At 50.5% G+C, this 59,375-nt stretch overlaps 2 protein-coding genes across 2 annotated transcripts; both read left to right on the top strand.

Annotated features, from left to right (window-relative positions):
• The first annotated feature begins 4,672 nt into the window (after positions 1–4,672).
• On the top strand, positions 4,673–19,400 carry LOC128725300 (uncharacterized). The gene is made up of 8 exons (XM_053819034.1): positions 4,673–5,970; positions 6,063–6,169; positions 12,977–13,225; positions 15,046–15,157; positions 17,711–17,979; positions 18,481–18,619; positions 19,049–19,203; positions 19,291–19,400. The coding sequence occupies exons 1-8, from the start codon at positions 4,673–4,675 to the stop codon at positions 19,398–19,400; spliced, it is 2,439 nt and encodes an 812-aa protein (XP_053675009.1).
• Positions 19,401–35,477: 16,077 nt separating this feature from the next.
• Positions 35,478–50,980, top strand: LOC128722792 (transmembrane protease serine 9-like). The gene is made up of 13 exons (XM_053816474.1): positions 35,478–35,493; positions 35,606–35,934; positions 36,012–36,531; positions 36,613–36,720; positions 36,872–37,025; positions 39,837–40,144; positions 43,468–43,601; positions 44,250–44,350; positions 44,850–44,971; positions 45,387–45,566; positions 50,071–50,248; positions 50,317–50,614; positions 50,687–50,980. Exons 1-13 carry the CDS (start codon positions 35,478–35,480, stop codon positions 50,978–50,980), a joined length of 2,742 nt encoding a protein of 913 aa, XP_053672449.1.
• Positions 50,981–59,375: the final 8,395 nt, after the last annotated feature.

Raw genomic sequence — 59,375 nt, forward strand, 5'->3', positions numbered from 1 at the left:
TTGATAACCGACGCAGCCAGCTGGTACATGTCGGGCAGCATTTCGGCTACATAACCTTCGGGTGAAGCAGAAGACGAATTAAAAGCAATGAATCTCCACCGGCCACCGGCTTCACTTGTTCGGGGGTTGACCTAGAGTTTCGAAATTCATTTTCACTGCCAGAGCCACCCGTGGCGGAGGCAAAAGAATAAGGTGCAATATGGTAATTGAGAGCGCGTGCGTGAGAATGGGAGTAGCGAGTTGAGCTTCTTCGAGCGTAAAACTCGGAGTAACACCGACCGATCCCAACCGATTGTGGTATCTGAGGCGTTGCAGTGCAATTAAACGGAGGGCGTCCGGTCGCGAGGTCACGCGTGAAGATGGCCCACCCGACAATGGTGCGCCGAGATGCGGCGATCTTGACCGCACCATTAGCGCTTTGTTGCACCGCGTACTGCTGCATGGGAGCCACAACAGCCCCAGCTGGTGATGGCCATGGCGTTTTGCTAGGTGAGGCTCGTTTACGCCCGCTAGGTGCGTGAGAAAGGACCGCTCAAGAGGAGAAGCAACACAAATGAGAAAATGAAAAAGGGAAAAAAAAAACAAACGAAGCTAAGATGCCCCCAAAACACCGCACTGTCAACGAGGCAGTTGCCCAACGGTCACCCTTCGAAAAAGATTACACGAAAACGCGGCCATCTTCGGGGCCGGTTGGTGCGCCGGCGGTTGGGCAATGTTTAAATGGCCGCGCCAATGAACGACATAATTGCTCCCCACGGCTAGGGAGGGGGGTTTTGCGACCGAACCGCCGACAAGGGTGACAACCAACCGAATTACCACCCTTGTGCGAAGGCTGGCAAGCCCCGTTATGGCCCGGGCCGGAACAAAATCACCATAAATGCAGCGCGTAATTTAGCTGCGCTTTCGCGGTCTGGGTTGGATCCGATCCGCGCTCCTAAACGGATGTTTGCGTACGCGGCGGGAGAAAACCTCACAACCGCAAAAAAAACAAAAAAAACAAACGAACGTGGGCGAAGGCACGGCGTGGTACGAAGTGAAATGGGCTCGTTGCTCGGAAGGTCTTTCACTTCGCGATGCCGTTGCCGATACCGGAACCGGAAACCTTCGTGGGAGCGAAACGGGTTTCGATTCCGATGGCCAATTTTTCGACCAACCCGTGTGTCCCGATGGAAGTGCAGGGACACATGAAAGGATCCGTGTTGGGGAGCAAACGCAATTAATTACCACCCCCGTTCCTGATCGTCGCTGGGGGGTTGATTGTGTTGCTAACGAGGCGATCAGCGCGGTGGATGGCAGCTGGCAAATACTCCACCCTGTGTGGTTATTGGTGGAAAGTGGATGTTTGCATGCCTCCAACCATGTGCCACACCGGAAGCGCGTTTGATGAAGCGTGTCCCGGTATTTATTTTTTGCTTAAGCCAACATCAACCCCTCATGAAGGGGTGAAGGTTCGTAGGCGGTGCGTGTCCTTGTAGCAAGCTCGAGCTGTCAGTACATAACGCTACCGGGCAGTAATTTGCTGATGACATCCCACCGCCAAAGAGAGGGAGTGAAGTATGACATTAACGTAATGATGGGCGTACGACTGGATCGACAACCTTGGGTGGGTTGGATAGTAACGGCATTTTATTGCACAAAAAGCAGCTTAATCCACCAAAGCTTAAGCCACCAAAATCCGCTCTGCCGTAGGGAAAAGAAAAACCATTTCAAAACCAAACGTATGCGTCGTACTGTCGAGTCTGCTCCAGATACAGCGGGTGCGTTTCGTTTCTGCCATTTGGTGCAGAGAGCAAGCCGTCGAGGTTCGCTCAATCAACGCCCAGGACGATGGCGACAACGCGTGGTGAAAGATTGTAATTTATGCTCGCAACAGGTGCAGGTACGTCAAAATCAGACTTTGGGGCCAAAGTTAATAACACGCCCGCGATAATGGTGCGTTTACGCGACGCAATAGGAGCATGACGGGATGAAAAGCTGGGAAGGCATTCTGAACGCTACCGGCGAGTGGAGGATCCCCGAAAGAAAAACAAGAAAAAAACAGCCTCAAATTGCTCACAAAAAAGTGGGGAAAAATCACATGCAGCAAGCCACGCCGCAGTTACATCCGAGCTGGTTTGAGTTCGAACCCTAGCGAATGCCACCACGTGAAAGAAAGCTCACTCAACGCTCCTTCATCGATGGCTTCGATCTTCAACCGGTGCAACCCCCTTCGAAAGGGGAAGCTCAGGAAGGGTGGTTTGGTTTCGTAATGCCACCACCACTCCACCGGTGGAGCATCATCTCGATCCGCTCATCTGTTATGTGATCCGCAGCCAGGGCCGAGAGGCAATAGTAGTGCGCCGTCTCGAACACGATACGGTTACGGGAGCCGGCGAGGTTAACGTTTTAATATTGTACTTTTTTTCTCTCTCTCTCTCTTTTTACCACCACCGCAACCGTCGATCAATATCAAGGCACCGCAGGGCAGGGCAAGGCAGACGAGACGCACGAAAATTAAAAGTGAAATTAATTTCCCTCGCCGGCGTCGGCCGAAACGGCTTGTGGTGAAGCTTTTTCATTCAGTTGCATCCGGCGCCGCCACCGACGCTGCCTTGGGGGGCCTTTTAATTCGTGCGTCCATTGCGCCTTTCAATGGCATTAAGTGCGAGTTTTCTCAGCCACACGCACACACATTACGACGCTGGGGGGGTGGGGGTTGGTGATTAAAAAGGCACCCAGCGAAAACAAAAACAAAAAGAAGAAGAAAAAAACACCGAAGCCCCGGCGGCATCGGCGGGAGAAATGAAGATGAATGATCGTAAAATTATTAATTTAGACGTTTTCGGTGTTGAATAATTTCCATCTCGACCCGCAAGTGAGTGTGTCGTTTGCATTTGCATTTCTCCGTTTTGCGACGCTCGAACGCAAAGGAAATGAATATAAAATTGCGTGTTTAAGCGCGCTTTGTTTGGAAAAACTCTTCGAAGGAAAGAAATCGCCGCAAACGGCACGGACCGCTGCTGATTACGAATGATTCGTTGATTTCAATTTAGCCTTCGAGAGGGTACACTTCGCGGTGAGTTCAACGATCGAGGGGGTTTGAAAATATTTACGCAATGCTCAGTGGCATTTTGCACACCTTGGCGGGTTGTTTTGGGTGCGCAAATGTTTGAGTGTAAATTGCAACAACAACAAAATATGCTACTTCACGACACCAGCCCGCAACTCTAATATGCAAATGAGGCAAAAGCAATGTCCAGTAAGGCACGCGCGTGAACGAACGATCATGTCATGGGGTTGCGCTAAAACCTTCCCGAGAAATGAAAGTCCCTCTAACAAGAACTCGAATTTTGTGAACAGCACACTGAAATGAGAAAGGTTTAAAAATAAAGCAAAAGCCTCATGCGCGAATCTTTGTCCGCTGGCTGTGCATGCAATCCGGACAAACTGCACCACCCTCCTTAGACAGGATGGAAGAAAGAGAGAGAGAGAGAGCGATAAAAAGAGAAGCACAAACCAGCAGAAGTATATCGACCGATCGACAAAGCGACCGGTGGCTGCGGCAATCAAACCGCGGCATGGAAAAGAAAGTGGTTTGAATTTAAACTTCCAGGTGCGCAGGTGTGCTGCACTGCGCCTAGAGTGTCCCTTTCCTCCCTCTTTCGTTCGCCATTGAGTGTGTGTGTGTGTGTGCTTGTATGTGCAAATCAAAGTGAGTCCGATCGGTTTTTAGGTACGCGACCGGCCCGGATCGCGGACCCGAGAAGCGAACGACCGGGAGGATCGAAAGCCATGCGCCCGCAGTTGAAAAGGGTGTATCAGGGGGTGCGGAGGGTGGAAGGTGGAGGTGGGTGGGGGTGCGAGCAAAATTAAGGGACGCAAAAATCGGAATAATTTCATAAAGTGTAGCAGCGCACACGGTACGGCAAGTGCAACGCACCGGGAAGGGAAACAAACGCCCGTGTGCGCGATGGAGAGAAAAAAAATGAAAGTGAAAACGTGCCGAGCGGAAAAACTTGCCCGTGTGCCACCCCCATGCTCCTCCCTTAAAGGGTGGCTGCGTGTGGAAGGGCGAAAGGAGCAATAGACGGTGTGGGCGTTAGTTGTTTTTTGTTTCGTGCGCGCCCCGCTGTGCCGTGGAAATGCAAGGACCAACGACCGCCATTTTGTATGTGCGTATGTGTGAATATGTGTGTGTGTGTAGGAGGAACACTTCTAATCGTGGAAAGGGGTTTTTTTTTAAGAAAGCACCCTGAAGCCGCTGTCATAGAAACTACCAGTCAGGATGAGCGAGAACAAGGATAAATGTTATCCTAATCCACTATTTTCACGATTTCAAGCGGCCAATTTTGTTCCAAATTCTCCCGGTAGCTTCACGGGCAGACTCTTAAACGAATTTTCCCCAAATGCACTTCCTAAAGTTCTCTCTTTCTGTCTCCTTCTCGCTCTCTGTCTCTGTGTCTGAAGACGCAAGTAAATGGAGATCGCAGAATAGTGCAGCGCGCAAGGACAGACTGCTGCTTCCGTATCCCAGGACACGATCCCAGGGCTCCCGAGCGCTTTCGCCCTTTAGCGCAAGCCTTTGTAACGTGCGTGCGTGCGTGCGTGTGTGAGTGTGAGTGTACGTGTGCGCCCGCGTGTCAGGCCAGCGTGCAGTCCCGGTGTGGTTGCGTGCGCCCACGAATGAGGTAAAATGTTAGGACCCACCAAATGGAGACTCCTAACGATCGTAGCCGGTATACTGCTGGCACACGCGATCGAGTCACCGACGAGCAAGAGCAACAAGCTGAACGCACAGGTGCGCTCCTTCACCAACCCTGAGCTGGGGCTACGCATCGAGCAGCTTAGTCCGTGGAGTACAGCGGGCCGGAATCTACCACCGGCTCGAAACCTGCTCGTGCCACATCAGCTGTTCTCGCGAGTCGACACCATCCGGTACATTGACAGCCGGACGCCGAATAGTCGCCATCTGCAGAGCACGTTCGGGGCGTTCCGTGTTGCGGATGATTTGCAGCCCCTGGCTGGATCCTCGGATCCGGGTGTGCAACGGCGTCGCTCGAAAGCGTTCCAGATGCGCCGCTCGGATGAAGGTGTTCCAGTGGAGCAATCTCCAGCGGCTACATCCGTGCTGCCATCACCGGAGCAAGATCAGCAGGTGTATCAGAACGTGAGCACGCGTGAACAGCGTCAGCACCGGTATAAGCTCATCCCGATCAGCTACTTCTATCGGGAGCAGGAATCACCGGCCATCCCAGCGATGCTGAAGCCTGTCGGTCCGAGTCGTCCACCCAAGGAACCGGACACTGACGAACCGGAACTGGAATCATCTGCCGTGGATGCGCCAGAGTACGCACGATCAGACACGCCCGTCATTGGAGCACGTCGATCGGGCATTCAGTTCCCAGGACCTCTGAAAGCGGCCACAGGATTCACGCCGCAAGGCTACAGCGAGGAGAGTCTCTCGCTCGGTGACAATCTCGGTTTGTTCCAGCAGCCCGTCAGCACGGCCGATGAGTATGGGTCTGTGGATGGCTCGGAACAAGCCGCTGGCCACGACGAGCAAGGATTTTCCCGTAGCCTGTACGCTAACCGATACTTCCGGGACTTTGGAAGGCCACCTGTGGAACCAGCGCTACCCCGACCCGGTCGATTGATCGAATTTCCGGGTGGCGTAAATGTAAAGCAACCCTTCCGCGATGACGTGACGAAGTTTGGGGACGTTTCTGGACCAGTGACGGCCATTCAGCGGCCCTTTGGCGAGTATGCGGATGCGGCGACGAAGAATTTCCGCACGTTCGACCCAACGTACTACACCGACAGCCCGTACCAGCAGGCTGCCAATCGGCCACCCTATTTTCCGGCCAAACTGTACACCGAACCAAACCAGAAGGTCTACCAACCGCTGTGGAAAACTCGATCGCCACGTGTCGTTTTCCCGCAGGGTGATCTATCCGGCCCGTCTGGATTTGGTGTGGACAACGTCGTCTTCCGGTGAGTATCCTCCAGTGGGCCTGCTTTTGTGAGTCCTGCTTCGAGTCCTGGAACCGAATTTGGAACGTCTTTTCTCGAACGTCCTTTAATAGGGATCAGAACTTTGGCTTGAACGAGCTGGCCGCCATTCAGGACGTGCGGAACGAGTTTAACCAGGACGATATCAACGATGAGCCGGCAACGACCAGCAAAGATCGTGGTAAGTGGTCCTTTGCCCCATCCTGGCATTCCTCCCCCCCCCTCCCCCCACTGTTCTACTACTCCCGCTCCGGTCCTTCCGCTCCGCTGATGAGCCCCTTTCTGGCTCGGGATACGCTCTCGACTTTCATTTTGCGTGTGCTCTTTTCCCGCTTCCTGTTTGCGGGGCTTTCATCGTGTGCGTTTGTGTCTCCTACTCCTGTTCCTCTTCCAGTTCCTCCCCCTCCAGCTCCTCCTCCTCCTCCTCCTCCTGCTGTTTCTCTACCACCTAGTTCTTCCTAATGTGTGTGTGTGTGTGTTTTACTCGTTTTGCTCTCTCTCACTCTCTCTCTTTTGTTACATAAATCATTCGTGCTCAAAAACTCATCGGGATGGTGGGATGTTGTTTGTTAAAAAGCGCGGAAAGGGTGTTGTTTCCTTCCGCTAACACCAGCTTGAACATTTCGAGGCGTTTCCATTTCACGGTGCCAAAGAGCGTCTGTTCGTTCGTTCTTTTCCCTGCACCGATGTACAGATCGAGGATCGCGATCGCGATCATACCGTTCTTTGTCTGTCTTTGCCTTTTCTTCTTCACACCGGGATGTGGTTGTGTGGGCGTTTTCATGTGTCGTGGTTATTCTTCATTCTCATGTTCAAAAAAAAAAAAAAACATCCCCTTTCACGGGTTACGGGCAGTACGGCGGGAAGAGAAAACATTCATCACCATCCGTTCCATCAGTCATCAGTAAATAGCTTCACCTCTTTCATCAACCCATCACAAGCCGCCATTCATCGCCAGTAGTTTTGTTACGCGCGTGAGACACAAAAGAAGGCTCCATTGCCATTTGACCGATTTTCACGCGCGTGTCACCGGCAACTACCAGTAGGGGTGTAGAAAAACCAAAAAAAAAAAAAGGTGATGTTGTACAAAGAAGATCATCTCTCCGGCAGCGTAAACCCGGTAGTAACGGCACCGGCCAGCCAAGCCGCCACTAGAACCAGAGCGAAACGAAACGAGCTGCAGGCAAAAAGGGATTATGGGTTTTTGGGGCTTTGTAAATAGAGTGACGGATGGCGATGTTAAGCGGTCCGGGAAAATCGAACCCCTGCACCGAACACGATCGCACACGCCGCGAGGAAATTAATCTTTGTAGCTTAATCTTTCCACCTCGTAAAAGACGGTGCCACCATCGGGAGCCGGTTTTTTTTTCCGCTTCCAGGTGAATCGGCAAACGGCGTGAACTTCGCGCAGGGCACGCGCGCTCTCGTTCAGGGTCCGGGATTGGCGCGTCGTGGCGAGGACGAGACGAACGGTTTCAAGCTTTTCCACTAACGGTGCCGCTTACACAACGCTCCGACCACGACGCGGCTTAAAACCGTCCGCTCTCCTCGTCCCTCGCCACATCGGACGGTGGAAATAGATTGCTTTAACACGGCGCGAAAGGCGTTATATTGCTACACTTAAAATACTTTCTCCCGCGCCGGGCGTTCCGAGCGGATGGGCGTAAGGATGGGGGGAAGCAAAACAAAACACGGCAAAACAAAAGAAAACCCAAAACAACGGCGGTAAGCGAGGCAACGATCAAAAGAAGAAGAAGAAGCAAAAAAAAAACAGACGGGAAAACGCCACAGCGAAAAACAAAGCGAAACAACCCCAAAAACCAAAGTGCCGGGCCGACAGAAAAAAAAACAAAGCACCGATTCGATTGTTTAGTGGCGTGCATTTATATTTTTACCTCCTGTGTTCTTTTTTTTCCTTTCTTTCACCACCACTAAATGGCAAAACAACGCAACGGGGGCCCGTATCGACGGGAAAGCCCTTGAGAAAGGAAAAGCTCCATCCGGGGGGACAAACAGACCTTCCTCTGCGATGGCAATTTGTACCGCCAATAGCTCGGGCATGTAGGGACAATCCTGCTCTGTCTGCTACCGTGCAGCTGGCTGGGTGTTTGGGCCCTTTTTTTTGTCATTCCTCCCCGATTATCGTAACGAAATCTGCGCTGGGTGTGTTAATCCGTTCGTAATATAACATACTGTACAAAGAAGGGGTGTGATTTATAGCGCTTCCTGTACTCGCGACTTTACGCTACTAAACCAGCCAGTTCGTTCCGCTCGTTCGAACCAGCAAAGAATGTACAGCTCACTGTTACTGTTGTTTAAATGGTAGATTCCTCTTTTTTACTCAAAACTCTAACGTCTTATCAATGCGTGCAAATAAAACCAACGCCGTACATTCGTTTGTAGCCTCGTAAACGCAGCCGCACACAGAAGGTAAGCTTTCACAGGGACGAACGATCTGTGGGACACGATCGGTGTATATATGAGCGTTTGTTTTACATGCGTACATGTGTTGAATATCGTTTAGGAGTTTTAGGGCTTTCGGCTTGCAGATTACATTGAGAGGAGGCTTAGCTTTTCTTTCAGCGTGCTGGTTGCGTTTGAGTTGTTGTTCCATCCGCTTTAACAGAAACTCACTGTTCAAAGGTCACTAAACAGGAGGTCCTTGTGATTTATGACATCCATAAATATTTGTGAAATAGGTACTCAAAACTACTCCAACAGATGGCTTCAAGATTCAATAGCTTTTTTTGCAAAAGAAATGAAAAACCTACCTTTGAGCGAGCTAGCTCAATATTGCCCTTTTATTCTTCCGCCGACCAAGGACAAACCCGCTCGGAAGCGTGGCAATTTTGCGACTAAATCCTTCCATCGTCAAAAGCCACCACGACCACCGGCGATCCCTTTCGCCGTCCGTATGGAAATTGCTTTCCCGGCCTGCTTCCATGCGCGTGACATTCAGCCTGCCCTCAGCCTTTCACGCTTCACTTCACCCACGAGCCGTGTAACGTGCCGCCGATGCACCCTACCTTAAACCGAGTCCTCAACCCCCTGTGCGCCATTTCGCTCGTTTTGGCGGATAAAATATGGAGTGAAAGTTGCTATTTTGTCGTCGATGACGCGACCCACCGTCACGTAGTCGAGTGTGGACCCCCAAAGGGGGATGCAAGAGACGCGCTCTCGTTCCCCCCTCTCTCTCTCTCTCTCGCTCTCTCTAGGAAGCTGCCGAGGGAACTGGTTCCGGACGGGGCTCCATTGCACAGCGCTTTTTCCTTCGAAATCGTGACTGATTATGTCATCGATGGAGGCCCGTTATCAGCGGGGGTCGGGACGTGGGTCGAATGAGAGGGGGGGGGGGGAGGGGGCCCACTTACCACCCCCTTCTTCGCTTTTCCTCCTTTGCGCTTTTCCCCTTGCGAGACATGTGTTCACGGCGGATGTGTATTATCGCACCATCGCAGCGATGGTTCGATTCCTTTACGTCCCGTAAATTGGCTGCTTCCGATGTTGGCGAGCCGGTTTTTGCTTGATTCGCTTTCCTTCTTATCTTGTTTCCCCGCGTGGCAGGGTAGCCCCACCAAAGGGGTGGTGAGGTGGTCCTCCATCCAATCTGCTCTTTCCACCACTCCTAGCATCATCTGCGTCGGCTACCGTTTTGTGCTTATTGATTTTTCCGGTGAAATTTTCTCTCCACCGAACCACCGGGCGTCATGTAATCGTCGCTCGGTCGGGCTGAGCTGGTGCCTTCGAGCGATACGTTTTTGAATCGCGATGACGGTTGCTTATTAAATTACCGAAACACACACACTCGCACGCACACGCACACAAAATGGTTCGCTTCTGAGGTTGGAAATTGGCAAGCTGGGAGAAAAATTCGCACACGAATTCGCCGGCCAGCGAACGCTAACTGAAACAAAGTGCTACATAAAAAAAAACCTAATGAGCGCGCAACAATCGTAAATCGTAAAGCTTTTATCGCGGGTGCGTTGTTTTCGCGGTGTTGCGTAACGCCATCAGCGTCCATCTTCGGTTGGGCCAGGAATCCCAGACATGCCGGGAAGGCAACGTAATTGACGGGCGGGCTGATTTGGAAGGTTGGCGTCGAAAATGAGGGCGAAACAAAAAACCACCAAGAGAAACAAAAATCGCTGCTTTTGGTGGAGTCGCCCGCCGGGTGGAATCGAGCTCGAATCACCCTCACCCTTCGAGAGTGTGGAAAATGAAGCTAACTTAATTAACTCACAGTGCAAAGATTTGAGCGATTCCCTGGGTTGCAGCTCGCAGGGCTACAACCGCCGAAGCCTGGTGGATTGAATTTGGATCCCTTTCGAGTCGGTGCGCCCTGCGGATTTGGAAATCGTAAAAATATGCCCACCCCTGGCTTGGTGCGCGGGCATTCGAACGCGATTATGTGCGCGAGCTCATTCGCGATGGTGGGAAATTTTTATGAACGCTCAAAAACCCTAACTTGCGCCTTTTGTGCTAGATCGAAGCAGGCGGAATGAAACCGATCCGATCAATCGTTGGCACATTTTGCAGGCGTTCCAGCAGTAGGCTGGTTTATGAAATCTTTCAAATTCGGTACATTTTCCACGCCACTTGCGGTGAGCTGTGAGTCAATGCGAACTTTTGCTTTCGTTCTACGACAGCGTAAGTAGATCTCATCGATGGGTGGTTGAGCTCGATAAAATTACTAAAGCACCAACTGCGCTTTCATGCGTGTTTTTTTTTTGATAATCAGCTAAAAATCAAAACCCACTAAAAAATGACCCGGAAGATCCCAATTTTAGCCTTCACGAACCATACCAAACCATTCGACCACCAACAAAGAGCCCACGAGTTTTGTTTATCCAAAGTGAAACGACCGTTTGCCACCTTCACCGGACGATCGGGTTTGTTTGGTTAGGGTGGTTCAGTTGAGTAACGTCGTCGACAACACTCCACCTTCTCTCGATGAAAGCCAACGGCACACCAAAAAAAAAAATCCCCAACATGTCGCCATTTCGCAAGCTCCGGGAGTGGCTCCAGCAGCTTCACCTTACGTCGTGAGGGAAAAACCCCCAACCATTTACAGTGCCACTGCGACCCAGGACCCAGGCGCCCCACAGAAAGGAGAGGGTTTCCAACAACTCACGCGCGTGGTACAAATTAGCGGTTTGGTTCCGGAACTGGGCGCCATCCGTCTTGCTGCGTCCGGCCCCGTACGGTTTGACGCATCGCGCCTCGAACGTTTCATGGCGTTTCTTGTGCGCCTTCGCTCGCGGTTTGTTGCCTTTCCACCTTCAAGAGCGGTTGCGCAATGTTTGCGCACCGCCGGGCATTTGTCACGAGTCCACGAAGATAGAGCCTCCATGGGGCGAAACGCCGTTCGAGGAAGCATAACTAAAAAAAAAACAAAAACGCCAACCCTCGGCGCCTCGATGGTAAATAAACAGCGTACGTTCTCCGGCACAGTTTCCGCACAGGGAAAAGGGTCGTTATCGGCGATGGAGCATCGGTGCCGGTGGTTGGCCCTTCGTCCAGTACCCAGCTGGAATGGCGGAAGAGAAATGATGCATTTCTGGCGTGCCCGCTAGATTGGAGGGTTGCCAGTCGCATGTTTTTTTTTCTTGCCTTCCTTTCTTTCTTATTGCTTCACTCCCTAGCCGGCCGTCGTTGCAAAAGTTAATTAAACTTTCGCTCTTTAAGCGAACGGCCGCGAGTAGCGTAAAGAGGGGTGGGTGAAAATGCGATAAAAATCCATATACTTTGGAAAATTGCATCTCCACTGGCATGCGCTACCAGTTTGCGGCAAGGTCGTGAATTTAACTGCTCAAGTATTCGAGTGGGGGAATCGGGACGGATGAAATCATCATGCGGTGGTGATGAGGTTTTTTGCAACGACAAAAGAATGTTCATCCCGATCATGTTAAATTATGTCCTTTTTTGGAATTATTAGGATGCGTTTCGTAGGAGAGTCCATCTTTACCAAATGCTCAAACAGATTTCCTTAGAGCACAAACAGATAGGAAGAGATTCATTTCAGAGCTCTTAAACAAGCTCCCTGTGGAAATGATCCCCACCACCCACACTGCAACCCAATTTATGCCCCAAATTCACCCCATCGTTGTCTTCCCCGGTCTCGTACAAAACCGCGCTTCGCGATCCACTCGTAGACCCCATTGTCAACTCTCCTCAGCCGATCCTTCCAGTCGCGCTGTGGCCACGAAAAATAAGAAGTTTAAAAAAAACAAACGCACGCACGCATGGAACCGGTCCCCAGTTGGGTGGGGGTGGAATCGCACAATGGAACTCACCCCCCTCTAGCCCAGAGGAATTGCAACGGAAGAAACCAGGGTACCGAATCAGCCGAATGAAAGTGAGAGTGGCTCGTGAAAGGAATCGAGCGCGCAAAAGTGAGCGGCCCTGCCAGGAAGGATGTACCAGGAAAGGGGTTGTGGAGAGGTTTGGAGCACAAGAAGGAGGGTGGGAGGATCGCGAAGTGACGGAGAAAATAAGAGAAGTTCAGACGGCGAGTGGTTTATGTAATACGAAAGGCCGACATCATCCGATCATCCTCCCAACTAAAGATCGCGTGGATTGGCAGCGTGTGTATGTGTGTGTGTTTGTGAGTGTATAATTCGAGACGAAAACTCCCCCTTTAAAACCCCGTTATTGACATTTGCCACGGCTTCGATGCCTTTCCCGAAAGGATGATCGTTTTCCGTGGTTAGGTTTCGTTTTGGGAAGATTATCCTCACGCCTCAGATCGGAGTTCCTAGCAAACAGACAAAAAAGACACATACACACACACACACACGTGCATACGTGCATACAAACCCACCCACACCAAGGGGGTGGGGAAAATCGAAATCCCCTTCCACCACCCCTCCCCCCATCCCCCCCATCCCTCCCATCCCCATCGGTACGAAACCGCCACAGAACCGCGGATCGCAGCGCAGCGCCGATCGTACAATCGTAGCCGAAACTAACTCCCTCGCTCCAATCGTAGTCGGTGGTGACGGTGGTGGCAAGCGTGGTGTGCGGAGCGAACTCCAGTGCCAGCACGAGGGCGGCACGTGCGAGTTTTTCCTGCTCTGCTGGATGTCGGGCGGGCTGCTGCAGGGCACGTGCGGTGGAATGCTGAAGGGCTGCTGCCATCGGACGGCTAAATCGGCCAACATCGGCATCGACGCGAGCACGGCCGTTGACCTGACGAATGTGCCCGCCCTCGAGTACGGTCCCGTTCAGAATGACCCCAGTGAGTGTGATTCCCTTCCGTAGCTCCGTATCCTCACAATTTTCCAAACCATTCCCTCCTTCCAACATCCCAACAATTCCTGCGGCACGCGAACGTAGACGGAATTTGGTGCGATCGGTAACGACACGATCGGGTGTGCGAGTGTGCGTGTGTGTGTGTGTGTTTTGTTTGCTCGGTACTCCCCATTTGCATCCCTGTCCCCAACGGTTCCGGATCCCATGTGTACTCGGTTTTGGGTTAGCGGTAGTGGACCCTTCCTGTTTTTCTCCCAAAAGTTTTTTTTTTGGGTTTTGATGCACCAGTTGATTAGCCCACCAGTTTAAGGTGTTCACGAAGGACCTCTTCCCAGGACACTGGGCAGGGAGGTCTGCGCACGCATTCTACTCACGTAGCAACGACACGGTGGGAAGTTTGGGAATTGCATGTGGTTACATAATCGGTCGAATTAATTCATTTCCCCGCCATCGATGATGGCGACGAACGATCCTCTTAATGGGTGGGAGCAATAATTACAGCCATGGCGGCAGAGTCTTGTACCTGTTGGATAAGAGAGCATGATCACCCCTTAAAACGGCAATTAAGGACATTCGATCAAATCACCGATCAACTGATCGATCTCAGTTACCTCATTCGGTCTCTCCTAAAACGAGGGTCTCTCTTAATAGTCAGCTGGCGCGTTACGTGAGCCAATGACCAACGATCCCGTGTTTTAGGGAATAAACAATGCATGTCGATTTGCCGCCAGGATTATCTAACAAGAAAGCACGCTCCATCCAACAGAAGGCTAGGCATCTGGAGGAAAATTGCTCACCATGAAATGAGACAGCTCACGTGGACGGACTTTGTGAGCATTTGTCGCAAAAGGGCGAACCGCTGTAATCGATTGCGCGCGTGGAATTACTTTCACATGCGAAAAAAAAGGGTGCCGGTTACGAGTTCGGTCATCGAAAACCGAAACGCCATTGCTTTCCTGCAGGAACCGAGGGGAAGTGAAATCTGTCAATTGTCAGACCATTCAACGTGAGCCAGCTGCAAACAACTGACCGGATCGAATTCGTTTAATCGACTCCCCTCCGGATCAGTTTATGCATCATTATTTTAAACGGGCCAATTGGTCGAAATGGTTCTCAGAAAGGAAAGGTATTATGTTTGAGGTTTTTTTTTCCAGGAAATGAACTGAGTATTTCTGTGTTTTTTAGGAAAGCTAAAGACGCTGCATGTAATGTAATCTTTCACGTTAAATATCACGATAGGTATACATCCTATTTCTAATTGAAAACTATCAGAATTACCGATATTGCTAGGATAAGTAACAATATTTCATAGAATAGGCTTGTTAAGGTTGGTCTAGATTCTAATTTTTCATTTAAAACTTTATGTACATATCACTTTCTATTCTATTTAATGGTTATTTCCTGTAAAATAATTCTAAATTAAATACGGTTGTAATTATGGAGAATGTGTTAAGTACTATATCATTAATCTATATTTAAATGACTTTCAATTTTCATAATTAAAAAACAGACAAACACCCACACAACCACGTAAATACTTGTCCCACTGACACCCTGTGTTTTGTGTTATCTTTTCCTTGCTCTGACTCTTGATCTTATCCTCACTCACTCGTGCCGTTGTGTCACAGTTTGATCGCTCATATCGTCTATGTTCCGCAACCCAACTAGCACATCTCCTGCCTCTCGAAAAAGCATCCGGAATGCTGTGTTGTGTCGTTGTAACTTCCTCTTATCACCCCCATAAAACATTTCGCCAACCCACTGAACTGATCGCGTGTGTTTCTTCTTCCCGATCGCGGCTTATAGGTTGCGGAATATCGTTGGCGAAGCAAACGGCCCAGCGGCGGATCGTCGGTGGAGATGACGCTGGCTTCGGTTCCTTCCCCTGGCAGGCGTACATCCGGATAGGTTCCTCTAGGTAACGTTATCGCATGTTCTTCACATTTTCCCCCCATTGCAGCTGTCCGGGTCCGGTCCGTGACGGGTTCACAGGACTTTGTGGTTAAAGATTTATGGTAATGGTAATGCTTCCTCCTTCGACCACCACATCATGCACCGCCACACTCGCTCGCATTTCGTTGCGAAGGGAGCTCAAAAATGTCGCCCTTCTTCCAACTGGATGGCAAGAGGGAAAAAACAAGCACAATGGACGAACTGAAAATGAGGTCAACCAACGCCGAAAGGGTGCCCAGGGAAAATGTCAGTCCTTGCACGCGAACAACTTGCGCGACTCTCAACGTGACCCACATAAGGCGGCCTGACACCGATTTCGGACCACCACTTCCTACCATCCTACCATCCCACCCCCTTCCAGGCCTCCCTCAACATCCCTTCCCACGCATCCGCTTCCGGGTGAAATCGGCCGCCCTCACTGTGACGTGTGCGCGCGCGCGGATGCTGCGAGAAGAAAGCGCAACCGAGGCTTGTACAAAGTGGCCCCCAAGCGGCGACACCAACGCCCTCGAACCGCTCGGAAATCGAAAGTTTACCGGGTGCGTTTACCCACCCAACTCCCTCCCATCATGTGGCGCCCACGCCCTGTAGCCCACCGAAACAGGGCCAAATAAATTCAGCAACATCCGCACCCGGGAAGATGAAAAGCTCCTCGGGGAGGGTCGACGAATCACGGCTACCGAGCAGTGCAAAGGGACTGGCGCGGATTTGCGGCCACAATCCGGTGGCATTCATTTGCATTTTCGGTTTGGCGGATCCCGCAGTCCCGAAAGGGGGTTCGCTGGGACGCGTTTTGAGAAAGCGGGCCTGTACATGCCACGGTGGCTTGTATGTGAAGGAAAATTACTTCAATTAAGCAAACACAGCCGCGCGAATGGAATCGATCGGCATCGGTGGTGCGGTTAATGCTGCGGATCTTGTGGGGTTGGGATTTGGTTCGCGCTTTCCCTTCTTTCTAGCCTGCGCTGGGTGTCTAGGCGGCGGTGATGGTTTAGTACCGCGAGAAAATATTGAAGAACCGATGTAAGGTGTGATGGGAGCAGATGGGATGAGTGAATGATGTGCAAATAAGCATGAGATCATCGTTTGGGGAAGCGAAAATTGCCAAATTTGTCAAACCAAGTCGCAAGTCAAAGTCGAGGCCGCTCACAAGAGTTTCTAAACGTGTCTTCGAGGTCGTGGAACGATAGAAAGAAGCAGTGTTATTTGTATCTTAAGCTCTGATGATACATTTGAAGTGATCTTATTGTACTATTTAGTAGCTACTTTAAGATTTATCAAAGGTGTTTAAAGGTGCCGTTTTTCGATAAATTTATTTCCTCAGCGACAAAAAATAATCGTCAACTAACCTAAGCTTTCTAAATCTAAGCTTCGTTAGCTAGTGGTAGAACCCCGCTGTGCACTAATACCCAACTAATACTCGCAATGTCTTGTCTGTAACACGCCTGGCCCAGCCCCAACTCGCATCGATGAAGAGCGTAAAGTATCGAGAAATTAATCACAAATTGCATCAAGCCCTCCCAAAGGCATCCCGGAACCGTCACCGAGGACTTTCACTCCGTGCATGGAAAAAAATCGAAGGAAAATAGTGTGTGCAACAACGGCGTGGAAGCAAAAGAAAAGAAAAAAAACGGCACATAATCTAATCAAAAACCTAATCACTGACTGTAGCCCAACCAGGTGCGCGGATAGAACGCGGATAAATGTTGGAGGGAAAAAGGGACAAAAAAGAGAGAGAGAGATGGAAGGATAGGCGCCTTCCAGCCGGCTGCAATTATAGCACGACGATGTGCAACAATGGTTCAAAAATTATGCGCCATTCAAGTACCAATTGAAGAGGAAAATTGCATTAACATAACCACTAATTAACTCTCACCGCATCATCGTCATCGTCGTCGTCATTGCCGTCGCCATGGAAACGGTTGTTGTCGCCCTCGAGATGTGCCTCTCGAGTCGCGGATGTCGAAGATTGCCATGTTTTTTTTTGTTCGTGTGTTGTTGTTTGGTTCATTCTCATATTTCGATATCGCCATTAATCAGTATGTTGTTGTTACTAATCAGTGACTAATCCTCTAACATATTTTTTGTCCGATTTCGTTTTCTCGCCCCCCCCCCCCCCCTTCGTTTTCCTTCTGTTTTCCGCTGCTCACTCGTTTTGCAATCATCCTTCTTGCACACGCTTCATCCCCAAAACGCCTTGCCTGGGGCTGCCGTGTCATTCGCTATCCTTTCGGTCATTTTTCACTCTCACTCTTCTCTCGCTATCGTTGGCCTAAACCATTTCGCACCTTTCCCGCCTTCGCGATCCGGGAATGGCTCCTTTCCACCCCTTGCGCACGCACGCACAAACCGCGATCGTGTTCTCCTTTTTTTTCTTCCCATTTCTTCGTCCGCTTTCGCGCCACGCGTCTCGCGATTCATTTTAACCACTGTTGTTTTTCTTCGCCCCCCCCCCCCACTTTGTTGCGGCTATGGAAACTTTGCACCCCTATCCTTCCGACACGCTATAAAAACACAGGTCTATGCTTTCCAGATGCGGGGGTTCGCTGATTTCGCGGCGCCACGTGGTAACCGCCGGCCATTGCGTTGCGCGGGCGACCCCACGGCAGGTGCACGTGACCCTCGGTGACTACGTGATTAACTCGGCTGTTGAGCCACTGCCAGCCTACACCTTCGGCGTGCGGACGATCAACGTGCATCCGTACTTCAAGTTCACCCCACAGGCGGATCGGTTCGATGTGGCCGTGCTGACGCTCGAGCGGACGGTTCACTTTATGCCACATATCGGTAAGACCTCTCGGGACCTCTGCGGGAGGCTCAGTTTCGCTGGCTCCATCGAACATCGTTTGGTGTGAGTCGTGAAATTGGCTCTCCCTGCGAACCAACACATCCTTATTTGCATTCGTGCATGCATAGTTGTCCCATCTCCCAAGCCAATCCCCTTCAGAAAAGGTTCTTTTGTTGGCCGTTCGCTTGCGAAAAATCGCATTCTTTTCCTCCTTGCCGGCAGCATTATCCCTACCCGACGATCCATTTCGATGTTTTCTCATCCATTTCCATCCCGTTCGTTTGTTTTTCCTACTTCTCGGTGTAACGCTACCGCCCTCTTTGCTGGAATCTGACCCTTGCCGTGGGGCACACAACCAAACAAACACAATACCCACTCGTAATGCAATCCTGCAACAACAACACGGGCAACGATTCACAACCAAATGCCCAAAACCATCTTCCGATTCCCGCTGGAACGCCGTTTCGTGGGCCTGCCCACTCGCTTCCCGTGTGCCCCAGCCCCCATCTGCCTGCCGGAGAAAAACGAGGACTTCCTCGGAAAGTTCGGCTGGGCGGCCGGTTGGGGCGCACTCAACCCTGGCTCGCGGCTAAGGCCCAAAACGCTGCAGGCAGTTGACGTCCCGGTGCTAGATAATCGGTAAGTCGGGTTTGGGGAGAGACATTTTTGTGAGGAGCTTTGTTTGCTTGCTTGAGGACGAAAGCACTGGAAAAAACAGGAAGGAATGTTTTCTCTTGCGAAAGATGAAGATTGTTTGTGATTTGGTTTTTGCTGAAAATGCAAATGCTACCATCTCAAATGATTTGATTTTTCGGTACGAAGTCTTCTTGGAACAGAGAAGCTTTTAATGTTCAAAAGCTCGATATAAGCTTTCAAATATTTTCATTATTTGAAACGTTATGTTTCTCATCAACATGCATTTCTCACTTGTGTTCTAAAACAGTCCATATACAATTTCAAGAGAATTATTTGTCCAGCATTTAATATCAATCCTTTTAGGAAAGTTGTCATTCTACTGCTCCTATTCATTCAAAATGACCCCATACATGGTTTAAAATCTTCCAACAGGGTCTGCGAACGGTGGCACCGGTCGAACGGCATTAACGTAGTCATCTACCCGGAGATGCTGTGCGCCGGTTACCGAGGCGGTGGCAAGGACTCCTGCCAGGGCGACTCGGGTGGTCCGCTGATGCACGAGAAGAGCGGCCGATGGTACCTGATCGGTGAGTAGCGTTAGCAGCATTCCCAAAATTGTTCCCATCTTCGCGTTTCTAACACCGTGCAAATACCGCAATATTTCGCTTCAACAGGCATCGTGTCGGCGGGCTACTCCTGCGCCACCAGAGGCCAACCGGGCATCTACCATCGGGTCGCCAACACGGTCGATTGGATATCGCACATCACGCAAATCTCCACGTAAAAGCCCTCGTCCGTTTCCGTCCCATCCCAGCAAACCTGCTGGGACGCGACAAAAAACACGGAGTGCACATCCTCCAGAAGCCGAGAGCCGCAAAATCGATCGCATCTAAGCGCATGGGATTATCCACAACTGTTCCACACGAATCGTCGTCATCGGTTCCATCGATCCAACGTTGGTTTCCAAGGACATGCGTGGGGTCGCACTGATGACGAATCTGGGAGAGAAACAATCCTCGGTGGGTGGGGATGAATTTCAGTGGGCGCAGTTCCCGAACGCAAGGATGCATCGACACAGCCGCCAAACGGGCACTAATTTATGAAACTTATATTTATTTTGCTGCCTTCAGTTTCGCAAAATTTCCGTACGCAGGCACACGCTGCTTGGGCCTGCCCAGGCGTTAGTAAATGCGTACGTTTTCGTTTAAATACGGAGGGCAGTCAAACGCACACTCCATCCAGTAGGTTGAGAAGTCAAGGAGAGAGTCTAAGGAAGAGAGCAAGAGAGTGAGAGATAAAGCCACAAACGCACACAACCACGCGCACACAGTGAAAATGTGATATGTAAAAATGATTCTAATGGCTTAAGGAGTAATACTTTTCCAGCGCAGGCCAGCTGGGCGTGCGAGCGATTTGCGAGTCCTTTGAAACAAAAAACCCAGTCGACAAGACAAGAAAAATGCGAAGGCAGAACGAGGGAAAAAGGACGTAGCACAGTTAGCGGTGGAAATTGTATAAACAGTGAGTGGACAGTGAACGGAAATCACCAAACGACGATAAAGGTGGACACAGTACCTAGGTTTCCGGCGGTTCCGTACCAAAAACCGTGCCGCCGGTATCATACGCTAATTACACGTTTCTGTGAAACTGTACAATTAGCACAGGTACTAACCCATAAATGCCAGCGCGAGAAAATGCATGCGCGAATCATGAAACGAAACGACACGTTGCGATAGGAGAGAAGAAGAGAGTGAGAGAGAACAAGCACAGGCCGATGCCGATGTGCGTACGTTATATAAAGGTATAAATTTATATATATAATCCCGCCGCGTTGTGAATATCCTTTTCCACGCCCCAGCTATGCGTGAAACTGTTGCGTGTATTGTAAATATTATTTTTATTCTGCTGGCAGTCGAGCGAACCCCAGGGAACTCGAGAGTGTAAGAAGTGGCGGACGGTGGCGTGGGGCTGACGGAAAAGAAAATTCGATAAACGAAATCGTAAGCTAAGGCCACATCCTTCACATGCAGACCGCAAACAGCAAGCGATAACACATTTTCCCCACGGTACTGATGAACCATCGCACAGACGCGACTCCTCTAACATCGTACGCAAGGGCACCCTCTGGGGAAAGAAAAATAGCGAAAAAGTCCTTTCACATCCGTGCAAATGGATGCCAGCCGCGTGTTCGAGCGAGATCTGCACACGGCGCGGGCAGACGTGAACGCGCTAATGATGTTTTATGTGAAAGCTAATGTTACCACGTTGAGGATAGGTCACGGTCCCATACCTATCGGGTGGCGTACTCAACTCAGAATTCCGCCCCATCCAGTTTGTTCGTATTTTGTTTTTATTCCAAAACGCCCCAACGCCACACGGTCACACGCGAGTTGCAGTGAATTTTTGTGTAAGAACGTTTGTAAATCTACTGTTTTTTTATGGTGACGTGCCTGCAAGAAAACCGCTTACGGATGCGAGGATCAAAAACCAAGGCAACAGAAACTCACTCGCGCACGCAGAGAATCGCTGGCGGAAAAGCAGGCCTTGACGCGGTGAAGGACGGAAAATTTCCTGCGCTCCGTCCCACCGAGGTAGGCTGAGTGTAGGTAGCATACTTTTAAAGGACACGAAGGCAATGATGTTTGTTTTTAGATAGCTATTGAAAAATGTTTTTTTTTGCTTCTCTCAATTGAATCCTCGTCAGAATAAAAACAACAAAAAAAACTCTCACACACACACACTGAAATGTATCCTGACAGAAGAACCACGAGTTGTTTTACTCTCGTTATCCGGTCCGGATGCTGCAAGACTGTGCATGAAAGAAAGCGCCTGAATATAGGCAATCGGGGTACATATATTATGGCATCTTCAAACGAACCGTTGCTCCGGAACGAGCTGGTGGGATGTTTCTTTTCACTTTGTTTCGTTAATCCATTCACCTTGAAATGTGCATATGCTCATTAAATGCATTTCAAATTGATCAATTTGATAGGTTACTCAAATTTACCGCTAACTCCCGACAAGTTATTCAACTCCAGTGTTAAGATGCAGATTAGCAGTGCTCGAGCAGTTTGGAATAACCCTTTCACAGTCCTTCAATTTTCAAAAAAAAGGTTCAACAAATTGTCACCCTTGTTTATTTGTGGTTTGGAAAAAACGGGCATTTTGTTCCATAAAAAAATTGTAGTAATTTATAAAAGTTAACGATTTAAACATAATAGTAAAAAAACCGCAACACATATATTCATGCAGAATCTATGCATGTTCACAAAAAAATGAAGAAATAACAGCGCACAAGCAAATGAGGAAGCATAAAGTTTAATTAAAACTACCCGAGCACTGCTTGGGCAAATCAATAGATACACGCTTGCATGCAACATATGCACAAAAATCACTCTAAATTTAATGGATTTCCCCTCCTTTTGTTATCAGTACATATCGTTGATCTTTCCGGCGCATGATAATCAGCATCCCATCTCATTTGCTCTCGTTTGCATTCGATCGATTTGTTCTAAGCACACTGTAGGATCTTATTTAGCGTCTTTAGTTAGTTTAGTTTTGGGAACAATACGGCCAGGTCGTCATTAGGAATAAAAACAATGAACTTTTTTACTCAAGTCCTATCATCTCAACGGAGAAGAATAAAATCTTTTAATTTTATGAATTTTAGATCACGTTTTTGCCCACCCTCAAATAAAAAAGGGTGACAATTTTTTGAACCCTTTTCGTGAAAATTGAAGGACTGTGAAGGAGTTAAAAGAGCAAGACCATCACATTGCTGCTCATATGCTTTACAGAGTGAGCGGGGCTATTTCGATGAACATTCGAAGATTTAATCACATTTAATCAATTTATGAAAAGTGTGCATGGCGTGCTGGATAATTGATGCTCGCACTCGGTTTCCATTTACGGTGCCCAGCATCGCAGCCATCACATGCTGGCATGAAACCATTATAGCAGGCTCCTACGCTCAACGTGTCATGCCTTAACAGAATGCCCATCCAGGAGCGCGCTTTCGTAACCCGCAGGTCCACTAATTGGTCATATGTGTTTTCATCAACGTCAGCACCGGATGCGAGCCGAAATTAAATTTGCAACCGATGCTACGAACGAGGCCCTCGTTGGCCCAATTATTTTAAATCATTTCCTACAACCGGCCATCAACGAGCGCACCAGATGATGGAGAGCAACGGAGAGGGTCAGTAGAAAAAGAGAGTCGAAACGATCGGTCAAAGCAAAAAAAAAGAAAAATATCATTCCCAAAATTAAGTTCCGCGTACGTGCTGTTGAAACGTTAAAACTCTCTGCTGTTCCAAAACGATCGGTTTGCAAACTTTATGGTCGGTATATCGATTGCCCGATCGGTCAGAAAAGCATGAGAAGCCAGGGAGAAAAAGGAGCCGAAACACGCACCATCACTCTCCCATTCGCAATCCTCGTCTTCTTGCCATCCTACCGGTCATCCTGAAGCTGCAAGGTGCGAGCTCGTGCTAGGAGGCCGTGTTTTCGCAACGGGCCCGAGGTTGATTACAACCTTGCGAGGTGGGCTGGAAAAGCGACCTTGTCCGGGGGTTTTATTGCTCAATTTTTAACGAATCGCACCAAAAAACCGCAAAACCGGCCAGAGCGCATAAAGCAAAAACCGAAATCACGTCCGCGAAGGAGGCCCGCGAGTATGAAATGAACCTTTCTTCCAGCGAAGGCCAACCATCCGCATGATGGCCGGTTGGCATCCGGCTGGCCTTCACACCGACGCCTTAACCTCACCAGCTCAGCCCTTTCCACCCCTTGGGTGGTTTTCTTTCCAGCAAACACGGTTTATGGGGACGATAATTTGCCGTCACTGTCCGTTGGCTTGAAATTGTAAAAAGCGATTATCCCTGGGAGGAACCCTTGCCAGGGAGTGGTCTTGCCCATCGGCACGCGGGTCGAGGTTGTTGTTCATTCTCCATTTTGTCAGTCCTCCCTTCCACTCTCCACCCTTATTAGCGCGAGCCCCCCCCCCTTTGGCCAAAGGATCCGCACGTTGATTAACCGCACGCACGGAGAGAAAGGAACCGGATCTTCGTGTGATCCTCCCTACGGATGGGACCTGCCCGTCCACGGGTGATGTAAGTGCACCGGGCTAAAGATCCGTTCACCATTTTGCGGAATTGCGAGGCTTTTTTTTTCTCTCCTCCTCCTTTCCATCGTTTTTTTTTTAATGTTTTTTGTGACGTTCATGACGTCATGATTGGGTTCATGACGAGCCGGATCGTGACATGCAGCATGTGCTCCCGGGGCGTCGGTTATAAATCAACAAAAGTGCACCGGGAAACGAGGGAAACTTTTCACCCGAACGTACGGTCCGAACCGCCCGGTGGGAGGGTCGATCATAAATTATGTATCAATGTGGCCCACCGTTCCTAGCAACGAACGTGGTCCGCTTGATCGGTCGATCGGTGATGCGCCCGCGCAGATAATAATAATCAGCTCAGTAATGAATGTCAACTGTCCGTTTCATCTCGACACTCGCCCACCGGTGCGATCGAGCAACCGCGCACGTTAGGTTAGTGCTGCCTCTTTTTCCTCTCCGGGTGCCATTAGCGTTCGGGCCGGCCAGTGGATCGAGCGGCCAATCGTTTCTTTTCTATTATAAAGCCATCACTCATCGCGGGTGATCGGTGTGGCGGCGTTGACGGCGCGATCGCGTACCGGGCGTGAGTCGCGAGAACTCCTTGCCGGTTCGCGGGTCCCATACAATGTTGCGAAACGCACGTGTGGTTCGGGCTTGTAGCGTTGATCGGCGCGCAATTGAATGTTTGCCCGACCTCCGTGGGGAAAGTGGGAATTAATGGTGAATGCATGCTGGCAGGACCCTAATGCACAAAACGTCTAATTATGGGCTGTCCTGTCTCGGGGATGGTGTGAAATTTTTGATCGGTGCCGTCGGAGAACAGGTTCCCCGGGAATGATTTGATGAAATTGAAATGGGCACATTCACCTTTGCAAAAAAAAGCCATCCTATGCATTGTAGTGAAGTAGCGAAAAAAATCGTAGGGATAATTTCAGTTCGGCTTATAGGGCAACCAAACATCACTGTACTGGAGTTATTTTTGTGTGTCAATAAAGCAGAATTCCACTTTTCTTGACTGCCGAATCTAGCTGTTTGAGCGACAGTATATTCGGCAAGTAACGCATAAAATCTTCAATCAAATGATGGCTCTTTAATTGGCATAAAAACTGTTGTGAATGCTTCAAAAGCTTCGGTGAAAGACATGGCGATTTGGTGAAAGACATGGGCTTTTTTAACATCACACAATCAGCGAAATCTACAGTTCATAGTTATAATTGTAATTTTCAATCCAAGAGCTGCCAAAACCGTTTAAAATAAATATGGCAGCTGAGGCGAAAATAATAGGTACTACAAACAAGTGACTTGTACCATGACTATATCATTTTCATAACTGTTTTTCTTCATAATCTTGTTGAATCATCGAGAATGCCCAGAGAATCGTTCTCCCGCGGGTATTTCAGCTGCAAACTGCTAGTGTCGAATTAATACCGCTACCGTTAGATCGTGCCGTAGTTATCTCAATCAAGATGCATCTTTTCGGAGGCAAAAAGAAGCTTTATAACAAAACAGAAGCTACTTTTCATTTCACAACGCCCCGATCAATCGCCGCATCGATCAGCGATGCCACACATCAACCAGAAAAAAAGCAGATCGCCACTGGAATTGGAAAAGAGTTAAGCAGCGTTTAAAATTCTCTCCCACATTCTTCTCCCCAGTGGGGGAGAAGCAGCATAAGGGATACGAAAGCATCTCCTCTAATTGTGTTTATCAGCATAAATCACCCAGCTTAACCCCACTTGGCCGATCCAGAAGGCATCCCAGAGCCCGCCACGCTGCCGGAACTGACCAAAACTCCCGAATTTCCCGAAACTCCCGTTGCGTACGCCGACTCGGTTTGATTGTTACCGAGCCGAACGCGCCACCGCACCATTTGCATATCAAAATTTAATCTCCCCAAACGGAAATAATTTATCCACTTATGTATTTTCTCGCGAGCCCAGCCCCCCATTTTTTCTCTCTCTTTCTCTCTGTTTTTCTCTCTCTCGCTCCCTCAATGGTCCTGTTCGGCCTGTTTCGTTCCGCATGCTTAACCTAATAAACCACTAACCTTCTGCCGCCGTGCTAAGGGGATTGCTTTCTTGTTTCGAGTGTGTGTGGTTTCTTTCGCGAGCTTTCGTTTGGGTGCGATTGGGTAGAGGGTGAGCGGGGGTGCTGTTTGCTAAATTCTCCACCACCCACCCACCCTCGCCGTGTGCCCCCGTGGGAACAAAACCGAAGCCCGAGGCTCGCACTTCGGAAATGGGAAAAAAAAAGCCATGGAAAACATTGCCAATTTCCATCGCTAGCTGTTGCTGTTGTTGTTGTTTTCTCGCCATTTTCTTCTACCTTTTGTGCCCGAAAATTGCAATCGAAAATCGAAGCCTCCGAAGCTCTCTCGAGGGCACGCTCCACACAGCTTTTGTGGCCCTTTTCGGATGGATGCACGCGCCGGAAAAGCTCACATTTTCGCGGATGCGTTACGTCGCTGTCGCTGCTGCAACGGACAAGATGCCTACTCAGGGCGCGTATATGTGTCACGAATGCCAGCATGTGGTGAGCATGATCTTAGGCGCCAGGGCGTGTGTGTGTGTGTGTGTAGGGCTTTTTTTTGCTTTTCTCAAGCACACAATCAAGGCGTGATCGCACGCGGCAGGAAAAGTCCTCGATCAATCGATGGCACGCGCGTACGCCCTTCTTGAGCTCGCAAAACACTTGCACCACTTGCCGGACCGTGTACAGTTATGTCGTTTCCTTTCCCCCCCCCCCCCCCCACCTGGTTTTATTTCTTTCTTCCCTGCTGTTGTTGTTGTTGTTGTGGATCGTTTCTCGACCGCACGATCGTTCTATGATTCATGTTCCTGTGCTGTCGCCAGCCGACACCGGTTCGCTGGTGTTTCACTCTCAAGCATACCGGCTCGCGGTTTGCGGCACGATTCCTACCATTTTCCCGCCGCGGTTGGTTGCCCTCCTTTCGTTCCTCCCGAAGGCTTCCGACACACACACACACACACACACACGGCGCGCTTATCTGTCACTCTCGATCGTCCCCCGGGGGCTAGCTCTCCGATTTTCAACTACGTTTCAGCTGATCGCCGATGCAATGAGCCACCCCTTTGGCTTTCGTTCACCTGGCAGCAGGAAGCACCTACATCTAGCCGGTGGGGTGTTACGTGCGTTACGTTTGCCTAAGAAGAAAAGCGGCACAATTTGCTCACGTAGCGAGCATTATTATTGTTGAGAAATAGAAAATAAAAACTTGATTAGACAGAAGTGATTTAAAGTGTATTTTGAACAAATTTTCATTTCCATCAGAATTACATCATGCATTAACAACGTAAATCAAGCATCGATCATCAACCTGCCCGTAGATCGCACTCGATCGCTTCGCCTCCCAGGTGGATAGAGCAAACGATCTCCATCCGTGGCCTCAACCAGCGGCACACCGTAGCAAAGCTGGGCCGCGTACCCGAGGAAGCGCATTCCGGTCGACCATTTGGAACGCCAGTCTTCAGTCTGCCCCAGCAACGCGGCCTGTTCGGATCGGCTTTCGGTTTGGTTCTCGATCGATCGAACCGCCCGGCACACTTTGGCGCCCTCCGTAAGCGGGCTTCCGCGAGGACTGTTCCGACCGGTTTCTTTTTCTTCCACTCGTTTGTTCGTTTATTGGTTTCGTTCGTCCGTCCGTGCGCTCGGTTTGTGCTTGTTTCGATCGACCGGCGTCAGGTTTGCGCGGGTGCTACACGAGTCCTAGAAAAAAAAGGAGGAATCTGAAACAAACGAGCCCCAAGCTGGCCGTATTCCCCCGTGTGGTCCAGTTCCCGATCTCGATCTCCAGCTCTCCAGTTCGTGTTCCGATGAGCCTCCTGCCCGGAGTGTTGCCGATTCCTCGAGAAGGTGCGCGATTGGGAAAAAAGGCCCCGATCCGGTGCGGTTCCGGTGGTCCGGATTTTGGAGCCATCCAAAGAGGGTTCAGGCTGACTGCTTTCTCCCGTGGGATGGACACGCGAAAAGCGGGCCAAACGAAAAAGAAGGCACACGTGCCAACCCCGTGAACCAGTTACTTATTCTAATTATGAAGTGGATTAAACGCTAACGCGCGAGGAGTCTCGATCAACGGTGTCGATCGATCGTCGCGTTTGAGGATGAGCTGTTTTTCATCGCTTCGTTCGTTCCGTTTCGCGTGCCGTTTCCATCGTGCATCCGCTCCAAACAGCTGACCGGGACTTGGGCCCCGGTCCAGTGGATCCTGCAACCGGAAGGGATCGAAGCGAATCGCGAAAACGGAACGCCCCCGGGGAGGCCAGAAAGCGGAAGCAAGCGCGAGAACACACGACCCACCGCGCGCATCGCAACCGGTTCCGGCACGGTGGTTCTCATAAATCATAGCGCCTTCGTCGCAAAAAAAAATAAAAACCAGGCCAGGTTACGCTTGGCGGCGCTTTCGGGATTTTCGTACGCATGGACGTGTTTTTGCGGTGTTGCGCATGCGAACGCGCCCGCTAGCCTGCGGGGTTCTTAACGATGTACGCGAACTAAGTGCTGGCACAAACGGGAGCTGGTTGGGATGGGGCTGGTAAATAAGCCCGTAAATAATCACCTGCAACTCTTCGTTTCTGTGGAAAGCGAGCGCACGCGCGCGTTGGGAACACAGAGGTTTTGCGAGGTGGAATTGTTGAGAAGAGCCAGCAACAGCGAGAAAAACGACTACCGAACAACAACACCCGGGGATGGGGAGATTGCAGCAGTGACCGAGTTTTTTTGTTTGCTGTCAGTGCAATGGCCACCCTGGCTGTGAAGTTGCAGATGCACCCGTCGGACTAACCCCTACGTGTGACCTGACCGTTGGCTGACGTAACGGAGAGTATGAAAAGAAAAAGAAGGCAAAAAAAACACCGCTCACCGAGAGCGCCATAAATTGGGCGCCGAAATGGTGCGAAAATCTGGGCGCAAACGGTGGGAGAATTTGTTAATTCTTTTTTGTTAGTGTATGGCGCAAAAGCCTCCTTCGCTACCATGGGAAATGGCTTCGTTGCGATGGGTGTTTGTTGCGTCCGTCAAGATTACAATCGCGGCCCCGCCGGTGGCATCCCTCGGTAGTGAAATGGCCCGCAAAAGCCAACCCCGAAAACGTAGGCCGGAAAACTGTAGACACGTGCGCGGGAAAAAGCCCAATCTCCGCGCGGAACAAAGGCGGTACCGCGCATTTGCATGCTTTCCTTCTCGCACGGTTCGGTCAATCGTTCTGTCAAAAATGGCTCGCGTTTGTTGTCCGATTTATCGCTTTCGTGCATAATTTAACTCCCCCCCCTTCGGGTGGGTTTTTGGGGTGGGGGGGAAAGGCAGTGCACACCACAAAGTAAGGGGAGAACAAACCCCCCCCCCCTTTAGGACCCGAATGGGGGCCTTTGTTTCGAAAGCAAGCATTTTTTGACACGAAACTGACCGCCGGGAGAAGCCGAAACAAAAGGGAAATTCCACCCGTTGGTGCATTGACACGGGTGTCGGATGCATTACGCCTGGCAGCACGGTTATCATCCCCCTGGGAAGGGGTTGGTCGGGTGGGTTTTCCACCCACCCTACTCACCACCCTTCCATTGCATTGTTTCGCGCGTTGGATTTGAATATGGAGCATACTGCGAAACCACGCAACCACCGGTCCGGTAGGTGCATTTGCGAGGGTGCTTGGGCGTTTTTCTTTCACTTTCCCGCGTGCGTGAAGGCGCCACCTTGTCGGACTTTCGCCACCCCCTCGAAGGGGTGGCTTTTGTGGATTTGGGTGCGATTAATTTTCGAAACTTCCATCCTCTGTAACGGGCTGGATGGAGGCGATAAGCGTGCATGATGGCTTTTTTTTTTTTGAAAAACCCGGTAGTCCTCCTGTGAGTTTGGGAACAATAAAAGCGATTGATTTATTTCCCCCGGTGAGTGATGTTGGGAGGAGAAATGATCGCTTTTGCGTTTAACTACTAAAGGCATCGCGGTAGTGTGCGTGTGTTTGTGTGTGAGGATTTTCTACTTGTTTGCTTACGAGGCTCCTCTTAAAGGGTAGAGAATTGTGTGTTTTTTTTTTAAAAACGTTCGTAGCGCCGGCCTCGTGAAATGTAACCTTGCATCCAAATAAACACGACCCACTAGCCGGGACCTGGTTTGAAATCGAACAAATAATTATGAGACTAAATTATGGGGTCCAGCCGGTCAGTCAGCCTTTTCTTTCTGCTCGTTCACTTTCCATCTATTAGTCTTGTACTATTGCACCCGCTATTAAGCCCTTTCGTGCGTCGAAAGCCATTCTTTATAACATCTGTAACGGAAGCCGGACGGGCGCTTTTAATTTAATGGGCACACGTGTGATGTGAGCAAATTCGAGCAGGGCTATTTGTGAGCAAACGGCCCTCATTACCGCTGAATTGTATGAATTATTGCAGCGAAGGTTGGGTGAGATGGAGCTTGCTGTAATTGAATTTTTGGCAAGAAAAAATATGCTTTTCTATTTCGAAACGTAAGTGAGTGTGATTCATATTTTATTGCTCATTCTTAATCTCGTTTGCTTGCTGTTTCGCGACTATTAGCAAGCATTTCTACCAATTTGATCGTGGGCTCTGACTTCGATCTCTAATCGGCTAATGGTTATTGGATTGATTTGGGGTTTGTAAAGTAGAAAAATCGTTTATATGTCAAATTATCAAGACTTCCAAAGCACGTGCAGGAAATGAAAAATAATAACGCCCTTGTTTTTCTAATTCACACTTGATCCATCGTGAAGCTATCAGTACCAATATCAATCCATCCATACCGATGAAAATATACCGTTCATATGTGCTAACGTACGAATGGCGTGGCCGATTTACATTTTACCATCATCGCTCGTTTATGAGCACCCTAAACGCAACATATCGTTCTCTCCCCAGCACCATTTTACGATGAACACGTTCTAAAACACGACACGTCCGGCGCGGCATTCTGGCCTAACGGTCGCGTTTTTATGGTGCGTGTGTGTTCCGTCGGTCACTTTTTTGCGCGCGATTCTTATGCGATCGCGAACGCCCGCCGAAACGACCGATTACGGCCTCTCAAACGACCGACCACTGGCTGCGAATTGCTGGCGGCCATCAGCACACAAACGGGCTCATCCATAAGTCATTCTCGCATTCTAGCTGGCCCGGATGGTTCACTAATGAGCCGTTCAAAATGTTCTATTCTAACTCAATTTAAGCGAACTTCATCACCAACTCGTGGTATCAGGCTTGGCGGTACCTTTTTCCCTGGCTGACAGGGGCTAGTTCGAGGTCTAAAGGGGGTCTAATTTATTCCGACCACCACGCCACACCAAGCGCATTTCCCGCGAATGCCGTTCGTTTTAACGATCCCACCCAGCCAATGGGCCAGCGTATTCGGGCTTAAACGGGACCCACCCGCTTTGGCAAAAGGATCACCCTATCGCCCCCCCCCCCGGGAAACGTTCTTTTCGTGCCGGCTTTGCGCATAAATTCGCGGCACGCTCGCTGACGACTCGCTGCGTGACTTGCTAATGCGCAATGCGGCCATTTTTTTGTGTGTGCTTGTTGTTGTTGTTGCTTTTACCTGTCCCAATCGAGGCATGCTCGAGGCTCGCAAACCCACCCGACGCCATTGCACATGAGTCCTGTGTAACGTTCGCACGTAGAAAGCCGCCCGACGGATTAGGTCAATCGTGGCAGTAATTTCTCCATTTTAATTTCCCGTAATTTAATTCATCGCTGCACTCTGCACGCGTGGGGCCCCACGCTGCTGTGCGCTCGTTGATAATCTGTTTGTTTAATAAGGCGAGCCCGAGCCCAAGTGTTTTGCTTGCGCTGCCGATCACCGGTGGATGCTGCCGATGATGCTGATGATAATGATGATGATGACGCAGGCTACCCCAGGTGCCCGCAGGCGTAGGAGAGAAAGGCTCCCACCGATGACGCTAGGGGTTGCCTTTTTTCTGCCCATTTGGCTCGTGGTTGTGTTGTAGGGTTTTCACGAACCAACCTCGAAAAGGCTCTCGTTGCGAGAGGGCGTATTAGTGCGTCAATGCCCTCGAAGATCCGGGCTCTGGCGGTTACAAATGCAGCTTCATTGCCAGCCTGGGGAGGGTGGCTTTCGGTGAAAAACCCTGCACGGGAGATGGCGCCAAAGACGAAACGCCTTTCTCGCAAGCAGGACACCAGCATCCGCTAAGGATGTAGCTGGCCAAATTTGTCCAACCCATCCACCAAACCCGGATCCGGTTAGAGCCGGTATCCAGGAGGCATTTGTGCTATCGCTACTGCCGCGGGTCGTGGCGCCAGCCCAGTGTTCATTAAGCACTCATTACCGGTTCTGCTTTGTTTCGTGTGGAGGCTCTGGCGCCCTTGGCATCGCCGTCTAGCCTTGGTGTCCAATTTCTTCGGCCTCCACCCCGACACGCAGGGACACGGATGTTTTTAGATAATTATTTTTCCTCCCTGCCAGGTCCCCCACCCAACCAGGTGCCCACCCACCATAATGCCAAATGGATCCGCCGCCTAAACGTTGATTAATTAGACCACTTTCTGGGCAGGGCTATACGTCGCCTGGAAGAGAAAAACCGGCACTCGTAATGCGGAATGTGGTGGATTAGTGTCGTTTTCGGCCGACAAATACCTGCGCCGTGGTGGCCACAAGCTGGCTGCGGACGATTCGAATGATTTAGGGTGAAGCTGGAGCTGCTGGAAACCTCGCTTAAACTCGCTTTCGAACTCTCCGACACATTTGTCTCGCGATTAATCCGCATTATCATCCGCATTGGCGCTTATCAGCACGGGGGGGGGGCAGGGATTTATTGAACGGAAAGCGCAACAAGCGAGAGCTGTTGAGAGCGAGGGGGGCCAAAAAGTCGAAAAGAAACCGTTCACCTCCACCTTCTAATCGATACAATCAATCAGCAAACGAATCCGTCCGCCCACACGTGCACCAGCTTCGCCAGCACACACCGAAGCGGGGGTAGCCATTTAATTCAATTAATGATCAAAATCTCTAAATGACTGTGAAAGTGCCTGTCGATGGTACTTCCGCCCGCAGTCGGTGCACCACCCCCACCCCCACATATAGGGGGAGGTTTGTGAGTTTTCCCGCCCAAGCCCGCCTTCAAGCGAAACCGATGCACATGGCTCGGCGAACGCATCGAACGACCGTTCGCCTATGGAAATGCGAATCGAACACGTTCACGGTAGCGCCGTTTTCAGGCACCCCACTTTCGACACCTTCGCCTGGTAATCGATGCGTTGATTATGATAATGGCGGTGAAAACAGGCGCCCGAGGGCTTCCAAACCCTCCCCGAGCAAGAAGCCATCGGTTATGTTTGTGATTTGTGGCGAGATGAAATTAATACTATTGCTACACACACCCAATCGAGCAGTGGGTGGCAATTGTTCTGTTTTCTTGAGCACTCTTGAGGTGATGAGGATAATCAAATGGCTGGGGTTTTTGAACGCGGCCAGTAATTTATCACATTCTGGCAGCAGATCGGTTCGAAGCGTTACAAGTTTAATGAGAAACTTTGAAACCAAAGCGCCCGTTTTTCTTCACCAATTTAACTTTGTTTCGCAAACAAGCCGTCCGTTTCGATGGTGCGCTCTAAAACTCCGCGCAAAAGGCAAACTTTTCTCAATTATGGCGCGTGATTTGACTGTTCTTGCCTGGTGCGACCATCTTTCCTGGCCGTTGCGAGGGAACGAAAGCATACCGACCAGCCACTTTCAGACTTCCAAGACGCACTAATTACGCACCGGGTGGAATTGGCTGTCGTTAAAGCGGCTGCGTTGCCTGCGTCACGCGGTAGCAAGGTGAAACCATCTCGGAGCGTCCTTTCCGTAAATGGTCGTCTGCGCACAAACACACACACACATACACACACGGCAAAAGTGGGTGGGTGCGCCACGGAAGGATAGGCATAATAGCGGCCACAAAACACAGCGTTAAAGATAATGGAATGGAGGCGAGCTTGCCGGTGGAAATGGAAGCAAGAAAACAAGAAGCTGAAAGAAAAAAGCGCCTCCGAAAGATGCATGAGTTGAGAAAAGGAGTGGAGTGAAATGAAACGAAGGGTGACGGGGCCCATGGGACAGGGAAACGCATTTTCGATCGCTTGCCACCGCGCGTGTTCGACCTTCATCAAGGCCAGGCGAAAATAGGCGTATGGCGAAAGGAAAAAGCATAAAAGGCCAGTCGCAGGGGAGCAACAAAAAAAAACATTCGCCCAGCTGATATGGCAGCTCGCCCTGGTGTGAGCCTATCTTGTCTTGCTGGAGTTTGGAATGCGTCCTGTTCGGGTAACGGTTCTCGGATCTGAGTGATGGACTGATTTATGTTGCGCGCGATCTCGCTCGAATGGCTCGTACGCTTGTAAAATATGTAAATCCCCAACCGGGTGTTGCATAATTCGGATTTCTGGCCAGCTTCAAGCAGCTCACGGGGCGCCCTAAAAGTGGTCCATTCTGAAAGCGATTCGACGTTGCTCTTAAGCTACGTTCCCGACTCGTTCGCTGACTCCCACGGATGTTGCACAGCAAACCGATCCGACTATTCAGTGCTCTAATACTTGTTTATCTACCCTTTTTTTTCTTTTCCTAATGCAATCCCCCGTTTCTCGTTTGCTTGCAGAAGAATGAAAATACGACGCAATCGGCGGCCGGCTAACAGAAGAAGATGCTCTCATGGCATTTCCCAACCTACCCGATTGGATTGCTGATTTGGTTCGGGTGCTTTTCCACGCTCGTGCAAGCAAGTAAGTCCTCCAGGCGCACCTAAACACCATCAGTCGACCGTTAGCCTTAAAGGTGCTGTTCACACGAAGTTTTGCTTTGTTTGAGCGTGCTCGCGCGAGGTTGGGTCGTGTTCTCGTGTTCACCACCGTTCGAGCGAGTTGCTCAACGCGCTGGCCTTTTTCCCTTCTGATCTCGTGATGGAGCCAGCAAAATGACAGCACGCCTTCGATCGACACCCAGCGGTTGAACCGAACTAGGCCATCGGACGAGCGCACTTTGTCAGCTCCACCGGACGTTTGTGGCGCACGTCCGGGTTTGAGAAAATGGTCCAGCATCGAAAGGTGCCTAGCCTCGGGCTCGAGGTCGCTTACCTTGCACCACATCATCATCGCAGCTAGGCGAACGCGATCGATGCGAGCGCTATCGACGATAGTGGCGCACATCGAGTGGTCATCGATCGAAAGTAATTACTCGGCCCCGAGATATCGGCCCCAGGCTCGGATAATGAGACCGGGAAAGAGATCTCCACCTTCACCGAAATGTTGCCAATTCATCGGCCTATCGGGTCGGCCGGGTGTGAGATCAAACGGCGATCGTACCGACCGGGGCTATTTTCCTGCCCCAAAAAGCTCCAGCGTGGCCGCTTTCCAGCCGGACTCAATCGAAGCCACTTCGGTGCCGTGACAGGTGAAATATGAACGCGGTGAATGTTGCAGCTAAGAGCGTAAGACGTCGGAGATATTTTTTACCTTCCTAGTTTTTGCAAAATGGCCATCATTTGTCGGTGCTGTGTTGCGCAAAATGACACGCGAATAGCCTGTCATGCGACTCGCATGTCCAGCCGGTCACATTAGCCGAGAGTAATGCCCATCAGTAATTGCATCACTGATTAATGGTTGCTTTAACAACTCATTCAGGGAAGCCATTGCACGGCCCGTCTTCTTTGGCAACGCTAATTGTTTCGAAGATTGCGAGGACCATGGCCTGCTTGGAGCGGTTAAATTGGCTTCTTTGAGATATTAGATGGGCATGATCTCTGGTTGGGAATTTCAATGTATTTTCTATTACGTTTTTTGTTATTTGCTTATCTTACAAGTACTCAAGAGTGACTCAAATTGAACCAACAATCTTCATCGTTTTCCTACTTCCAGACATCATCCATAATGTGTTGGGCCTTCCCGACTCGTGCGTCTATCAGAATCAGGTGCGAGCCTGCAGGCTTTCGTTCTCATGCTGGCTGGAAGGTGGCCGGCATGTCTCGGGATGTGGCGATAACCGATGGCTTATGTCGTGCTGCGTGTACGATAACGAGCAATCGAATGCCATCATCGCACCGAAGGTGGCCTACGCTGGCCCAATGGTCCCAATGCCCATGATCGCCCCGATAGCTCCCGTCAATCGACCGAACATGCTGGTTCCCGCGCAGGCATTTGCCAAGCAGAAGAGCTTCTTCCATCGGCGCTCAGATCAACTAATGCAGGTAAATCGATCATCCATACAGGATGTAGTGCTCATGTCATGCTCTCATGTCACGTGCCTTTCCGTTGCATTTTTCAGAGTGAATGTGGCATTCCACAGACGTCCCAGAACACACTGCAGAAGCGCATTATCGGTGGCCGGACGGCCAACTTTGCCGAGTACCCGTGGCAGGCACACATTCGCATCGCCGAGTATCAGTGTGGGGGTGTCCTGGTGTCGAGAAGGTTCGTAGCCACGGCAGCCCATTGTATCCAGCAGGCCCGGCTGAAGGACATTCTCATCTACCTTGGTGAGCTGGATACGCAGAACTCGGGAAAGATCAATGAGCCGCTGCCGGCGGAAAAACACCGGGTTGAGCTGAAGATTGTACACCCGAAGTTCATCTTTCGGATGACACAACCGGACCGGTACGATCTGGCGCTGTTGAAGTTGACGCGTCCAGCCGGATATAAGTCGCACATCCTGCCCATCTGTTTGCCGATGCGTCCACTCGAGCTGGTTGGCCGGAAGGGTATGATCGCTGGCTGGGGCAAAACCAACGCCAACATGGGCCAGACGGGAACGAACATCCTTCGAACTGCGGCCGTTCCTATCATAAGTACGACTGAAGGACGAAATCCTCCGTGTGAAAGAGCCGTTGAATCGAAACTGATTATTTTCTGTGTTTTTTTTCCCGTAGGTACAAAAGAATGTCTGCGGTGGCACAAGAGCAAGAAAATCAACGTGGAGCTTTTCAACGAGATGTTCTGTGCCGGTCACTCCGATGGTCATCAGGACGCGTGTTTAGGTGAGTGGAATGATCGCGAGACAAGCACATGGTGCTTGGCGCCTTGATAGTGTTGTGGCGGTTGCATACCTTCGGGCGTTGACTAATGTCGACTCGTTACACGATCGTTGGTAATGTCGATTTGTTATACGGGCGTTACGCATCGTTACAGGTGACTCGGGTGGACCGCTGATCATCAACGATCGAGGCCGGTACACGCTGATCGGTATTACCAGCGCCGGGTTTGGTTGCGGAGTCGATCACCAGCCAGGCATCTACCACAACGTGCAGAAGACGATCAAGTGGATGCAGAGCGTGATATACGCGTAGGAAGCGCCTCGTGGAACATCCTGAAGACGAGCTTCCTGGTGCTCTTTGCTGATGGTTGCTTTGCCAGGCGGGTGCAGTAAAACAGTATTGATTATTTATTGAGATAGCATTTTTAATCAACCGTTAGATCAAACGCAGCACACCATTGTGATTCTACTTTTTTACGTAACAAGCAAACATTAGAAACGTTAGGAACATCCTCTTTTGACTAGCGTCGCGAACAAGCCAAGCTAAAACTCTCGAGCTACTGTTTCTCTTGCAGATTTAGGATTTTTTAATACTCGACTGACTGCTCTCTTCCTGTATGGTGCTGCGCTAGGCGCCTTTAGTATGCAATACATTTTATGAAATAAAATATTTATCATACCTTAGGAAAGCAACAATGTATGAATAGTTTCATAAATATCACACACAATGGAAACCAGCATCAATCGTCAACGGAACGGAAAGTATCTACGGTGAATTGAAAAAAACATTTACTTCTGAAGTATGTCAATACTCGCAGAAGTTTAAACTTTCAATAAATAATTCAAGTAATTCTAAACCATGGAACGATCGATTTGGTGGTTAGATTAAACGTTACTATGATAGCCTTAAATAGCTATAGCATTTCAGCCAACCATTCTTCGATTCACTACGTTGATTCGCTGCCTCTTTCTTCATTTAAAAATTCTGCCCTTTTAAAGTAACACAACGACATCCATCCAAAATAACATCGCACTTCAAGCTACAGCCTAATATATCACACCGTTAAACAGTGCCCGCACCGTACCACCCGTTCATCCTCGCATCTCGGACCGCACGATCGGAATCCACTGGGCACGGTAGTAGTACACCTGTTTCCTTCTTCGTTTTTATGCCCATCTTTTCACTACCAAGTGAAATTAACCACCTTCCCCCGCGATTAACCCGCTCGGTCCCACTCAGGCGGGCCGGTTAATTATTTCCCACACTAGACAAAATCGGATACCACGATCGCGTCACGGTCAACCGGCGCTACCACCGCGGATGGCACAAGGTACCGGCCGCTGCCGGAGAAATGTTTAACAACATTTTTGCGAAAGTTCCGATAGCCCGCTGCGGCACGCGGGCTCGGCGCGCGGAAGGAAGCGTTTATGGTGCTGCCCGTCACCACCCGGTTCGAGAGCCCAACGCAGCCCACCGGGCCTTTCGATTCCGCTGGTTTCGAGCTGGCTGCCCTGCAGGGAATAGCCCAATAGGGAGCACGGCCCTGCGGAGAGCCAGTTGAATTTTAAGCAATTTTTATAACCCACAAGTGGAGGAAAATAAAACGCACCGCAATACCGGAACCAGTACCCGCTAGGAAGTGACCGGTTGAGTTGTTCTGAACTGCTAAAACGGGAGCCCTGATTGTGCTGGGGATCTCCATTCGACAAGAATCAGACCATGAGCTGGCGATAGCGTAGATTTAGGAGGCAGAAAGTGATAAACCAAAAATGGCGCATTTATTTCCCATTTCCTCAGCACGGGGGCTTCCGTCACCGTACCGATCGTGCTGTTTTTCTTCTTCTTTATCTTGTGCATGTGTTAGTGTGTGTAATCATTCCTCTGTCCATCAACGATCCCCAGCTAGACAACCGTTTCGTGGTTTCAGTCGGCCATATGTGAACTTTTCCGGTGTGCCGTGCTCTTCTACGCTTGTGGCCATTTAAGCGCAGCTCACAACCGCTGGCAGAGTACACCAAACTCACTGCCGGTGGCGGTCGCGATCGAGCCCAAAAGTGTGAGAGAAGGGGTCGGGGTCGGGAAAGCGAATCGAATCGCGACCACGGACCAAGCGGGCAGTATCCCGGTGGACGGCACCGTGATCGCACGTGGCAGCTCGGGGTTTTTCCGTCTCGTTTTGCGAGTCACACAGTCTGGCTTCCGAATTGGCACCCTCACGCAACCTTGACGCGCGCGATCACCGTTCCGGGGGCGTGAATCACAGGTCCCGAGGGCCGGTTGAGGGTTGCATAACGTGCGCGACCGAACTGTGGACAATTCCAGGTCCGGGTGTTCGACTCACCAGTCGTCCGGTATTGTGAGAAAGTGATCGACCAGCAGAGGATTGGCAAGAGCTAATTTTAACAATAATTTTCGCGAACATAAAGTGTCTGAAAATGTGGTTTGAGTAAATTGAATCCTTTTCGTCCTTTCTGAGATTCTCTTCCTGCTTTTGCTCTGCTTTTTGCGACAGTTTCTGATCGAAAAATTTTCCTTGAAGTTATTTCCATCCCTTGGGTGATACTTTGTGTACTTCAATTTGATCATATTCAAAACGTCACTGTCCATCGACCACATTCGCGTCCATGTGTGGGTTTTGTGAAAGTGAAACGCATCATTTGAATCCAGTTCCCTGCACCGAATCGTCCACCAGAGCTGCATTCCGGAGTGGCCTCAATTCGAACGCACGCCTCCGATACGCCGTTTGACAGCTGTCAGGCGGTTTCCAGGTCCAAGTTCACGTAGGCCTAATCGCCCAAATTTAGGGGTGCAGGTGCAACCCCCAACCCCCGAGAGGGTGTTATCGTAATCACGAGTGCAAATCGCGTGTCGCACGCCGACCGAATCGAAAACAAACGCCCCGCGTTCGTCCACTGCCCGCCTGCCAGCCTGCCAGCCTGTCCGTTTTCTCTTCCGTACCGTGCCGATAGTGAGAGTGATTACGCGATCGCGCGTGGGATCTTCGTGCCGTGGGTGTGGGTCGTTGATTGTCGGTGTGCCTACCGGCTGTGGGTGTGTGTGTGTGTGTGTGTGTGCGAGTGAGTGTGCGCGGGCCTTTCCCAAAACCGGTTCGGACGAAGTGAGCAAGGGTTTTCGCAGCAGCTGTTCAAGCTTCCTACCGGAGGTGAGAGTGATACTCGCGCGATGTGTTGCCGGTTCCCGCTGCGGTTGCCGTTGAAGCGGGTCCGGTTGCAGCCGGGTTGGATCCTGGTGGCGTTTGTGGTGCTGCTGGGTGGCGCCACCGTCGCGGACGACAGTTTGAATGGGCGGCCAAGCGGTACCGGTGCCAACGAACGCTTCAATGAGGTGCTGGACCGTGAAAACTTGCGCACGCTCATCAGCCGCCAGCTGCCCAAGCAGGGCCGATTCTTCGAGGAGTTTGACGGAAGTAAGTAATTGATTTCGAAGTGTTGTTCATTGAAACAATTTTTAAGGGAATACTATGGTATATAATATGTTTGAAATTATGCTTTGCTGAGAGATACAAATGCAGGAAAGAGTGACACTCTTTCTAGTCTGGTTTTACGACAGTCCTCCCAAATGTTGTTGAACTATAATAAATTGGAAAATAAATAAACAATATAAGACCGGAAATCTCGTCTAATTTTGCTGTTATTCCGTTTCACATAAAGAACGATAATTACTTCAATCTGTGGTGATTTGCGGTCGAAAAAAACTGATGCCATTATAAACAAATCAAGCTTTATCCAGCGCACTGTGTCTCTCTCTCTCTCTCTCTCTCTCTCTCTCGCTCTCTCTCCCACACGTAATCTCATTCGCGATCGGTCATATAACCGCGTTTCGAAAACTGTTATTATTGTGACATTTTCGCACAGCGTCAAAATCGACAGCACGCTGCCCCATGAGTGCGTAACAAACGTTCATAATACGGATTTTAGCTCTAGCTGCTACTCGAATGACTCCTTAGTTCGATAGCACGATCGTCGCCCACGACGCCACCTCATCGTACTTACGCAACAATGGTGACTCCTACGCCACCCAAAAAACTTTAGTTCAAAAGAGAAAGAAAGAGAGTGATGCACAAAACGTACTTTTGTTAATAACCGTGCGATTGTCACGCCGATTTCGCTGTTCCACTGACACAGACACAATCAGGAGGCGTCTTCCCGACCCATTGTCACTTCCGATCGCCAACACGCGCCAGGATGGAACCATTCCCTTCCGACACCAATGAAAACCCACTCACACACACGCACACACACACCAACCGGTGCCGAAAAACCAGCTCCCTTTCCAAATGGCAGCACCGAAAAGACGCCCCAGCGGTCGTCCGAAAGGCCCGAAAGAGAAAGTAAACGGCCTCAATCTCGGCCTCGGTCACTTTCGCTTTCCTTCGCACGGCGTCCGGCCGTCGGAAGTGGCGATCGGGCGATAAATTTGACCGAAAAACTCACGCTTGGGGGCTTTTCCCTGACCCTGCGCCATCGGCCGTTGTAGCCAAAACATGAAGGGCCCCTGGGGAACAAGCAAACGGGGCGTTATGTAAGGTGCCCTCTCGCGTGGGGCAGTAATTATGCTGCGCGTGGGTGACAGTGGGCTTGGAAAATTATTTAACTCTCACACGCCACGTGCGAGGATGCAGGCAGCGATTGAAAGGGACAGCTAAATTGCGACCACTCGATGGACGGGTGAAATTCGATGTGGACAGGCTTGAGACAGCTCGGCCCAAAGTCTCTACCCGTAATGTAGGGGTTTCGCGGGATTAGCCTTGCGCAAATCACCGTCACCAACGCGGGGTCTGGCTGTGTTGCGCTAATGCGCATGCGATTTCAGTCACTTTCTCCACGCGGTCGGCATTTGCGGTTGCGAGACGCGCCTTCGGCTTGCCTGTTCGATCCGGCTGTCGCAGATCGGGCTACCGAGCTGAGAGCTACCGAAACACCCCCTTCGAAAGTCGAAACGCCACACCAGATCCGAGGGATGGGCGTGCATAAAGTGCAATCGTCGCGTTGCACGTGCACCGTCACCATTTTGCGTGGGAGGACAACGGTGAGCTGGGCAATTGGGCCACGAAACTGGCGCGAATTTCACACGGGAGGTGATATAACGCTTGCTGGCAATGCGCGAAACAGCCTCCGGATGAGCCCACGAGAGCGCCAAGAACGGGAAGAAAGTGCGCACGGTACGGAACTGGCGCTGGAAATTGCTATAATTTCTGCTTTGTTACCAGAGTCGTGGGCGCGATCGTGGCCTGGTGCGAGTAATTAAGGTGAAAACATATTTAGACAGCGTCGCCCGTCATGGAGCATGCTAATTATGTTGTCCCAGTTTAGGGCCGGCACGTTTAAATCGATTTAAGATGGTGCCGGTGCCGTGGGTGGTTTGTGTGTTTTGGGCCGATTAAAATGGCGGTTCGGAACAGCAAAGTGGTGGTGTCTTGTTGGATAATGTACAATGCTTAATTATGTACATAAGACAAAAAGCGAGAAAATTTTGCGTTTATTGGCAAACAATTTCCATCAAAACATTGCAGAGGGTTTCTAAATATTTTTCATAAAAATATAAACAAATAGAGAGAATTATTTGCACAGGTATGATTCATATGCTCTAATAAAGTTTTAAACACCAGAAATCAAAGGCAAACTATAAAAACCATTTTAAATCGAACATAATGAAATAGTGCTTCAAAAAGAATGTACAACAATGTAAGCAGCTTCTTGTGTTCTTTTTGCTGCAGCTTCGCTATGAGCTTGCATCATTCTAGTGCAATAACCATGCTTCTCTCACCCGGACCGACCTTCTTACCCATTCGGGCACCCGGTTTTGATCGACATCAACGCGCGCGAACCGTTACGAAAGACCTCCAGAGGGCTTTAGAAGACTACCGAACGTCACTTCTAGGTTCTAGGCACACACACACACACACACACGCACACGGCAGCATGCACGACATAATTGCTGCGCACACTCTTATCGGTACGGTTCGATCAGAAGCACCGGTACGCTGCGAGCAACGAAAGACTTCAACGCCCGACACACCGGAGACAAGCGACGAACCCCCGTTAATTCACGCTGCCCCGGCGCATGATTAAAACAAACAAATCCCACCCACCCGCGGGTGGGTGGGTAACTCACGCGGATGAACCTTAACGTCTTGATACGCCTTAGTGAATTTCTCGTCCCCACCCCACGCACGGAGAAAGGTACTCACTGCTCCACGCGAGTTTCTTTGTGCGCTCTTTGGGCACCTTCTTCACTTCATCCGGTTGCAATGCGTTCGTGCCATTGGGGGCTCCGTTGGGGCTCCGTTGGGTCCGAAACCATGCTTCAGTTCTTCGGCAGCTCTCGATCGTGGTGCGCGCGTGCTTCACGTTACTGTGTTTGTTGCGCTCCTGCTCCTGTCAGCTCCTTTCTTCCCCCACGGCGAAAGGGTCGCGTGAAAGTTGCGGTGACACCCGTCCTGATCGCTGATTGGAGCTAGTGTGTGAGCGCGAAAAATAAATCCAGCCATTTTATCGTCAGCTGAATACCACCCCTCAGCCGGACGTTTTAGCGTCCGATTTGGCGTCCGTGGGCCCGAAGGGTCATTAGCGTGTCAAGATGAAGAACGCCAGCGCACTGAACCTGAACTGAAGGCTCGACGTTTTGCCTTTCGACCACTCGCTGACCGTGGTTCCATGGTCACGAGCAGCGTTGGCTGCCGAAGAAAGGTTGTTCGGTTTTTTTTTTCTTGCCTTGCCTTTGCAACAGAAAGTGAAATTGCCTTGCGTCTCAACCTGCCCACCAGCCCGTGGTGCCTTCAGGCTACCATACCGCATCCGGCCGAGGGCACGTGGGAACCGATCAAGGGCCTCAGTCAACTCGCACAGGGATCGCGTGGAGTGGTTGAAAGAAAAATTCTCATCACTCCGTGCATTGTGCGGGCGTTGCAAGCGCCCCCGTTTCGGGCGTGTGTGGAAGTGTGTGTGTGTGCATTGGTGTAACTCGTGAAAAGAGCCTCGACGGTTGAGAGTTCATTGTCCCGGTCGAGCTTAAGAGTGCTCCTTTCCAACCGAAGGAGCGCTGGGAGCTTCTTAATGATCCAACGCGATCGATGTAACCGAGATCGTGTGGTTGCATGCTTACCCTCCGTGATCCGTGCGCCGGAAGTGATACGGTGTGCATTCGGAGTGTGCCGTGATCATCATCCATTCTGGTGGAATTATTTCCTTCATTAAACGAGCACGGTGCAATTCGTCTCCTCGCTGTGCGATAGCGAGTTCGCCGCGTTGCGTAAGGTAGCAACCCTCACCGGAAGTGGTGGGAAATTTTGACCATCAACTGAGTAGCAGTCGCAGTGCACGCAATCCAACCGGTAGCGAGAGTAGTGAGAGCGCGCTCTGGTTTGTCACCGGCTAGGGCCGGAAAACTCCGAAACAGCGATCCGTTCAAGTGGCCCAAGCGTCCACTGTGAAACGCGAGTGAGTGAAAAGGAAAACCACCCCCACCGGGAACGGGAGCAAAGAAAAAGAAAGTGGCCGTTTTCGGGGTAGACCGCTAGACGGTCCATTGTTGCCTTTTTGTTTTTGCTCTTTCTTTACCTTTTCCACTCTTCGCTGTCCTCTTTGGGGCATTCTTCACGCGCCCACTTTGCCCTCTAACCTGTCATAATGCTTCCGATGGCGATAACGCGCGTGTTACGTTGACTCGCGAGCCCAAATTGCGCCGGCACCGGATGCGTTCCTTCGTAGTGCGCCCCCCAAAACGCATCTTTCGTTCCCGCACACGGTGCGGTGGTCGACGAATTGCACAAATTAGTTCCACCAGCGTGATCATCGTCTAGCTTGGGGCTTTGTGGAGCGTGTGTTGGTGTGTCCATCGCTGCCGGATCCACCGCGTTCATGACGCGTTTCATTCCGACGCAAAGGTGAACCGTTTTGTTGTTTCGTAATCGCTGACTGGCCAACTGGCCACAAAAGCGCGTAACCGAATAGTGCAAACCGACCGGAAGCCGTGGTTTACCGTGGTGTGATGATGAAGAAAGTGATCGATGAGGTGGCGCTGAATGGCCGGCGTCTAGGGCGTATGTGGACGTTGTGTTGCGCGCTACTCGGGGTGTTGATGATGCTGTTGATGGTAGGGCCAGTCCGTGGACAAGTCGGACCATCGCCTCAGCAGGAGCAGGATATACTGATACTGGATGCGCTCGGGAAACGGCAAACGTTCAACAACGAGGATTATGGGCAGAACTCGATCATTGAGCTGTTGGGTAGAAGTACGTTGCAGAGGCAGAGCCTATTTCATATGATCACTCAGATTGGTTTAGATTTAGCAGACGTTTTAATTACAATTTTGTTTGAATCCAGTATCGAACATTGAAAGATTAATTCAAATAAGCATAAACTAAATTTACTTTCTTCTTCAATATACTTTGCTGCATGAATTGATACAAACTATATAATACAAACTATATTTAATGCACTGTTATTTTATATGCAAATTTAATCATTTGAGCTGAAGGTTTTTCTATTTACTTTCTAACTCGTTTGCTAATTTATTCGTTTAATTATGTTGATACTTATTGATTTTTATATCAATCATTAATCTAGTTCTATTTGTATGTTCATTGTTCATAGTTTTATTCAAAGCTTATTACCATCATGACCTTTTTCCTTTGTATCTATTCCCAGTGATCCCCCAAACCTGCCGACACAAGGGCCGCAAGTTCGAGTGTGGCTTATCGCTGTCGTGCGTCCTCGGCGGTGGTAAACCGCTCGATCTCTGCTCAGGAGGAATGATCTGGTCCTGCTGCATCGATCGAGACTTTGCCCCCGAAAGTGACCCCGAGCAGGGTGCCGTCCACAATGCCAGTAAGTACTTCCGTATCGGATCGTTTCCTCTTTGGCGACGCATCAAATCGACATACCATCGTTTGCGTCCTCACCGTCGTCATCGTCCTCGGTTGTGTTCCGATGTTTAAAGGAAAAGAAAGCCTTTTCAAAAGGCGACCTTTCGCGTAACAATGCAACCTACCGGCAGCGTGGAGAAATGTGGCAGATTGCGCAAAAACCACCCCATCAAAGATCAATCTGCCTTACGCCACAACGGTCGTGGAGCATCCGCTCCTAGCGAGACGAGAAAAATGATGCCAATTTCGTGCACTCGACTGTCGCACCCAGGGCGGAACCATTTCGCTCGCTTTCGAAACGATTCGCAACGGCAAACAAACCACCATCAGCTGACTGATGGTGGCTTTCGCGCACGTGACACGTTTGTGATTTTTGCATTTTATCAAAACTATATCCCGCACCACTTCCTGAACCTCGGTGGATCAATCTTTGTCGATCGCCAATGTGCCTTCGGATGCGTTTTTTCTCGCTCATGTTCTCTCTTACTCCAACGCGCACTCTCTCTCTCTCTCTCTCTCTCTCTCTTTTACTCTCTCTCACTCTCTTGGAAATGTTTTCGTCCTTCTTATCCACCTTCGCCGAAACGTGCCACGATCGTTGCGCGGATCGTGCGCTTTTGTTCGCTGAAAAGCGCAAACATAATCCATCGCCTTTCACTTTCCTGCGACGCAAAGCGTGTCCCCCTCAAACGACGCCAAAACCACCCCCTTTTGCAGCCGGTAGGGAATTCAACACACCCCCATTCGGGCTCCAGGAGTGATCCACACGCCGTTCGTAAAATTAGTCGTGCCAGCGTTTGTCAAGCGGTAAACAATACGCCACCCAACCTCAGAGAGACCCCATTCCGGGGACCAGTGGGAGGTGATAACAATTATCAGCGCCACTCGCTCCTAAGCCCCCAGTGCGCGGTATGTGCGATGTGATGATTTATGTTGCGGTATGGGCGCATTGTTCGACGGTGCCAGAGCAACGACGACAGAGCTGCGGTAGACGCCCGAGTTTCACTGCCTCCGAGGCTAGATTGGTGCGGGTCCGGAACGGTCTCTGTGCGTAGGATGGGTTTTTTAGTCCACCGACCATATGGGTGCAGCTACCGCGGGAAAAGAAAGCATTCACGATCGCGATGAGAAAGTACTACTTGGCTTTGTTCTGCTTCCGGCCACGGTTCCGGTGAAGCTAAGGCTCTCACGACAAACGAACAAATTTGAATAGATTTTGCGAGTTGCAAATGAGGCGTTGATTGCACTTGCTCTAAAACATATGCCGGTGGCCTGGGCGTATTGCTGGGTATACAATTACAACTCGATTAGCACAAGTCGTTAGAGGTCACATTAAATTTTACGATTTTTCTAACAGAAATGATGCATTTGATCACATTAACCTTCCTTTGAAGAACATCATAAAATTGATGTCTTGTGACTCTCTATGCGCATATGTCAAAGCACTTTCTCGCATGTTTGTCCTTCACACTATGGAAAATATCAACGTCTTCTGTTAGCCCAAGTAAAAGTAATCGCGATCACAGCACTTTCCGGATATTCGCAACTCTTTTTGTTTCAGGATGACGGCCTAAATTGAAGCAGTTGTGCAATTTCTCGTAACGACTTCCATTTCGCTGTTTAAAAAGGTCTGATAAGACAGTTCCGTTACGTTTCAGATAAACTAATTAGGTTGTTAAAAAGAAAATGCATTATGCTGTCTGCATTTTATCAGCATCCGGCTCCAATTTCCGATCGATGGTCTCTCGGTTGCTAAACATGCACTCAAATCAACACCCAACGTAATTAAAATCCAACTGTTCACACTCCGTCCCAGCTGTTGAGCAATGAGGTCCATAGTTCATGCCCTACTTCACGTTGCGCTTCCAATGCGCACGGATTTTGGCTGCCCAAACCCGAAACGGGTCAGTTACGCATGGCCGAATCTGAATGTCGATAAAAGATGTATGCCTGCGTAGCACGCGACCTTGGGAAAACGGCGAGACGGCACCACACCCCGTGGGTAATTAAATTCCGCAACTCAAGCCCGCTCTGCAATGGTAATCGAAAATGACTGTTGTGTCATTCGCCTCCCCGGTGATGCGGTCTGTTTGAATGTTTGAACCACGTGATGTCGCGCGTCGTCTCCGCCAACACCAACGGCTCATTAAAGCTGCCACCGCCAGGCGGATCGAGGAAGGAAAAAGGCACCACGGAGGATCAACCTCTCGGTGATGGGTGACGAAAGTTTTCGGTTGGTGAAAAATGAAACACACTCACGGCACCATAACTCATCGAAAGGAAGAGGCTCGCCGGCTGTGACGTTTTATCGCCCGTAGCCAAAGCCAACACGTCGGTGGAAAACTACCTGCTGCGTTCGTAACCCATGGCAACCGTGATGGAAGAGCTTGGCGGAGGTTTTGCATTGTGTTTTGCAGCCGTTCGACACCCGCGGGTGCACAATTATCGCGCCTTTGCGACGCCGTTAGGGCACTGCGTGGCGTGAGGAGCGTAATAAATCCTCCCCACGCGAGTAGCGAGAAAAACCAGAGCACCGCGCGAACAATGTTGCTGAAAAAAGGGCACCACCGGTGAAGATTCGCTTCCACCGAGCGTAATTGACGTGTAATCGCGTTGTCGTCATACATCAAAAATTGGAGGGAAACGCATCCAGACGGTTGGCGAAGACGTTAGTGTGCCTTTTTTTGCACCTTTTCTCGCTCCGACCGTAATAGGTTTATGTGTAAATCTTTGGCTGGCGTGCTTGCGACGGCCACCTGCAGCGGCATTTTAAAGAGGTTATCGTTTTGGGGTAGGGATAACACGTTGACGCTGGGTGGAAATTGCACCCGTAGACGTCTGGTGTCGGAGAGACGTTTAAAAGCACTAAAGCGTGGCTTGTAAATCACCGTCAATGGGTTGTTTCGTCAATGAATCAATTTTACGGGTCGACATAAAACGCAACAGCGCTAACAGTGAATTGATTTATGATCACTGCTCAATTGAAGGTGACCATGAACTTGTATGTTGTCTGCTTAGAGATGAAATGCAATTATTTATTTATTCAGGTGTTTGGTTTGAGCATTATTATGGATGTATGGAGTTATATTTTGAATTTCAGTATATTTTGAGCATTCGGTTTCAATGTTCTGTTTTTAGTTTTGATCTTAAATTGGTTAGATTGTAATGTTTGTTAAGTTAAAGCTCCAGCTAGGTGAAAAAAGATTAATTATTCAGATGTTTTTTTTTAAATTTATTGCGTATTATAAATCTCGGCTATTAGCCCCATCAAAGGATATAATTGAACCTTGGTTCCGCACTTCCCACGTGTAGGTGACATTATAAACCTGTTCGGTTTTTATCCGCCCGCTTCGTCATCATCGTCTTCCTCTTCGTCGTCGTCATCATCATCATCCTCGTCCCACCAGAACCGTCCACAAACGACACCACCGACGTCGCTGCTTTCAGGAGGACATTTCGGCGGCAACCCACCGCCCTACCACGGCTACAGCCACCACCAAGCGAACCCACCGCACTCACACCAACATCCGTCACACGTACACCACCACGCCACCGGGTCACCCCCACCACCCGAGTGGGGTTTCGATGGAAATCAGCTCGGAAGCGGCTCGTCACCATTTTCACCACCTCAACCACTACCCTTACATGGTGGTCATCCTGCTCGACCTCCAGGCTCACAGTCGGTACATTTTGGTGGGGTGATCGATGAGGGCGAGCCCCATGATCGGCCCTTCAGCTTTGCCAGTCGCCCAACGGCGCTGTTTGGCGGTGGACCCAGCGGATCCGGTGGCCAGATGCGACCGCCTGCGGGCCTATTTGGATATCCAGCTCAGGAGGACGATGGATACGGCATCGAGAACGGTAGCCAGCCTCTCTTTCACGTAGTTCCTTGAGATCCCGATTCCACCGGCGCAGCTGCTTGCTCCTTTCTCCCTGGTTATGGAGGTCCCAGAGTCCCAACACATACACACACACACACATCTGTGCGCGTAGTTACGCTTCGAGTCAGTTGTCCTTCTTCAGTTGACCGTTCGCTCTTCGCTTATTGCTATTGTTTATGGGTTATGTTTTTCTTTATGATTTGCGAGTTTTTAATGTCTACTACGCCGAGGAGGAGCCTCTTCGCGAGAAAATCCCACCAAAAGAGCGCCAAAGCGGGTGGTGGCATTTCCGCGAAAGCTCCAACCGAAAGCTCAGTAAAAGCACATCACTCAGTAAAAGCGCTATTGCACCGTACGTTAGTTTCACCACCGCGTGCACAAATCTGCACCACATGCACGCCGCTTGTTGTAGCCGCTTTCGGTTTCCCCGTAGCGTTTGAACGCAAGCAATGCACATGCATCTCACCACATGGGGTTTTGAGGGTTGGTTAGCGTGTTGTTCCTGTAGGATTTACTTCCTCGTTGCACCGATAGCTGGCACGAGAATCGCCATGACTCATTCAGCCTTTCCGGCTCCATTGACAGGTTGCGGTGAGCTATACACCCGTACGAATCGCATCGTAGGTGGCCACTCGAGTGGGTTCGGAACGCATCCGTGGCAGGCAGCCCTCATCAAGTCCGGATTCCTTACGAAAAAGCTGAGCTGCGGTGGAGCGCTTATCTCCAACCGTTGGGTCGTCACGGCGGCTCACTGCGTAGCGACGTAAGTTTACCTATCCGAGGATCAGCTGATGACCCAATTAACTACATTGATCCTTTTTGTCCTTACAGAACCCCCAACAGCAACCTGAAGGTTCGGCTCGGTGAGTGGGACGTGCGGGATCAGGAAGAGCGACTGACTCACGAGGAGTACTCGATCGAGCGGAAAGAAGTCCACCCGAACTACTCGCCGAGTGATTTCCGGAACGACATCGCGCTCGTAAAGCTAGACCGGAAGGTCGTGTTTCGGCAGCACATCCTGCCCGTTTGTCTACCGCCGAAGAGCGTAAAGCTCGTAGGAAAAATGGCCACCGTGGCCGGCTGGGGTCGGACACGGCACGGGCAGAGTACGGTTCCATCAGTGCTACAGGTACGTAGGCCTTTTTAGTGTTCCTTAAAACAATCCAAATCGCTCTAACTTAAGTTTTCACTCCACTTGCAGGAAGTAGACGTCGAAGTGATACCGAACGAGCGCTGCCAGCGATGGTTCCGAGCGGCTGGACGGCGCGAGACCATCCACGATGTGTTCTTATGTGCTGGTTACAAAGAAGGAGGTCGAGATAGCTGCCAGGGTGACTCGGGAGGTCCGCTTACACTCTCGATTGAAGGACGCAAGACACTGATTGGGCTGGTGTCGTGGGGCATCGGTTGTGGCCGCGAACATCTTCCTGGCGTGTACACGAATATCCAGAAGTTCGTGCCGTGGATCGAGAAGGTGATGGGCAAGGAATACTAGCCGCCCGTGGCCATCGATAACCCTTGATCTTGGTTCAACTTGACATGACAGCGTGGGCTCGCAGTGTCGTCGAGTGCGGCACATTAGAGCACGCGTTTACAATTAGGAATGATATTAAGCGTAAGGCGTTAGCGCGTTAAGTTCGATAGCAATGCGGATAGTAATTTATTGGTAAATTATTTGAACAACGTCTGATCGATGAATATGCTGTGCAGTGAAATAGTGGTGGAGCCGTTGTCAGCAGTAACTAGCCTTAGTGTTATAGAAATAAACAGATATCTGGTGTAATCGCACCCGATCTTTCGTAAGGCATTGATGATGGTTTTTGTTCAACGCGTGTTTAGAAAATCACTAAGCTATCGAAATAGTGGATATGAATATCACAATACATTATTTGAGAGAGTTAGCACGAGTATTTATTCGAAATAAGAGTGAAAATCAATGAAAAACTTCTATTTGGTTTAAGTCAGCGAAAATTAACTTTAAACGCCTGAAAGTATGCAATGTGTATATTGTGATCAAAAACGCTTCGCATAACATTTAAGCGTTTCTATCCTCATGAAATATTTCATACTGTTTATTTTTTTTCTGGAATATCAAGGCACAAAACACATAAATTATTCTCTTTATTTATTTAAACGCGAACACATATAATGTTCCAGGAAACATACTTCATTGTACTAAGGTATTTTAGCATACAACTGCGCTGGAAATCATCTACTTTGTAGCACTGAAAGGCTGTCGATGGTAATCGCAGAAACAAGATACCTTCCTACTACTCCTTCCTTCACTCTCCACGAGTAATTACAAAACCTTTCCGTCCATAATCTTCTCGGACCAAATCCGCAACGATTTCATGCCCAACAATGCGAAAGAATGCGTAAAGACGCGCATTTCGCGCTCATCACTCGGCGCACGCTTAGCTCTGGGTTTGTTTCGCCTTCATCCACCACACACACACACACACGGTGCATGCGTGCGTAGGTAATCGCACGTGCAAGCGAGACATGTTCTCCCTGCACCGGTTCGGTTCTGCCGCTTCTTGGGCATTATCATCCCCCGTCGTTGTTGACGGCAGCGGAAAATTGATAGCACTGCCGATGCTGGCCCCGGAGATCGCGACGAGTGACTGACGTTGACGTTGATGATCGTTTTAAGGTCGTTCAACTAATATGCGCCGTCGCCAAGCAGCATCACATCGCGTGGTGCGACGACATCGGATCGTACGAAAGTATGTTCTATGCTTGCGTGTTTCTTGCACGACGCAGCTCGTTGACAATCGCTCTTACCCTATCCAGGTCTTTCCCGGCGAAGCGGTTATAGAGCGTTTGCCTATTGTGCCACCTTTGAGAGGGATTGCGAGAATTGTTTTAGCAATTTCACTGCAGCGCATTAGCATTTGAGGTTAACCCGGAAAGAATAGCTCCACCCTGTCGTTGTTTTGCGTCAGAAGAAAGGCAACCTGGGCTCAAATGCCCTTATTCAACGCCGCTCACGCTGCATCGATCGATCCCCGGAGGCATAAATTGGCAAAAGGTAATTTCCACGATCAAGCCGTGCGTCTATCTCATGGCATAAAACGAGAGCATGTTCGGGATGAAATAAAATCATGCCATATGGAAAAAAAATACTGCATAGGTTCATAAAACTAGTCCGCCAGCATGCTCTCGGCATTTGCCGCACCCTACGAAGCAAACGCCTATCGTCCATCGCCCGGAAAAACACCCCAACAGGTCCCGCCGAGTCCACCGCCAGACCAGACCGGCAAATCGAAATGGAGGCAAGGCACTGACGCAGGCGCACATAAGTATATGTATCACTGATTCATTTTTCCATTTTATTAATTTATCTACAGTGACCTCCATCGGGTGGGCTGGCATGCTCGCTCGCTTCCACAACCAAGGAAGCCCTCGGGACCTGGAACGCTTGAGCCGGGACCTGCCTAGACCCCGCGGGGAAAGGCCCCACAAAGGTAAAGGGAGTCGAGCCTCGCTACCCGCACATGGGATTCGTAATTGCGTTCGTCCGGCAGATGATCGATTCGGGGTTTGATTTGATTAAGGCATCGCGCTTGCGGCACGATTTTCTGCCCTCTTTTGAGGTTTCGCATCGGTCGGTCTCCCTGCAGTAATAACGCCGCTAATTGAAGCCACGAAGAAGTGCCCGAGGCTCATTAGGCATCCATTCGCCTCGATTCGCCTCGATATGCATATCCCTTTGGGTCAGGCACTCGGTTGGTGAGAGCTTGTGACCCCATAAAAGCTTGTTCCCGCTGGTCAGTTGAATCCGTCCCGGGGTCCACTTTCAACCAGCGGCTTACACTTCTTAGAGCCGGCAGAAGGGCTCTGGTTTTAATTGCGATAAACTGTCCCACTTGCCGGGCCGACGCTCATCCGTCAGCATCTCATTTAAATCGCACCACTCTCCGCGCTTGGAACCTGCTTTTTTGAAGGATTGAATTATAAATCGTAGAAGAACAGTTATCAGCTGCCCTGCCTCTTTGGGACATGGAGACGAAGGGGTGGCTGCTCGAAACAAGTTTCCCTCCGAGTTGCCCGCCGGGTCCGAATGCACTTCCACCGCATTCGCTACACGACGTAATATCGAATGCATCCGGCCATCCCGGTGCATCATATTGGGATCCGTCAAAGAGCGAGAGATCATCTTGCATCATTCAATGCCGCTGCTGTTGCTGATGCTGCTGCATTGCTGAGGATTGAAGTGGAGTGGATCGAGCCTCCGAGAGGAGCGGAAAATGGCTGCGTTAATTAGGATCTGCCCCCAACCCGGCCTCACCTACCACTTACTTCTCCTGCCGCTCAGTACACCAACCTGGGAAAATGGTCGCAAAACCTGCTGCAAAGAATGCAATCGCAAGCCAGCACCGTCGATTTGTTTCTACTTTTGCTTGAACTTCGTTCGTTCTCTTTTCTCTGCATTTTCTTTCTCTTTTTCTTTCTCTTTCTCTCTCTATCTCTCTCTTTCTCTCTCTCTCTTGCTTACAGCTTCTCGGTTTTCCTCGGCTCGCTGTTGCGCGAGGCTTTTCTCTCTTTGTTTCCTTTCCCTGCTTCTATCTTTTCCTTGTATCTTACGCGCCCAACCACCGCCCCGTAATACCCGAGCCACCCCCTTTTGCCACCACCCCCCCCCCCTCCCACCAGTCTACCTCTCCTCCCAGAGCCAAGCCATCCCACCGTGATCTTTCCGAGGCCGAGTACCGTAGGCTCACTACAATATCGGCTACTGTATCGGGCCGAATCTGTGCTGCCCGCGGGCAATGGTCAGCGGGTATGTGCGTTTGTGTGTGCGGCAATGTGGTACTTCTTTTTCCTTTTTTTCTTCTTCTTCTAAGGCTTGCTGACGGGCTACTCGCAGTTCGCACGGATCGCTTTGAAAGTGTTCCTTCATACTTTCCCTTCGCGCAGGCAAATGCCGATCCGCAAAACGGGTCGCATACCGAGCGCGATCGGGATGCTGCTGACTAGGTAGCATCGATCTTGGGCTGAATAAATAGAACACCCGACCGGAAACCCGCTCCTGACGGGGGTTATCATAAATGCAATTGCGCTTCTCGTTACCGATGCAAGTTGGAACACAAACTGGATGGGTAAGCTGGAAGGAGCTACAGCCAGAGTAAGAATTTCACTGTTTTTTGATAAAATCCTTGGTAAATTAAAACTAAATTTGAGTTTCTCCAGTGCATGACAATGTACGATCACTGGGAAGACAAATTTCTACCAAATTCGTGAATTTTCCCAAGTTACATCACGGAATGAACCGCTCGCTTTAATCAAGCCTTTTCTGCTAACCGATTTTAAAAGCTGTACTTTCCATGCAGCATTTCATTTCGAAAGGTCCCTGACGCATGCCAAACTCTCCGGTGACTCATTTACAGCAGCCCATAAAACATACCCATTTTTTCCTCGCAAAAGCGCATATTACACAACATGCGCAGGATCATCAGTGAGCTGTTGGCAAAAACGCACACAAACACCCAAAAAACACCTCAAATCCTTAGCCTGCAGCTGACAAAAATCAAGTGACTCACGCGTGCGTTGGGCGTCAAGCGACGAACCCGCGGGCACGAAAATTTCCCTCCCTGCTTGTACGCGCTGCGCTTTGACCGCTGGGCGCGATTCCCGGTGCAGAAAGCAGATAACGAAGTACACAACAAAAGGAACCTCGCAAGAGCATAGCCCCGAGAGAGAAAGAGAGAGAGAGAGAGAACATTAGGGTTGAGCGTGAAGACGCGCCGGAAGGCTCTGCCAGCGCACCAACACAACCTACCCAAGCATTGTGCAGCATAAAGAGTTTTCCCTCAAAAGTGTTACTTCTCCGGTGCCTTCTCGCTCACTCGCACGCTCTCGCTCTAACATTCGGGTGTCTCTTCGCCTCTCTCTATCCCTCCTGGGGGTGGTTCGTTTGCGTGTGTCTCCCTCCCACTGGGACTGACCGCTCTGGCAGACCCTGGCTCGAGCTGACCATTTCGCCCCGGTCGCAACATACTTTCGATCGTACCGGCCAGGCGCTTCTGCCTGCAGTTCTGGTGCTCGATACGATCACTCTCCCGCTCTCTCGGCGCGATCTTCAGACCTTCTCACTCAGCCCAAAGGGCCTCCCGGTGGGCTGGCGTCCTTTTCACTCGATCGGTGCAACCACACACCACTACACACGGGAGCCCGCTCATCAGGTTGTTTGCGGTTGAGCCCGCTCGAGACCCAAAGCGCGATCACTCGATCTTCCCTGTCCCTGGCCAGCACCATCACTACGATCGCAAGCGCACAGGCAGCGTTTGGCCGCCACGGCAACCCGTCAGTACCGATCTAACGTCTTCAGTGTCAAGGTCTCTTGCTCGCTCTCTTACTCTCTCGTGTGCGCGCGCGCGCGTATCATACTCTCCCGGACGAGGCTGCTGATCTGCGAGCCACCTTGCAACCGGAGCGGTTGCGGCCCAGCGCCATGCTGGCATGAGATGCGACCGATCGCCGAGTGCTGACCGTATTTTCGCGTCGTCGCTGACCGAGTGCGTACCCTTTTCGAAAAACGGTGCCAGCAGCAGCACCAGTCGGCAGGCGAACCGTGGTCGAGTCGGAGGCATCCCAGTGGCCAAGCGCGAGTGCGATCGGCGTTGGGCGTTGAAGGGAAAGAAAATTCCACCCCGCCTCTAGGGGTATTTCGCGTCAACGAGAATTCGGCACGGTGCCACCGCGATCGAGTGAAAGTACACCCATTGAACGAAGCGTGCAGTGATCGAGGGTTCTCGCGTGCAGAACAGAATAATTTGAGGTAAAGCGAAGGAGAGCACAAAAAAAAAAGCACACACAAACCACGCAGCAGTATTAAACGCAAACGTAAGTCCCGCACGATCTTCAGCGCGGAATGTGGCGTGTCGTGGTTTGGGGTCGGGCCGGGAATGAAATTCAGTACAAAATTGCACCAGCGTCGCTAATGTTGTGATGGGTTTGTTGGTTGGACTGAGCATCGGCCGAGTCCAGTGATCAGCATAACTGTGAATGTTCGATCGCAGCCTGCAAAACCGTCCTTTCGCTGCGTGACAACCGATCGACGGCTTCGATCCAAGCGGGGAGGGGGCAGAAAAGAACACGCCGAAGATTAACCGCGACGGGCCGAGTGAAGTTGCAGTGTGAAGAGGGAGCGAACCAAGGAGCATCCCCCAGAGGGGTGACCTCTGCAGGGGATGAAAACGAGCCTCCGAGGCAAGGGCAGCAGAAGAAGAAAAAAAGGAAGCCCGAGAGAACGAAACGAGTTCTTTGAGGCAGAAATCGCGCGACTTTCTATCCCAAGCGGAAGGGGGCCTTTCTTTTTCCGAGCCAATCCGCGGAGATGAGAAGCACTTTTCCCCAGGCACACAGAACGCCCGTGGAATGAGCAACATGAGTGGTGGTACATGTGTACGTGTGCTTGTGTGGGTTTGAGATTTTTTTTTTGCTAATTAACCCAAAAACGGGAATGTGGTAAGACGCGGCGGAACGCGATCGCAGGTGGACGGGATTCTGGGAAATCGGTAATTGGTTCGTATCGCGAAATCGCCACACTAAGTGCTTGGTTAAAGGAGGTTAAAGATCCTGCCACGGCTAGATGCCATCCAAAAGCTCGGTTTTGAACCCCGGACAGGCTCGTAGTGGAATTACTCCCCGGCATCTTTCCGGCGTGCCTCGGGAACCTGTTCTGCTCTAAGCTTTTGGGGTTCGTTTATTATCCGATTCTTTTTTTTTTCCCCAAAAAACTAGGGTCTTAAACCCTAAGTCTGAAACGGGGCGGATGTTGAGCTGAAGGAGAAGTACACACATCCCTCATACTCCGAGCCCGAGCAATTAATCAATAAATTAGGAGGGCCACGGCATGGGCATTTATTGGCCCACCGTACGACGCCAATCGACGTCTTTATCGTACGATCGTTCGCGCGCTTTGGAGCTGCGTTTTGCGATCGCAGGACACAAAAGCTTCGAGCTCCGATGGGATGGGTGTATTTTTTTTTTCTTTATTGCACGATCCTCCAGCGACCCGTGCGCCCTAAAAACGGGCCCACTCGCAAACAGTAGCAAAGGGAATTTAAAAGAGTCATCGTTTAAAATTGGTCGAGTCCGCTCGCGAGACCGAACATTTGGACCTGCACATTTGTCCGTGCCCAACCGCAAAGTGGATCAAATTAGCGGCCGCCGGTTTGGGACGTGCAATTTTGGGGGTCGCTTCCAGTTCCAGCCCAACCGTGTGATCACGTGAATGTGCATATGTTTGTGTGTGCGTGTGTGTGTGTTTGTGTGTGATCGTATGACGCCATAATTGAGTGCCCCTTCTTGCTGGTGTCACTCCATCACATATCCTGCGATCGTCGCCACTTGCAGTACCGATCAGCGTCGATCTTCTCGCGAGATCGAGTTACATAAACATGCCCAACCGCGATCGGACGGAGCAAGAACCCCTTCACGGCTTCAACCCATCATCGGCATCGTGATACCGCGCGATAGCCATTGACCTCGCGTGAGGATCGATCGCGATCGGTCGATCAGTACACCGGCGGGATGTAGCAACGAATGCAAGCGAAGGAAAAACAAACCCGTTTGGGCGCTCGCGGAAGGGCCCGACCATTGTGAACGCCCTTTTCGCTGGATCTGGCCACCTTAGAACAGGTCCCCGGTGCCCACCGGTCTGGAGGGTGGTCCCATTTGTTGCTTGTTCTTTTTTCTTCCTCCCCCCCCCCCCCCCATCACATCACATCGCCCGCTCGAGTGTACACAAACACAAGACAAAAAAAGCAGGCCCTAGGTCGTGCGAGATTGTGGGGGGGTGGGGGGGGGAGGAAGAACGAGAACACCTCCCGAGGGGCACTTTCTCCGCGGGGCCAACGTACGGCTGCAGGCGCGATGCGGGATCACCAAGGCGTTCGCCAAAAAGGGGGCCATTGTGAAAGTTTGCCTTCCGCGCAGTGAAAATGAAACCGAAACGCGGCCGCTAGTGGGGAAGGCTCCGAGCCACTGTGGCAGCTCCGAGAAGGTGTCTATTAGCTGTCCCCCGGTTGCCTGCGGGATGCGAGATGTAAGCTGGCTGGACGGAAATGTCCCGCATCTCGAACGAACGAAAAAAAAACCGGCATCAAACGGGCGCTTCCCGTGTTCCCAATCACGCGTGAGGCTGGATGGGGGTGGGGGGGGGAATGAATTACAGGGGGTGGCAGCCCGCAGCCAGCCGACAACAACATCAACAAAAAAACACCCTCCACGCTTGTTTACTCTGCCGGTTAACCTATTTTTTAGAAAGTGGCACTCTCCCGACCGAAGAACCGTCGACGTCGACGACGGGAGAGAGAAGGTGAAACCGAACGCGATCAGAAGGGTCGAGCTGGGTGGACAGCACGGGAAAGCATGAAGGGAGGAAGATCGGAAGGGGGGAGGTGGCAAAGGTGGTAAGAAAGGTAGAAAGGAGAAACAGGAAAAAAAAGGGGAACTCGCGTGGTCATATTCTCTGCTCACACGCCATCTCAGCCTCCCAGTCTTGGGAAAGACACGATCAGGGAAAGCCTTTCGATCGGGAGCGATGGTAGAAAAGGGATATACGGGGGTGCGCACGGTTTTGTCATCCCCCCACGGGTCACCCCCTCCTAAAGGTCCTCTCGAAATGGGGCATATTCGATGGCCGACGCAAGCACGCGACCAGGAAATGCAGCGGTCAAAATCCGGTCAAGCAAGGCCCTTTTCTCGCTGATCTGCCGATGCTTCCCCCGCCGTGTTGATAGCCCCCCCCCCTTTCCACCTTCTCCCCCAACGGAAGGGTTGGGCAAAATTTGAAAGTGCACCCCGCGGCTCGTGATTGCACCCAAGGCCCAAGGCCCAAATTCCACCCCATCACGGTGACGTGGATAAGCCCGAGGCGCTCC

Source organism: Anopheles nili, chromosome 3 (assembly GCF_943737925.1).
Source record: "Anopheles nili chromosome 3, idAnoNiliSN_F5_01, whole genome shotgun sequence".
Classification (NCBI taxonomy): Eukaryota; Metazoa; Arthropoda; class Insecta; order Diptera; family Culicidae; genus Anopheles; species Anopheles nili.

Excerpts from the sequence above, each read along its gene's own strand:
- LOC128722792 (XM_053816474.1), top strand. Across the intron at positions 44,351-44,849 it reads TCTTCACGCGCCCACTTTGC|ACAAGTCGGACCATCGCCTC; the intron begins CCTCTAACCTGT and ends GCCAGTCCGTGG. Across the intron at positions 50,615-50,686 it reads CGGTTCCATCAGTGCTACAG|GAAGTAGACGTCGAAGTGAT; the intron begins GTACGTAGGCCT and ends CTCCACTTGCAG.
- LOC128725300 (XM_053819034.1), top strand. The coding sequence starts at position 4,673 with ATGTTAGGACCCACCAAATGGAGACTCCTAACGATCGTAGCCGGTATA. Across the intron at positions 15,158-17,710 it reads ATCCGGATAGGTTCCTCTAG|GTCTATGCTTTCCAGATGCG; the intron begins GTAACGTTATCG and ends ATAAAAACACAG. Across the intron at positions 18,620-19,048 it reads GTCCCGGTGCTAGATAATCG|GGTCTGCGAACGGTGGCACC; the intron begins GTAAGTCGGGTT and ends ATCTTCCAACAG.